This window comes from Ovis canadensis, chromosome 7, assembly GCF_042477335.2.
Source record: "Ovis canadensis isolate MfBH-ARS-UI-01 breed Bighorn chromosome 7, ARS-UI_OviCan_v2, whole genome shotgun sequence".
Lineage (NCBI taxonomy): Eukaryota > Metazoa > Chordata > Mammalia > Artiodactyla > Bovidae > Ovis > Ovis canadensis.
In genome coordinates, this window is record NC_091251.1 from 108,254,697 (window position 1) to 108,326,785 (window position 72,089).

Genomic DNA, 72,089 nt, shown 5'->3' on the forward strand with positions numbered 1-72,089 from the left:
TATTTAAAAAAACCCCTTATGATTATACAGTGGAAGTGATGAATGTATTCAAGGGATTAGATCTGATAGACAGAGTGCCTGAAGAACTAAGGATGGAGGTTCATAATATTGTACACGAGTCAGTGACCAAAACCATCCCAAAGAAAAATATATGCAGGAAGGCAAAGTGGTTGTCTGAGGAGGCTTTACAGATAACTGAGGAAGGAAGAGAAGTGAAAAGTAATCAAAGGAGGGAAAGATACCAACTGGAATGCAGAGTTATAGAGAATAGCAAGGAGAGACAAGAAAGCCTTCTTAAATAAAGTATGCAAAGAAATAGAGCAAAACAATGAAATGGGAAAGAACAGATCTTTTCAAGAAAACTGGAAATATCAAGGGAACATTTAATGCAAGGATGGGCATGATAAAGGACATAAAGGGTAAGGATTTAACAGAAGCAGAAGAGATTAAGAAGCGGTGGCAAGAATATTAAATTAAGAAGAGGCGACAGAGAACTATACAAACTGTCTTAATGACCCAGGTAACCACGATGATATGGTCGCTCACCTAGAACAGAATATCCTGGGATGTGAAGTCAACTAGTCCTTACGATACATGCTATGTACGAAGCTAGTGCTGGTGATTGAATTCCGGCTGACCTCAGTATGTCAGCAAATTTGGAAAGCTCAGCAGCAGCTACAGAGATAGAAGTCAATTTTCATTCCAATGCCAAAGAAGGGCAATACCAAAGAATGTTCAAGTTACCATACCGTTGCGCTCATTTCACATGCTAGCAAGACTATGCTCAAAATCCTTCAAGCTAGGCTCAGCAGTATATGAATTGAGAACTTCCAGATGTACAAACTGGGTTTAGAAAGGCAGAGGAACCAGGGATCAAATCGTCAACATTCATTGGAACATGGAGAAAGCAGGGGGATTCCAGAAAAAAACATCTACTTCTGCTTTATTGAGTATGCAAAAGACTTTGACTGTGTGGATCACACCCATTGTGGAAAATTCTTAAAGGGATAGAAGTACCAGACAGCTTTCCCTTTCTCCTGAGAAATCTGTATACCTGCCAAGAAGCAAAGTTAGAACTGGGAATGGAACAACTGATTTGTACAAAATTGGGAAAAGAGTGCAACAATGTTGTATATTTTCACCCTGCTTATTTAATTTATATTCAGGGTACATCATGTGAAATTCTGGCTGGATGAATCACAACCTAGAATCAAGATTGCCAGGAGAAATATCAATAACCTCAGGTATGAAGATGATACCACTCTAATGGCAGAAAGTGAAGATGAACTAAAGAACCTCTTGATGAAGGCAAAAAAGGAGAGTGAAAAAGCTGGCTTAAAACTCAACATTCAAAAAACTATAATCATGGCATCCAGTCTCATCACTTCATGGCAAATAGGTGGGGGCAAAGTGGAAGCAGTGACAGATTTTATTTTCTTGGTCAGCATAATCACTGCAGATGGTGCCTGAGGCCATGAAATAAAAAGATGATTGTTCTTTGGAAGAAAAGTTATGACAAATCTAGTTAGCCTATTAAAGCAAGTCACCACGTTGCCAATAAAGGTCCAGGTAGTCAAAGCTATGATTTTTCCAGTAGTTATTTATGGATGTGAGAGCTGTAGCATAAAGAGGGCTGAAGACCTGAGGTTTTTGAATTGTGGTGCTGGAGATGATTCTTGAGAGTCCTTTTTTAAATACAAAGTGATCAAGACAGTCAATTCTAAAGAAAATCAAACCTGACAATTCATTGGAAGGACTGATGCTAAAGCAAGGTTCCAATGTGTTGGTCACCTGATACAAAGAGCCAACTCCCTGGAAAAGGCCCTGATTCTCGGAAAGATTGAAGCCAAAATGAGGAGGGGGAGGAAAAGGATAAAATGGGTTGAGAGCATCACCAACATAGTGGACATGAATTTGAGCAAACCATGGGAGATAGTGGAGGACAGAGGAGCCTGGCCTGTTGCAGTTCATGGGATCACAAAGGATCAGACAGTTTCTTAGAAATGCTTCACGTAAGTTCAACACTATGTATCTACCCAGGCTGTCTTGTCTTTGCAGAACTATCACATCCTGTCCTCAATTCGTCTGTACTATGCTCTCATAGACATTTTCTACACTCTGAAACCTTTTTCTTCTAAGCTATCATCCCTTTCTTAACATATTTCCTATTCAGCCTAAAGAACAAAGACTATTTTTAGTCGTGAGAACAAAATCCAGATAAAATTATTCAAGTAAAAATTAATTGATTGATCCTAGATTATATAGTACAGAAATTTATTGACTTTGAACGACAGGATCAAGGTGCTCAACTGAGTTTCAACACGGCTCAATTCAGGCACTCAGGGCATCAAAACCTTGTCTCTCTTTCTCTCTCTCTCTCCATTTTTTATTTCAATATCTCACCTTTTCTAGGTATACGAGTTTCTGGTTAAAAAAAAATGCAAATATGTGTTTTCTAATCTCTGCAATTGCCTCAGCACCACTCATACATAACATTTGTCTCCTGGATTAACTTAAGGTGGGCTGACACTTTACACTTTTGACCACCCTCAAACTTGAAGTTTTCTGGACGCATTCTTCCTCCCTTTCCTTCAGCCTCAGAGGTTGTGATGAATTACTGCGTGTTGCTGCATCAGTCGGTAGTCATCCATCCTATTACTGCGTGTTGCTGCATTAGTCGGTAGTCACCCATTCCTATCTGGTTGCTCTTCCGCGTTTTGTTCTAAGGTTTGCTAACGGTGCTTTCCTTTACTTTATTTTTTTTTTTAATTTTAGTTTTTTATTTTTTAAATTTTAAAATCTTTAATTCTTACATGCATTCCCAAACATGAACCCCCCTCCCACCTCCCTCCCCATAACAACTTTCTGGGTCATCCCCATGCACCAGCCCCAAGCATGCTGCATCCTGCGTCAGACCTAGACTGGCGATTCAATTCACATGATAGTATACATGTTAGAATGTCATTCTCCCAAATCATCCCACCCTCTCCCTCTCCCTCTGTGTCCCAAAGTCCGTTATACACATCTGTGTCTCTTTCCCTGTCTTGCATACAGGGTCGTCATTGCCATCTTCCTAAATTCCATATATATGTGTTAGAAGAAGCAGTCACGGCAAATGCTTCCTTTCACTAGGCTACCGCTGCATTGCTCTTTCCCCGTTCATATGGGCTCTTGGAAAGTTGTCTCACCATTGCTGCATGATTCTTCGCGTCTCATTTCCTTTATAACTTATTGCATTATAGCTTCTGCCTCTGCTCTATTGAAATTGTTTTGGCGGATATTGTCAATAAAGTCCTTATTGCAAAATTCAATTGATAAATTTTAGCCCTTATGTTACTGGAAGCACAAGTTTGTTCTCAAATGCTTTTTTCTTTTTTTATTCCTCAGCCACCAGCAAACTTCTTTTACTTTATGCCTACTTTTCTAGTTCTTTCTGATCTTCTTTAAGGAAATTCCTAAATGTAGGTCTTCTCCATGTTTCTCCCTTTCATCTGCGATTGTTCTATTCTGAATATACTCCTTGGGAGGACTTATCTATATATTGAGCCCTAAGGATCCTCTTGAATTTGGGCTTTTTTATCCAACACTTGCTTGGCCTTCTCTGCTCAAGTATGCCCCACAAATGCTCCAAATTCAACATATCTAAACTTAACACTTTTCCCCCTGACCTCACCAGTGTTGTTGCTCTCTTTCAAACAAACAAAGGTTATTGTTTTAACTATTAATATTACTGTTGTTATCACTTATTACTGTATTTATATTTTTGGACTATATTTTAATAATGAGCATACCACAATAACTTGAAAAATAATTCATGTTAATACATTTTTTCTAACTTGTAAGCAAACCTCTCAAAGGACAGCATTATTGTTTTTAGTCCCTTTTCTAAGCTAGACTAAAATGCTTTGAGAGAAAGATCATAACTTATTGTTTACTTTAGCTTTCTTCACTGTGTCTGCCACCTAGTTGAGTTTAGTAAATGTAACTAAATAAGATAAATGAAAATTTTACTGCTAGTAAGTCTTAAACTGTAACCTAACTGGGAAAGAGTCTTCTTTCATTTTATTTCTTGCCTTTGTGTTTCCTCTAAAGTCACCCACTGTATCAGTTTACTAGGGCTGCCATAATAAAATACCACAAGACTGGGCAGTTTAAACAACAAAAAATATATTTTCTCAGTTATGAGTTCTTTAAGTACAAGTTCAGTTGGTAGAGTTCGTTTCTTCCGAGGCATCTCCTAGGCTAAAGGATGACCACCACCTTCATGCTTCTTTGCATGGTTGTCCCTCTCTATATGCACACCTTTGATGTCTAAGTCTCCTAATCTCTTTTTATAAGAATACTGATCAGATTCGATTAAAGCATATCTTAAAGCCCTCATTTTAAATTAATCACAAGTTTTTGGGTCCTATGTCCTTCAAGGTACTGGGGTTAAAGCTTCAACATATAAATTGTAGAGCACTATTCAGTTTATAACACTCATTCATTTGGTTATGAAACCTTTTCTTCTTATGATAAATACCTTCTATTACTGACAACTCCCAAATTTTTGTTTCTAGCCTGTATCAGTCCCCTGAAACACAACATGATAACCCCATCTTTTTAGCGTTTTTGGGCAAATGCTTCTCAGTTCATCAGTTTCTTTCTAATCCTTTATCCAGTTCCCTGGCAAACTCTTAGCCCTTCCTTCAGGCCACATTGAGATTCTGACCAGCACTTCTCTTTACTTCCTCTGCAAGCACTGCCCTGGAATCAGTCAATTCATATTCCCTGTAATGTTGTGAACACCTCTCTCTCCCTCTGGCTTGAGCATCTTCCTAAACTCTGCCCTTATCTTGCTATAGTCTTTCCATAGCACAATAGCCAGAGTAATCCTTTTACAAACTAAATTGGTTCATGTGACTTCAAGTCAAAGATTTCCAGTAGCTTTCTATCTCATTTAGGGTAAAAGCCAACAGCAACATTGCCCATGAGTCCACAAATGATGGTCCTGGCCCAAGCCACTGTGTCTTTGGCCTACTTTTCTGTGACTGCGGGGCTCATCCACTCTGCCCTTGCCAGGTAGGGTTCATTCCTTTCCTTCTACCACATCCAAATGTTTCTGTCTTGAAGACATGTCAATTGCAGTCCTTTCTGCCCTGGAATACCCCTCCCCCAGGTGTCTGCATGGTTTATTCCCTAGCTTTCTTGTGACTCTTCAAGCATTCTCTTCTCAGTGAGGGAATCTACTTCCACACTTAAAATGACAGAAAAATCCTTACCTCCCACAATCTGCTATCTTTCTTGTTCTACTTTCTCCCAATGTACTTGGAGGAAATACTGTATGTTTTAGGAATGTATTTATCTTACGTTTCCTCTGCTCCCTTCTGCCAGCCACATACATACCCTTTAGAATTTGAGTTCTGTAGGGGAAACTTTTTTTTTCTAATGTATTCACTGCTCTATTCCCAGGACCAAACCTTAAACATTGATGGTATGAGCACATGTATATGAAGCCACATGCAACTTTCACAATATTTTAAATAGTTGTAAGTGAAATGGACTTTTATGCAATATAACTGATTTTTTGAATGGAAATCCACTGATGAAACAAGAAACACTCCTATGCTGAGAAATATGTAAGGAGACATAGATTGTTTTAGTAATCTAACTTTCTTCTGTTTTTCCAAAGTTTTAGTTTGTCTATTCATATTATTTTTGTACATGTGGGTTTTTTTTAAATTTATTTGTCTCTCTTTGTTCTTATTTTAGGAATGATAAGTAGTGTTTTTCTACAATGAACAGCCCTGCTTGAAGTCAGAGAAAAAAAGTGTTTGAATTCTCAAGTCATCTTTGCACATGTTAGATCTGAGAAGTAAACAGATATGCTTGCCAGCTCCAGCTATGACAAAGGACTTTTTTTTACTAAAAGCCAGCAAGTATAGAAATGTCAATATAATAGAAAGTAAATTAGTAAAACACTTTTTTTTTCATAATCTAGAAGAAAAGGAAAGATTGCATTTGTGGCTAGCAGTAATAAAATTATATGAATTTCTGGAATTTTAAGTATTGTTAGAGATATTTTAAAGACATTGTTCAGTCACTAAGTCATGTCCAACCCTGTGACCCAAAGGACTGCAACATACCAGGCTTCCCTCTCTCCCAGAGTTTGCTCGAACTCACCTCTGTTGAGTCAGTGATGCCATCTAACCATCTCATCCTCTGTTATTCCATTCTTCTCCTGCCTTCAGTCTTTCCCAGGATCAGGGTCCTTTCCAATGAATCGGCTCTTCACTTCAGTTGGTCAGTGGGTTGGAGCATCACCTTCAGCCTCAATCCTTCCAAAGAATATTCAGGGTTGATTTTCTTTAGAGGCTAGGCTTTCCTTTTTATTAATGTTAGTGAGGATAGTTTCTGAGTTTTCATGCCAAAATGTAGATTAAGTGTTCTTAATGCTACATACAAATGATGACAATATTACTATCCAATCAAGAGCACACCAAATACTATTATATATATATTTCTTAGTTTTCTGAAAGAATGAAATAGGATTACTTAAGGAGACATGATCTTTAACTGGCATCTGCATAGGTTGTCAAGGTTAAATCCTAATTACAAGCATGCTTGTGAAACCACTGGCTTCTTTGAACCCAACCAACAGAGTCTAGCTTACCTATCCTGTGCTTCATGGTATCTCGGTCCTATTTCTATTCATTGAAAACATCCACCAAAGAACTAAATTCAATATTTGTGAAAAGCAGGAGCCCATTTAATCCTCGGCTGACCCTTCTGTTGGGGAATAAGCTATACTGAAATCATGAGTGCCTGCCAATGAGCCCAGACATGCAGAGGGTTGAACATTACTTCTGGGTCTTAAATTAGTTCATTATTATTATTATTTGCACTCTGAGTTTCCAACCTGCCTTGGAGACATGAAAGGTAAATTTATGTTTCCTAAAGATTTCAGGATGAAAGTGAAAAAAAGTGAAAGTGAAAGTCACTCAGTTGTGTTCAACATTTAGTGACCCCATACAGTCCATGGAATTCTCCAGGTCAAAATACTGGAGTGGGTAATCTATCCCTTCTCCAGTGGATCTTCCTGACCCAGGAATTGAACCAGGATCTCCTGCATTACAAGTGGGTTCTTTACCAGCTGAGCTACCAGGGAAGCCCAGAGTCTTCAGAAAACAAATCCTTAATGCCCAGAAATACTGCGGAGGTGCCTAGAAGTCCATTTCAGTCCTTAGTGATCTTTCTGCTTCAATTACTGCAAATATCTTTCTGTCCCAGTGAATGGTCCCTCAGGTTTGCTGGCCTCTATGACACACGAAGAGCCTAGGAACCATAGGCAAGCCTGAATCCAAGTAAACACATCACTCCTGATGTGACTTCTCCTAAGGCAAAGTCAGGGAGAGTGAGAGAGACAAAGAGTAACACAGACATTTCTTGATTAGGAAACACCTTCCTTTCCTCCTCTCCAGATTTCTACCTTTTTAGCTCCTTACAGGACATTCAATATAATCTTAATGCCTTCAGGTTTTGGGGAAAAACAGATGCTGTGAAGGGAATTGTCTGTAGACAACTTCTACTTTCTGTGGAGTTACAAACCTTCCCCGGGGAAAGAAAGCATAAAAACCTGACCTCTGCTTGAATGAAAAGCAAAAGGGGAAAACAAGAAGGGAAATAATACATATACACATCTTTAAAACATTATTGCCACTGATTTAATTATATTTGGAGTTTATTTTTTTATATCACCTAAAAAAAGAAAAAACACAAAAAAGAGCAAAACACTAATAAATGAACAAAATGAAGTTTTTAGGAGCTCATCAGAAATAGTTGAGAGGAATAGAAGTGTTTACTCTAAGAAAATGGAAAATGTTACAAAGGTATCTTGATTCTGTTGCTCTGGAGGGAAGACATGAAGAGAAGCATGTTTTGGTTTAACATGAAAAAAGGAGTATCAAAGCTTGATGAATATGATGTCATGAAAATCTGGATTTGTTCCCAGTTTCTCAACTTTGGGTCAAGACAAATAGTATCTGAGCTTATTCCTTCAGTCTCTCTCTCTTTATCTCTCTCCTTCTTTGTCTGTCTCTGTCTCTTTCTGTCTGTCTGTCTCTCCTTCACATGTTCAAGAAACGTTTATATAGCTCCTTCTGTGTTTCAGGATTCAAAGCACTGGGATCAGTTATTTGCATCAATGTTCAGAAGGGTCTTAACGTTTTGCTTCGATGGCAGTGAAATTTAGAGAGAGAGAGATCAGTCAAGCAGCAGCTCAGCTCAGTGTTGAATGATAGCAGTAACCATGGCCCTAGGAGCGAGAGAGGACAAAGACCTCCTGAGAATGCTGCGGAATGGGGCTGAGGGCGAATCTTGGGAGGCTTCGGTATGCAGTGGTGACAGGTCCCCAGGCGAATGGGATGGACACCATAGCTACAGTCTTTGCACAGGGAAGGGAGCCTGTAGCCCTCTGGGAACCGAATGAAGGTTGGTGTAGACCGAAGGCAAAAGGTAAAGGAGAGGGAGGGTAGAGAAGAGAAGCTCAGGCTAAATACAGGTTAAAAAAGTGTGGAAAATATCCTAAGACTAATCAGTCAGCGTAGTTTTATTTGAGTCTATAGGATGCAGGTCTAATCAAATTTGTAAAACCTCTGTGAGGAGCCATGTGGAGCCTTTTGAGCGTAGAAATAACACTTAAAAGGAATTCAAAGACTCCTATCAAAGGTGTTTGTAACAATTACAACTTTGTAACAAAGCTGATTGTAACAACTGCAAGTTCCTATTAAGTGTTGCTTTTGAGGTAGATAATTTCTATCTTTGTACTCCTTTAAGAATAATTTAAATGGCCATCTCTTTGGAATATCTTTTGAGGTGGTTTTGCCTTGGAAGGAAGTTTTCAATTCTAGGGATATGTTTTGTTTATAGACCCCAAGACTTCCCTTAGGGACTCCTGAGGGGAATCTTGTCATGAAGAAGACTTGCATTGGGAGCAAGTCTTTGTGCTTTCACAGTGATACAGGAAGACACTCTCATTCTGTGTATCTGTGTCTGACAGTATTGTTGGGAAGAATACAAACTCTCACCTTAGTGGAGAAAAGCGAATGGGTGGAAAAGGTTTTATGGACCCTGAAGATCTAGAAGCATAAGTTTTATCTGAGTATATAGTTCTTCAAAAGGGGAAGTCATGACCTAATTATTTCCTGTCTTCCTTTATAAATAATGAGCAAAAAAAAAATGGCAAGACACCAGAAATTGTGGTAAAGTTTTGTAGTCTTTATAGTAACCTGAATCGAGGTCTCATATGCAACTATTACCTAACAAAATTAATGTTCTTACCCCTTAAATTTAGCTTAGATATACAGGGATAATGTTGAGTCACGACAAATGCATGCATGCCACATATTGTTTTGTTTTGGTGGATGCTGCTGGTGTCTCCTCAGTCTCTCTGGAATTATGTTTACTGATTAGATGTGGTTCCCATCCCCTGGTAGCCATAGATACTTTGACTAATGGCTCATTGATTGACATCTACATTTTTTTCCAAAGGATTTCCTTTGGGTTATTTACCATACCTCATGGGGAACATAAAACTCTCCCTCTGCCTCAAAACAGGACAAACTCTGCCATAAGCGTCAGTTCCAAAACTCCCTGCAGGATAAGACATAAAACCAGTTTCAGCTGACACTATACTCATGTGTAAATTATTTCCACTTTCTGTTCAGATTCTTTTGCTCCTACAGGGTTTGAGCCCAAGAATACCACTCTGAATAAATCATATACAAAGTAATCCCAGCCTCAAGCTCTGCTTCTGTGGATTCCAAGGTAAGACACATGGATATACTACTCTGTAATCTCTGGGAATTCCTTTCTTTCATGAAGAAAAAGTGCCTAAGTATTTAAAAAAAAATAGTGTGAGAATTGAGATAAATGGCATTAAATGTGCAAATATTCACTATGCATAAATACACACTATACACTATGAAGAAACTGTGAAAAATGAAAATTGCTAACTTGTGTCCAACTCTTTGGGACTCCATATGGACTGTAGCCTATCAGGCTCCTCTGTCCATGGAATTCTCCAGGTAAGAATACTGGAGTGGGTAGCCATTCCCTTCTCCAGGGGAGCTTCCTGACTCAGGGATCGAACCTGTGTCTCCCACAGCACAGGCAGATTCTTTACCATCAGAACCACCCTGTATTCCTAAGATTAAGAATGAACTAAAGTAATAATATCATTAGGGAAAAAAATTTTTTAAAAGGTCCACCTTTTCTCTCTTGATTGCTTCCTCTGCTGAGCAGAAGCTTTCTATTTTACGTATTCCCTCCCATCTTATTTCGCTTTTGTTGATTGTGCTTTTGGTATCATAGTCAATAGAAATCATTGCCTTCCAATGCCACAAACATTTTGTTCTATGTTTTCCTAGAAGAGCTTTATAGAGTCATGTCTTATTTTAAAATTTTAACCCACTTTGAGTAATTTTTGTGTGTGGTATAAACTAAGAATCCAGTTTCATTCTATTACAACAGCACCCCACTCCAGTACTCTTGCCTAGAAAATCTCATGGATGGAGGAGCCTGGTGGGCTGCACTCCATGGGGTCCCTGAGGGCCAGACACGACTGAGCAATTTCACTTTCACTTTTCACTTTCATGCATTGGAGAAAGAAATGGCAACCTACTCCAGTGTTCTTGCCTGTAGAATCCCAGGGACGGGAGAGCCTGGTGGGCTGCCATCTATGGAGTTGCACAGAGTTGGACATGACTGAAGTGACTTAGCAGCAGTAGCTTGCTTTCTTCACACTATTTGTTCAAGAGACTTTCTTTCCCTCATTAGATATTCTCGAGATACTTGCTGATCAGGTAAACATATATGCATACATTTATTTCCGGGCTCTCTATTTTTTCCATTGATCTATGTATCTGTCTGTTTGCCAGTATCATATATATGTATATTTTTAATTGGAGGCTAATTACTTTACAAGGTTGTGGTGCTCTTTGCCATACATTCACATGAATCAGCCATGGGTATACATGCATTCCCCATCCAGACCCTCCCTCCCACCTCCCTACCACACTTTTTTAAACACTGTAGTTTGTAATATATTTTGAAAGCAAAAAGTGTGATACCTCCAACTTTGTTTTTTCTCAAGTTCATTTTGGCTACCTGAAGTCCTTTGTGGTTCCATATGTACTTTGGGATAGTATTAGTTGCTATTTCTATTTAAAATTGCCAGTGGGATTTTGATAGAGCACATTGAATCTGTAGATTGCCTTGATAAATGGACATTTGATAACACTAATTTTTCCAGTTCATAAACACATGATCCCTTTTTAATTTATTTGTGTCTCTTTTAATTTTTTTAATCAGTGTTACATAGTTTGCAGTGCACAAGTCTTTTCCTTCTTTGTTAAATTTATTCCTAACTATTGTATTGGTTTTGATACTATTGTGAGATTGTTTTCTTAATTTCCTTTCTGGGGAGTGTCTTGCTATGTGTATAAACAGAATTGATTTTGTATGTTGTTTTTATATGCTTTAATTTGCTGAACTGATTTATTTGTTCTAACAGGATGTCTTTCTTTGAGTCTTTAGGGTTTTCTACTTGCAAGATCATATTTTCAACAAACAGAAATAATGTCACATCTTCTTTTTTGATTTAAATGCCTTTTAATTTATTTTTCTTGTCTAATTGTTCTGGCTGGGATTTCCAGCACTATATTAAATAGAAGAAACATTAGAGAGTTTTTATCATGAATGATACATTTTGTCAAATTCTCTTCTGCAAAAACTATAGGATTATGTGATTTTTTTCCTCTTCTAACTTGTTAACATGATAGATTATATTAACTTAATATTTTTTTTTAATTTCTTTCAAATTTCATTACTTTTTTTTCTATATTTGCTATGGCTATCACAACAAAGGATCACAAACTGTAAAAACATAATAGAAATTGAAATTTGTTGTCTCACAGTTCTGAAGGTGAGGAGGCCAAAATCACGGTGTAAGCAGCGTTGGTTCTGAGAGCTGTGAGGGAAGACTGCTTCAGGCCACTTTCTTTGTCTTGTGGATGGCCATCCTGAACCTGTGTTCCTTCACATCAGCTCCTTATGTGTGTGCCTGTGACCAAATGTCTCCTTTTTTAAGGATGCCCGTCATATTCAGTTAGGGCTCAGAATAATCACACTATTTTAAATTTTATCACCTCTAGAAAAACCCTTTCACCTTACAGGTCACGGTAAAATGTCAACATGCCTTTTTCTTTAAGAAAACACAATTGTACTTTATACAATTTTCACTTAGTGATTGTTCTAAGTAATGTATGCTTATAGTTTATGGGGGTCATGTTATTTTATTTAATTTTTATTTTCCATTGTACTTGAATTACGATGTTGCATCAGTTTCACACATATGGCAAAGTGATTCAGTTATACATTTAAATGCTTCTATTGTTTTCAAATTCTTTCCCATTTAGGTTATTACAGACCATTGAGCAGTGTTCCCTGTCATATGTCCTTCTTGATTATCTGTTTTAAACATAGAAGTGTGAACATGCCAACCACAAACTCCCAACCTTGAAAGTTTTCTGTTTTGTTAAGCTGCCCCTTAGATGCTGTGAAAGTGCTGCACTCAATATGCCAGCAAATTTGGAAAACTCAGCAGTGGCCACAGGCTGAAAATGATCAGTTTTCATTCCAATCCCAAAGAAATGCAATGCCAAAGAATGCTCAAACTACCCCACAATTGCACTCATCTCATAGGCTAGTAAAGTAATACTCAAAATGCTCCAAGCCAGGCTTCAGCAATATGTGAACCATGAACTTCCAGATATTCAAGCTGGTTTTAGAAAAGGCAGAGGAACCAGAGATCAAGTTGCCAACGTCTGCTGGCTCATCGTAAAAGCAAGAGATTTCCAGAAAAAAAAAAAAAAAAACACATCTATTTCTGCTTTATTGACTATGCCAAAGCCTTTGACTGTGTGGATCACAAAAAACTGTGGAAAATTCTGAAAGAGATGGGAACACCAGACCACCTGACCTGCCTCTTGAGAAACCTGTATGCAGGTCAGGAAGCAACAGTTAGAACTGGACATGGAACAACAAACTGGTTCCAAATAGGAAAAGGAGTACATCAAGGCTGTATATTGTCACCCTGCTTATTTAACGTCTTGCAGAGTACATCATGAGAAACGCTAGGCTGGAAGAAGCACAAGCTGGAATCAAGATTGCTGGGAGAAATATCAATAACCTCAGATATGCAGATGACACCACCCTTATGGCAGAAAGTGAAGAGGAGCTAAAAATCCTCTTGATGAAAGTGGAGACTGAAAAAGTTGGCTTAAAGCTCAACATTCAGAAAACGAAGATCATGGCATCTGGCCCATCACTTCATGGCAAATAGATGGGGAAACAGTGTCAGACCTTATGTTTTTGGGCTCCAAAATCACTGCAGATGGTGACTGTAGCCATGAAATTAAAAGACGCTTACTCCTTGGAAGAAAAGTTATGACCAACCTAGATAGCATATTCAAAAGCACAGACATTACTTTGCCAACAAAGGTCCATCTAGTCAAGGCTATGGTTTTTCCTGTGGTCATGTATGGATGTGAGAGTTGGACTGTGAAGAAAGCTGAGTGCTGAAGAATTGATGCTTTTGAACTGTGGTGTTGGAGAAGACTGCAAAGAGATCCAACCAGTCCATGCTGAAGGAGATCAGCCCTGGGATTTCTTTGGAGGGAATGATGGTGAAGCTGAAACTCCAGTACTTTGGCCACTTCATGTGAAAAGTTGACTCATTGGAAAAGACTCTGATTCTGGGAGGGTTTGGGGGCAGGAGGAGAAGGAGACAACAGAGGATGAGATGGCTGGATGGCATCACCGACTCGGTGGACGTGAGTCTGAATGAACTCTGGGAGGTGGTGATGGACAGGGAGGCCTGGCATGCTGCGATTCATGGGGTCGCAAAGAGTCGGACACGACTGAGGGACTGAACTGAACTGAAGCTGCTCCTTTCTTGTCATTTGTTTAGAGAGAAAGGATTTTTGAGGGATATCTTTTATCTGCACCTGTTGTCATTTCCAGCTTGCCCTCTTTGTCTGAGCTGAGACTAAGATCTATAAGACATAAAGCACTCCCAAGAATTCCCCGCCATGGCATTCCTTGGTTACTGAGTTTTGTGGTCAGTTCAGTTTCTTTTCTATACATCTCAGAATCTATGTTTGTGTTACATCTAATGTCCAATGGTTTTAGTTTTTAATGAAAGGAGAATGGGAAAATATGTTTTCTCCATCTTCATGGAAGCAGAAGTGATGACTGTGATTTTAATGTGAATAATTGATCTTGCATCTGTTAGATCAGTTGTTATCAATAAGATTAGAAATAATATCTGTTGTTAAAGATGCCTCCACACTTGTCCACTGTTGGGTTCTCTGTAAATGGATATAGGGGTGGTGGTTTAGTTGCTAAGTCATGACCCACTCATGTGACCACATGGACTATAGCCTGCCAGGCTCCTTTGTCCATGGGATTCCCAGACAAGAATATTAGAGTGGGTTGCCATTCCTTTCTCCAGGGGACCTTCCCTACCCAGGGATAAAACCTGGGTCTCCTGAATTTCAGGTGAATTCTTTACCAACTGAGCCATCAGGGAAGCCCCATGTAAACTGATGTAGTCACTCTAAAATATAGTAGGGAGATACCCCAAAAAGTAAAAGTACCATTTGATCCAGAAATTCCTTTTCTGGGTATTTATTCAAAGAAAACAAAAACACTAACTTGAAAAGATATATGAACCCTAATTTTTATTGTAACACTGCTTACAATAGCCAAGATATGGGAACTACCTGTGTCCCATTGTTGAAAGAATGGATAAAGAAAGAAAGATAGATTTCATATTCTGGGCTTTGTGGAGATGTTCACAATAATAAAGTTCTTTAGGCTTCACATTTATGGTTTGTACACTTTTCTGTAGGTGTATTATACATTAATTAAGATAAGATGTGGAGGGCACCAACGTATACACCATCGTACTATTTTGATACTACAAGTGAAGATGTTCTTTACAAAAGGAGAAACTAATGGTAGAGACATATTCTTCACTAAAATTATGAGTTTAAAAAATTATTCATTGTGTCATTGTTATTTTAACATAATACTTTCTCAATATTAATCACTAGCAAAAATCTCAGGAATATGTATTTTGCAGCCAAGGAACAATGTTCTTTATAACTTTAATGATTTTCTAGTACAAAGTCCTACATATTGTGGAAATGCAGTGACCAAAGGAAGGTTAATATGTCTGAAATACGTTAGTAATTAATTTTGATTTATTTGCAATAAAATAGATCAGTACAATTTTGGGTCACAGAATGTTAATAGGGTTCATTGGCTCTTTGAAAAAAAAAACTTCATAGTCCTGTCATTGAAAAGTCCATTAATAGCATCAATGTGACTTGGTGGGCCAGGTGACTTTTTGGAGTCACTTTTTCCTTCTCTGTGGGAGGACACAGCACCAGTGCTCAGGGAGTATAGTATGGTTTGAATTAAGTCTAAAAGCTGGGGAGAGAATCCAAATCTGAAATTTCCAAATGACAGCTTAGATATAGAGTGCCAAATTTTATCCTCTCATGCTATGCTACTGAAAGCCAAGAAAAACTAAAATTCAACAAAGGGACTTTTCATGCTATCTGTAGTGCTCCAAATCAAGAAATCTATTTAGACTGCAGGCCATTAAGCCAAGAGCCACACACTATGCCATGAATAGGCTCAGCCCAGACTCGACCATACCACACTCAGTATACACATTAGATCAACTGGTGTGCTTCCCCATCCTTGATTTGGAAAAAAAAAAAAAAAGACACTAAAAGAAGAAGGTGCTAGTTTGACTTGCTATATTTATGGGATCATAATATTTTCATTAAATCTGTATGTGTAATTCAGTGAATGTGTTCACACTTGGAGACATCTGAACCACATTAAGGGATAAACTACAGGTTCAGCATTGACTAAGCTTGCCAGAATGGCCAATGTATCCAGATTATTTTGTTAAAACCTCAGTAATGAGCCTGAATAACTCCAAACATCTGGATATTTGTAAATAGATGTAGGAACAACCTCATATTTTGGCATTCAGTACAACTGGTGACACTGATGGATTGTTCCTGATCATTATTCCTTGGGAACATTGACCAAGGAAGGGCAATGTTACAATTTCATAGATTATTTGAATTTCTATTGTGCTTTATATTTTTCAGAATATTTTATTTGCCCTACAATGGCACCCCTCTCCAGTACTCTTGCCTGGAAAACTCCATGGACGGAGGAGCCTGGTAGGCTGCAGTCCATGGGGTCACTGAGAGTTGGACACGACTGAGTGACTTCACTTTGACTTTTCACTTTCATGCACTGGAGAAGGAAATGGCAACCCACTCTAGTATTCTTGCCTAGAGAATACCAGGGATGGGGGAGCCTGGTGGGCTGCTGTCTATGGGGTCACACAGAGTCGTATACGACTGAAGCGACTTAGCAGCAGCAGCAGCAGCAGCATATGAGACCATTAAAAAAAAAAAAAAAAAACACACAGTCTGTTTGATTGTTTTCAGAAGAGGTGGGTGAAATGTAGTATACCGGCTCCACCAGCATCACGTTTTATTACACACAGGTGTGAATCCATTTCTTTTGAGAATCCATTTTAATTAAAATGTATTCACTTCTTTTTCTCACAAGTATGATACTGTAGAATTGAGCAGACAGTATGCTTATTGTGAAATGCATCAGTTCAGTTCAGTTGCTTAGTCGTGTCTGACTCTTTGGGACCCCATGGACTCCAGCACACCAAGCCTCCCTGTCCATCATCAACTCCCGGAGCTTACTCAAGCTCTTGTCCATTGAGTCGGTGATGCCATCCAACCATCTCATCCTCTATCGTCCCCATTTCCTCCTACCTGCAATCTTTACCATTATTAAGGTATTTTCTAAGGAGTCAGTTCTTCACATTAAGTGGCCAAAGTATTGGAGTTTCAGCTTCAGCATCAGTCCTTCCAAAGAAATGCATAGATCTATTGAAATGGAAAACCCGATAGCATATCTTGTGTCTTTTCACTGCTTGTGAATTACCAGGCACTCCTCCAGAGGTTAACACTATAAAGAGTGCCCCCATAGTACAATTAGACAGCAACATTTCTACGGACTAAGAATAAAGAACTTTTTTGAACAGAAGGAAGCCTACCAATCACTTCTTGAGATATAAAAAGAAACAAGTTCAAATAACCTTTGTAATCTATTTGAAAGCGCATGGTATACTCAGAACTGGTAGTGGAAGTAGTTCAGTGGTTAAAGACAGTTAGTCATCTTTTTAAGAAACTATGTATTAAATTCTTCAGTTGAAAAAAAGAGAAAAGAAAAATATATATTGATACACAGCATGAGAGGCCTCTTAGAAAATATTATTGACTCCATTTTTGTTGACTCTTTCCTAAGATTATTACAAAAAGATTTAACCATACTTTAGAAAAGTTTTGCTATTTTCTCTGTTTCAATACATCTGAATAGCAGCCTTGCAATGGTAACATCTGCTTACCCTTTCAAATAGAAGCTAAGGCCAGTGGCGCCTTATCCTAGAAATAGTGTTTGTTGTAATAATTAGGGGATAACATTTATTTACTCTTCTCTATGAATCTTACCTAAATCACTTCAGTCTCTCAATTATTCACCATGGTGCTTATTTTATAAACTTCACACCTTTTCAATATATATCAATATTTTCCCTTAAATGAAATACCTCCGTGAGATGTGAATTTGATTTTAGTGCATAAATAAGAAAGCATAAAGAATTATTTAAGCCTCAGAGGCAAGTATGTGAAGAGCAAAAGTATAAAAAATGAAAAGTGTTCCTGATTGCAAAGCAAAACTTTATTTTATGGTGCTTTATCAAAATTTTACTTGTAAATCAATTCTGTATTTTCAGCACATATTTATAACTCCACATTTATAAATAAATGTAAGTACATGTTTATCCTAGCTCCTTCTCTACTCAGTTTAATTAGTTGCTCTGATATTTATAGGTGAACATTATTAATCCAATACTAGTAATTGCATAATCTATAAAATGGTATGACACGTTCTTAGGGCCATAACATTAATTTATGTGAAAGGAAAACATTTCTTGGTTTAGTATGCGTTTGTTAATCTAAATGCAGCCAAGAGCCTCAGTTTCTTCTCCCCTGTTTTCTGAAGTGTATTGATTCCTTTTTCTATATGAAAATTGGTACAGGAGAAGCCACACCCTGATTCTTCTCTCCTAAGATTAACCACAACAAAAAAGTTTTACTAAAGCATACTCACAAGACTAGTTCAAGTAGAAGAAAATCATTTAATTATTATAAGGTGACCTTTTTACATCCCCAACTGTATTCACTTAAATACAATCAAACAATATATTTTTAATTTAAATATGAGGCTTCCTAGGTGGTGCTTAGTGGTAAGGCACCCTCCTGTCAATACAGGCGTTGTAAGAAGAGCTGGTTGGATCCCTGTGTCAGGAAGATCCTCTGGATAAAGTCACGGCAACCAGCTATGGTATTCTTGCCTGGAGAATCCCATGGCAGAGGAGCCTGGCAGGTTACAGTCCATGGGGTTGCAAGCAGTCAGACACGACTGAAATGACTTAGCATGCACACGCAATTTAAACATGATTTAATAGTTTTAATTTATGTCCAGTTAAAGCCCTTTTAATAAACTTTCTTGAAATGATTGGTTTTAGGTCTTAAAATTTAACTTTCTAAGTGAATTAAATTTTTGAAAATGGAAATCTCAATATAAGCTGGTTTTTGTCTGCATACTTGTATTGGATTGGCCAAAAATTTTGTTTGGGCCTTTCTGTATGATGTTATGGAAAAATCTGAAAAAAATATTTTGGCCAACCCAGTATATGCTTGTGGGTGTACGTATGTATGTGTACATGTGTATATAATGTCTTTAAATGTGCACAAGTTGTTGCTGTTGATATAAAGGTGCATGTGTATAAATTAATGCAATTTTCTGTGCTACCCTTCTTGTTAGAACTAATATACTTGGCTACTTTCAACAATTACAATTTCTGTATATATTTCATTTCTTTAATATATTTCTTTTAAAGATTCATCTTGGTCCCATTCTTTTTTTTTTTTTTTTTCAATTTGTACTTATTGACTAATCTTGCCTATAAGCTTATGAGATTTATTGATTAATATATTTTATCATTAAGATAAAACAATCTTTTTACTTTAATAATAAAAGGGACCAAGTAAACTTGATCTTACTGTCACAACATATTAAATTTCAGAATATGATATAAGTTAAAATGTTTCATCTGATATTATTCTGATAAAATATAGACCATGGATTTTGATAGTGTACCAACTGTATAGATGAGCAAGCTGGGTTTAAGAAAGGCAGAGGAATCAAAGATCAAGCTGCCAACATTGGTGGGATCATGGAGAAAGCAAGGGAACCCCAGAAGAATGTCTGCTTCTGTCTCATTGACTATCTGAAAGGCTTTGATGTGCAGATCACAGAAAACCGTGGAAAATCCCTAAAGGGTTGGGGATACCAGACCACGTTACCTGTCTCCTGAGGGAACCCAGTATGTGGGTCAAGAAGCAACAGTTAGAACTGGACATGGGACAACTGATTGGTCAAAACTGGGAAAGGAGTACAAGTCTGTATATTGTCACCCTGCTTCTTTAAATTATATTCAGGGTACATCATGCTAAATGCTGGACTGGATGAATCACAAGCTGGAATCAAGATTGTCAGGAGAAATATCAACAACCTCAGATCTGCCATCACCATTCTAATGGCAGAAAGTGAAGGGAATCTAAAGGGGCTCTTGATCAAAGTGATAAAGGAGAGTGACAACGTTGGCCTAAAACTCAACATTAAAAAGACTAAGATCATGGCATCTGGTCACATCACTTCATGTCAAATGGATGGAGAAACAAAGGAAACAAAGACAGAGTTTATTTTCCTGGGCTCCAAAATCACTGCAGATGGTGACTGCAGCCATGAAATTAAAAGATGCTTGCTCCTTGGAAGAGAAGCTATGACCAACCTAGACTGCTTATTAAAATGCAGAGTTATTTTGCTGACAAATGTCTGTCTAGTCAAAAATGTGGTTTATCCAGTAGTCATGTATGAATGTGAGAGTTGGAATATAAATAAAGCTGAGTGACAAAGGATTGATGCTTTTGTATTGTGGTGTAAGAGAAGACTCTTGAGAGTCCCTTGGAGTGCAAGGAGATCCAATCAGTTCATCCTAAAGGAAATGAGCCCTGAATATTCATTTGAAGGACTGATGCTGAAGCAGAAGTCCAGTACTTTGGGAACCTGATACTAAGAGCTGGCTCATTGAAAGAGACTGACGCTGGGAAAGTTTGAAGGCTAAAGGAGAAGGGGGTGGTGGAGGACGAGATAGTTAGATGGCATCAATGACGCAATGGCCATGGTATGAGTAAACTGTGGGATATAATGGAAGACAGAGGAGTCTAGTTTGCTGCAGTTCATGGGGTTGCAAAGAATCAGACATTACTTAGCAACTGAACAGCAACAACAGCTTTGCAAGTGATTTGGACTTGTAGCGCAGTGCTTCCAAATATGTATAATAGTTACTAATATGACAGTTCAGTTCAGTTCAGTTCAGTTCCCTTCAGTCACTGAGTCATGTCTGACTGCTTGCAACCCCATGAATTGCAGCATGCCAGGCCTCCCTGTCCATCACCAACTCTTGGATTATACCCAAACTCTTGCCCATCGAGTCGGTGATGCCATCCAGCCATCTTATCCTCTGTCGTCCCCTTCTCCTCCTGCCCCCAATCCCTCCCAACATCAGAGTCTTTTCCAATGAGTCAACTCTTCATATGAGGTGGCCAAAGTATTGGAGTTTCAGCTTTAGCATCATTCCTTCCAAAGAATACCCAGGACTGACCTCCTTCAGATTGGATTGGTTGAATCTCCTTGCAGTTGAAGGGACTCTCAAGAGTCTTCTCCAACACCACAGTTCAAAAGCATCAATTCTTCAGCGCTCAGCTTTCTTCACAGTCCAACTGTCACATCCATACATGACCACAGGAAAAACCATAGCCTTGACGAGATGGACATTTGTTGGCAAATTAATGTCTCTGCTTTTGAATATGCTATCTAGGTTGGTCATAAATTTCCTTCCGAGGAGTAAGCATCTTTTAATTTCATGGCTGAAATCACCATCTGCATTGATTTTGGAGCCCCCCAAAATAAAGTGAGCCACTTTTTCCACTGTTTCCCCATCTATTTCCCATGAAGTGATGGGACCAGATGCCATGGTCTTAGTTTTCTGAATGTGTGAGCTTTAATCCAACTTTTTCACTCTCCACTTTCACTTTCATCAAGAGGCTTTTTATTCCTCTTCACTTTCTGCCATAAGGGTGGTGTCATCTACATATCTGAGGTTATTGATATTTCTTCCAGCAATCTTGATTCCAACTTGTGCTTCTTTCAGCCTAGCGTTTCTTATGACGTATTCTACATATAAGTTAAATAAGCAGGGTGACAATATAAAGCCTTGATGTACTCCTTTTCCTATTTGGAACCAGTCTGTTGTTCCATGTACAGTTCTAACTGTTGCTTCCTGACAAATTCCTTGAAGAATTTTCCACAGTTTATGGTGATCCACACAGTCAAAGGCTTCGGTATAGTCAATAAAGCAGAAATAGATGATTATCTGGGAATTTCATGCTCCTTTGATGATCCAGCGGATGTTGGCAATTTGATCTCTTGTTCCTCTGCCTTTTCTAAAACCAGCTTGAACATCTGGAAGTTCACGGTTCAAGTATTGCTGAAGCCTGGCTTAGAGAATTTTGAGCATAACTTTACTAGCCTATGAGATGAGTACAATTGTGCGGTAGTTTGAGCATTCTTTGGCATTGCCATTCTCTGGGACTGGAATGAAAACTGACCTTTTCCAATCCTGTGGCCACTCCTGAGTTTTCCAAATTTACTGGCATATTGAGTGCAGCACTTTCACAGCTTCATCTTCCAGGATTTGAAATAGCTCACCTGGAGTTGCATCACTTCCATTAGCTTTCGTAATGATGCTTTCTAAGGCCCACTTGACTTCACAGTCCAGGATGTCTGGCTCTAGTTGAGTGATCACACCATCGTGATTATCTGGGTGGTGAAGATCTTTTTTGTACAGTTCTTCTGTCTATTGTTGCCACCCCTTCTTAACATCTTCTGCTTCTGTTAGGTCCATACCATTTCTGTCCTTTATCAAGCCCATCTTTGCATGAAATGTTCCCTTTGTATCTCTAATTTTCTTGAAGAGATCTCTAGTCTTTCCCGTTCTATTGTTTTCCTCTATTTCTTTGCATTGATTGCTGAGGAAGGCTTTCTTATCTCTTCTTTCTATTCTTTGGAACTCTGCATTCAGAGGTTTATATCTTTCCTTTTCTCCTTTGCTTTTCACTTCTCTTCTTTTCACGGCTATTTGTAAGGCCTCCCCAGACAGCCATTTTGCTTTTTTACATTTCTTTTCCATGGGGATGGTCTTGATCCCTGTCTCCTGTACAATGTCATGAACCTCTGTCCATAGTTCATCACACATTCTACCAGATCTAGTCCCTTAAATCTATTTCTTACTTCCACTGTATAATCATAAGGAATTTTTTAAATTCATATTTATTTTATGACTTTTATAGCTTAACATTTCATGTTTAAACAGCCATTTCTTGTTTCTTTCTTGTGAAATATGTTTTCATTAACATTTTAAATATTAATAATATTTACTTATTCTGTGGGATTATAGAGTAGTACTTGCCTTATACATTTATTTAATGTATTTTTGAAATATAAATGTTTTACCATTTTATATTTAGACATTATCCTTCTATTTTAAAAATTCTTTTTTTTTAGTTTTTTATTTTTTAAATTTTAAAATCTTTAATTCTTACATAAGGAATTTAATTTAGGTCATACCTGAATGATCTAGTGGTTTTCCCTACTTTCTTCAATTTAAGTCTGAATTAGTCAATAGGTGTTTAAATTTTTATTAACTTCTATGCAAAGCAAGTATCTAGGGCTGTGTGTGTCTCCCAAATGGGTCAACCTCTCAACTGGTGAGCTTATTTTTTAGCAGGTCTTAGCCAGTGCAGTTGTTTTGTGTTTATTTATTTAAAAGTCACTTAAATTCCATCAGAAATTAGATTGACTGAATAGTAAGAAAAGTAAAGGAATTATTTCAATATCATGTATCAGCATTTTTTCCTGTTTTGTTTTTTGTCAGGAATGGGATATTGACATGTTTGATGGATATTAGATTTTGCTTTTTGAAGTGAAATAAAAACAAAGAAAAAAGCAGAGTTATCTACCATTGATGAAACTGTGTTGGTTAATTTTTGAATATTAGTTGTTTAAAGTAATTTGTCAGTTTTTAAATGATCTCTCTTTTTATCAGAATTGGTAAAGTATCAAGTTATCATATTAAAATTAGTAACACTAGAATCAGTGTATACCATTTTCCTTTTCATTTATTTATGCCTGGAATTTAACTGCATTCTTGAAATTCCCGCTGGGGTTCTGTACAATGCAGAGGTAAGTTCCATGTAAGTGTTAGACCAAATATACTAGAGTATAGATTACCTTGATGATTTCTATAACTGAGCATACAATTTGCCACTGTGAATAAATTAAAAATTAATAGGTAGAATTTTTGGTTTATCAGCTGAAATGCTTTTAGTGATTCATCAGTGTGGATTCATCCATTTTATTGCAATACCTATAACAGAATAAAGCATGGGAAAGTCTTCTATTTGCATATAGTTAGAACAGATATTTAACATAGTATATCATGTTGTGATATTTGAGATAATTTCTGCTTCAACAAGTAAGCATTACTTAATGCCCCAATCTTGTCTCTTTCTCTCAAGAGGTAAGAGAGTCCTTACAAGTCATGTCTTTATAGGTAGGCAACTCCAACAACATATTTTTTTTTGCTTTAAGTTATTTACAATAAAATTAATACAGTATATGTCATTTTGCTCCTTGCTTTTCTTTTTCTTTAAAAGTATTGTTTTTAAGATGTATACACATGTAATGTTCATATATATTATATATATGTAAGTATATGTACAGTAAATTTAATTTAGAATTTCATTATGAATATGCCATCATTTATTTATATATTTTCCAAATGCTGCATGTTTGTGTCATTGCCAAATGTCCACTGATGATACCAACCTAATAATGAAGGTGAACAATGTTTATTGAGTATTTACTTGGAATTAAAAATTTTTGATGGTAGGATTTGTATATCTTGGTCTTAACAGACTTAAATCATGGTTTCAACTCTCTGCTCAGATTAAAATATAAAGCACTTGGAATATTTCATTAATTCATACTGAATGAGAAGAAGTGGTAGACAATTTAAAATAGATCAGTCATACAGAACTAAAAGCATTTTAATCTGATCCACCAAGGCAGCTTGCCATCTGAAAATCAAGTCTCTCATTTGGAGGGACACTGTGGCCAACACATGGAATCCAATTGACAGAAGTCAGATAACACCACTATCTGACCCCTGACCCCAGACTCTCCTATTCTATCTCTTACTTACTTCCAGGATTATCTTAAAAACAGAAATATGCTCATGCCAAGCCCTAGCTTGAAAATCGTTGATAGTCTTCCCAATAACCTACAAGAGAAAATTAATCTTTGTTTCTTTATTTTTTTCACCCTCTTCACTTTACGCTAAACTCCACTCAAATCTTTAAACTTTGAATCGTTTGTAAGGCCCTGCATGAGACATGATTTCTTATATCTCCCAGGTCTTTGGATGTATTTTTCCTCCTATCCAGAATGCACTTCTCATCCTGCAATGCAATGTCCATAAAAGACACCTCTGATATTGCCTTTTCTAGGAAGGCTTCCTGGTAGCTCTCCCCAAGGAAAATTAATCCTTCCCCATCTGTATTTTATATATATATATGTATATAGTAACATTTGGCACATGTCTTTTTTTAACCCTAAAGTCCTGAATGCCAAAGACAGCTTGACAGAACACAATTTTAAAAACTTAAGAAACTGAGATTATATCTAACTTATATCTGCAAATTAGTGATATCCAACAGATGTGTGCTCAATATATAGATGAAATGTACTGTTTAGTATGTGTTTTATGCTCATTAAACATATTTTGAGGGAATCCATATGATGTAATAGTTTGTGTCCTGCCTGATGGAAATAAAATTTTGAGCTCCTCTCCCAGGGTTAAAAAAAAAAAAAAACAGAACTGAGGTACCTGAACCCCACCTGCCCGCCCCCGCCACCACAGATTGTTGCCTGTTGATTGCGTCTCTGAATCATGGGTTGTCTTTGACCAGATTACACAGTTAAACTAAGTGATCTCTCCTGAAATTGAACTAATGGCAAGCACCTCGTTTGGACAGTGTTCTAAAACACTACCTTGACAATATTTTCATGTGTAAGGTGTGAATGGATGAAATTGATGAAAAGATTATCTAAGTAACCTCCTGAACTCAACAAAAATACCTTGAATGGATAACATTTGAGGTGAGGAGTAACCTTGGAAAATTGGCTCCCAGCCATTGAAGAGGGAGCACTGCTCGAGCTCTTACATTTCATCTCATGCTATAATTTAGTCTTGCCCTTTGCAGGATCTCCAAATACCACACAAACATTATATTTACGACAGCAGAAACTGCAGCTAACATTCTACAAGCACTTGTACCATACATCCTTCCACTCACAGAAAAAAACGAAAATTGAAATCATGTTCTCTTGGACAGACTACAAAGACCTGATCACAGTTCCCTTGTCATTTTTCTCTTTTTGAGAAATATAACTTTCAACTACTTTTGAATTATGTGAGAGGAGAAAGTGTATATTTTCTACTTTAAAAGCAATTTGAGGTGGAGTTCTCTGGCACAAAGGCAATTTAAAAAGCTTAAGAGTTGAAACTCCCCCTTGTATGGTACATATTGAATAGAGTTATTAGCAATCAGAGCTGTTTTCAAATGCTCAGTACAAAATTGCAAGAGTGTTTAGGTTTATAAATGCTTTTCAGGCAATGAAAGTCTCAAACTGAGGGTACTATTTGTTCAGTTAGAATTTTGAAAAATGATGAGCTCTTCAGTGCTAGCCATTTTAATTGTTTATGTCTTTTCAAAAAAAAAAAGAACAGAAATTAATGCAATAAATGAAGTTAGACATCTTGATATTTCATATGCAGTATAATTATATTTTACCTTACTTGTAATTTACTAAAATGCTCCACATGATTCAGAAATATATTAATGTAACATTAAAATCAAGAGCTTTAGACTCAGGAGGTAATTGGTTTAAACCTCATTCTCAACATTTATATGTTTACTGTGAGATAATACTCAGTTGGTATGCATGCTAAGTCACTTCTTTGTGACCCCATGGACTGTATCCCACCAGGCTCCTCTGTCCATGAAGTTCTCTAGGCAAGAATACTGCAATGGGTTGCTATACCTAAAGCAGAGATATTACTTTGCCAACAAAGGTCAGTCTAGTCAAAGCTATGGTTTTTCCAGTAGTCATATATGGATGTGAGAGTTGAACTATAAAGAAAGCTGAGTGCTGAAGAACTGATGCTTTTGAACTGCGGTGTTGGAGAAGACTCCTGAGAGTCCCTTGGACTGCAAGGTAATCCCAACCAGTCCATCCTAAAGGAGATCAGCCCTGGGTGTTCATTGGAAGGACTGATGTTGAAGCTGAAACTCCAATCCTTTGTCCACCTGATGCAGATAATTGACTCACTAGAAAAGACCCTGTTGCTGGGAAAGATTGAAAGTGGGAGGAGAAGGGGACGACAGAGGATGAGATGGTTGGATGGCATCATTGACTCGATGGGCATGAGTTTGAGCAAGCTTCAGGAGTTGGTGATGGACAGTGAAGCCTGGCATGTTGCAGTCCATGGGGTCACAAAGAGTCGAACACAACTGAGTGACTGAACTGAACTAAACTGAACTGAACCTCCATGGGATCTTCCCCATCCAGGGAACAAGCTCATCCATGTCTCCTGTAAAGTGCTTTTCTCACATTATAAATGAGATCCAGGTGGTGAAATATTTTGAAAATATTTTTAAAGATCCCAGGTCTTTCATAAAGTAATGTTAGTGATCAGGCTTTGAATTTATATACCATACAAATAAGCAATTCACAGAAAAATTTTGTGCACAGCACTGTCACCTAAGTTCCAACTCAGATGTGAGTGTAACCTGTGTGGGTAGCTCTGCACATATTTTCAAGATGCAAGGAGTTCTTAAGGGGCAAGACAAAATTCCTCTATCCAAATATCAAGATGGCTATTATCCTGACAGATGGCATATTAGAGAAAAATAGCATTTAAAGTTCACATCACTTTTAAGAATGGAAAGCATGTTGCTGTATCACTCTGGAAGTCATGCATAAGATAAGGAAAATGAAGATTAGTTAGAATTGAAAGCACACATACCCTGGATGAAAGAAGCTGGGCAGGTAATAGGTAAATGAATGGATACATGTGTACATAGATAGAAATATGAATAAATGGCTTACATGGGCCTCAAATCAGAGAAGCCGCCAGATTCCTGAAGGAGGTGTAGAAGATGTAGCTGAAATGTAACCTCTGACGGCATACCTAAAATAGATAGTTTAAGGAAATGTTTATTAATGACATTAATCAACTTAGACTTCATTTAAGTTGGAAAATTCTGAAAGAGATGGGAATACCAGACCACCTGACCTGCCTCTTGAGAAACCTATATGCAGGTCAGGAAGCAATAGTTAGAACTGGACATGGAACAACAAACTGGTTCCAAACAGGAAAAGGAGTACATCAAGGCTGTATATTGTCACCCTGCTTATTTAACTTCTATGCAGAGTACATCATGAGAAATGCTGGGCTGGAGGAAGCACAAGCTGGAATCAAGATTGCCAGGAGAAATATCAATAACCTCAGATATGCAGATGACACCATCCTTATGGCAGACAGTGAAGAGGAACTAAAAAGCCTCTTGATGAAAGTGAAAGAGGAGAGTGAAAAAGTTGGCTTAAAGCTCAACATTCAGAAGACGAAGATCATGGCATCTGGTCCCATCACTTCATGGGAAATAGGGAAACAGTGGAAACAGTATCAGACTGTATTTTGGGGGGCTCCAAAATCACTGCAGATGGTGACTGCAGCCATGAAATTAAAAGATGCTTACTCCTTGGAAGAAAAGTTATGACCAACCTAGATGGCATATTGAAAAGCAAAGGCATTACTTTGCTAACAAAGGTCTGTCTAGTCAAGGCTATGGTCTTTCCAGTAGTCATGTGTGGATGTGAGACTTGGACTGTGAAGAAGGCTGAGAGGCAAAGAATTGATGTCTTTGAACTGTGGTGTTGGAGAAGACTCTTGAGAGTCCCTTGGACTGCAAGGAGATCCAACCAGCCCAATTTAGGGGAGATCAGCCCTGGGATTTCTTTGGAAGGAATGGAGCTAAAGCTGAAACTCCAGTACTTTGGCCACCTGTTGCAAAGAGTTGACTCATTGGAAAAGACTCTGGTGCTGGGAGGGATTGTGGGCAGGAGGAGAAGGGGACGACAGAGGATAAGATGCTGGACGGCATCACCGACTTGATGGACATGAGTCTGAGTGAACTCCGGGAGATGGTGGTGATGGACAGGGAGGCCTGGCGTGCTGCGATTCATGCTGTGGCAAAGAGTCAGACACGACTGAGCAACTGAACTTAACTGAACTGAAGGTCTACGCAGGATAGAATATCTGTAGAATGCTATTTTCTGAAAATTTAAAAAAAATTAATGGGGGAAATTTTGATGTAACAGCATAAAATCATTGAAACTATGATAAAGTGCTACTATTTAGACTTCTGGAGAAGGAAATGGCAACCGACTCCAGTATTCTTGCCTGGAGAATCCCATGGTTGGAGGAGCCTGGTGGGCTACAGTCCACGGGTTGCAAAGAGTTGGACACGACTGAGTGACTTTACTTTCATGATAATTAGTTTAATTATATTTTCCTCATGACTAGTAACGCATCTCACCTTTTAGATTGCTTCACTGTCATTTTATTTTTTGCATAATGATGATTTTATTTGTGAAGTGTCTCTTCAGATTATTGTCAATTTATTTTTATTAGGCTGTCTGTCTTTTTTTTTTTTTTTTTTTTTGAGTTTTGGATGTTCTTTGTACATGTCACTGGCTCATTCAGTTGTGTCCAGCTCTTTGAGACCCTGTGGATTGTAGCTCATCATTCTCCTCACCAGGAATTTCCCAGGAAAGAATACTGGAGTCGGTTGCCATTTCCTTCTGCAGAGGATCTTCCTGATGGTAGGATCGAACTTGCATGTCTTGCGTTTCCTGCTTTGGCAAGCAAACTCTATACCACTGAATTGCCTGGGATGTGGTGCTTTATATCTTTATATAAGCTGAATATAAATCAGTATCAGGAGGTGTATTGAGAATATTTTCTTCTACTATATGGTTCATCTCTTTTACTCCTTAAAGATGTATTTTAATGAATAGAAAATACTCAATTTAATAAAGCTCAGTTTATCAATTTGTGTGGTTCTCATTTTTAAGTCAAGAAAAATTTTCATTAATGCAAACAAATATATTTTTCTTATAATTTATTCTAGATATGTATAGTTTTAAGTTTTATGGTTATTTATGTCCATTCTTAATTTGACTTTTTATATGGTGTAAGATAAAGTATGAAATTATTTCCCCTTTATCTTCAAATGATTATTCAATTGCTATGGGTACTATTATTAAAAATAATTCCCATTTTATTTTTATTCCATTTCTTATTTTGATACCTTCTTAAAAATCAATGTGCCATTTAAGCATGGTAACTTGAAATCTATATTCTCTTTCTTAATAAAATGCCAGTGCTACTAAGTTTTATTTGGGATTCCCTGGTGGCTCAGCTAAAGATTCTGCCTTCATTGCAGGAGACGGGTTTGATTCCTGTGTTGGGAAGATCCCCTGGAGAAGGGAAAGCTACCCACTCCAGTGGGCTTAAAATAAATCCCAAGTCACTCAAGTAGTAAAAAATCTTCATGCCAGTGTAGGAAATGTGGGCTCGATTCATTGGTCAGAAGGAAGATCACTGGAGGAGGAAATGGCAACCCACTCCAGTATTCCTGTCTGCTAAATTTGATACACAGAGGAGCCTAGCAGTCTACTGCCCATGAGGTCACAAAGAGTGAGATATGGTGGGAGGGGGGTTCAGCATTGGGAACTCATGTACACCCGTGGCTGATTCATGTCAATGTATGGCAAAACTAATACAGTGCTGTAAAGCAAAATAAAGTAAAAATTTAAAAATAAAGAGTGAGATATGACTGAGCCACTGAGCACACACACAAAATCAATCAAATTCTTATCCTGGCAATTTTCTTTGGGGACTCTTATTTGCTATTCTATTGTGTGCCTTATGTTTCCAACAAATTAAGATTTCACTTGTCAATTTCTAAAAAAAAAGTTTCCTATTATTTCAGATGAAGTTTTGTTAAATCTACAGATTAAATTTAGGAAAATTGCCTTAACAATATGAATCCTTCAGTTTGAATTGGGTATTATTTAAATTTTCTCCATATGGTTTTTGTAAAATTTTAACTCTAATAGTTTTTCTTTCTTTTAATAAAATAATCCTTAAGTGTTTATACTTATTGATGCCATAGTACATGGTATTTTCAGTTTTCATGTACTAGTTCCTAAGAAAACAATCATCTTTTTTTTTTATTTAAATTTATTTATTTTAACACTTTATATCTGTGGACTGGTCAAAAGTCACATATAGGTTACAGTAGATTTTTGTGTACACCAGTGAATTTTAATGTAGACAACCACGCCAGTCGTGCAGGAAGAATTTTATTTTTCCTTTTTAATGTCCATACTTTTATTTCTGTTGCTTTTTATCTTAAATATTTTCTCCTGTACAACACTGAATAGAAAAGGTGAGGAAATAGATGCGTGCCTTGTTCCCAAACTTAGGGGAAATATGTCCATTGTTTCACAATTATGCAAGTTGTTATCTATAGGCTCTTTGCAGCTGCCTTTAAAAGATTGACAAAAATGTCTCTCTATTCCTAGCTTGCTTCAAGTATTCTTTATGAGTGTGTATTGAGTTTTCTCCAGTGATTTTTCTGCATCTCTTTGGATGAACATGTAATTTTTCCTGATTTTTTTATATTAAACTATCTCTGTCTTCCTTGGTTAAATTCTTCATGTACAGGATGCATTTGATTTGTTAATAGTTTGCAAAGGCTTTGATCTGTGTATACAAGAAATAGCAAATTTTATTTTACTTTTTCACAATTTTCTTGTCATACTTTGATATGAAGCTTATTTTCCTCTCATAAAAAGAGTTGGGAATAAGTTTTTCTTTTTTGCTTTCTGATAGAGTTTGACAATATTCAGAACACAATTTCAAAATACTCTTACTCCACAAAGATGGGACAATTGGAACATCAAAAAGAAAATTATTATAAGGAATCAAAAACATTATTTGTGAGTTCAAAAATCATTGATAAACTTTGGAGATAGGAAATGTGATTAAAAAGAAAAAGAAACAGAGATAAAAATCTTAAACTCTCTTTTCTATATGAACTGTACCATAAGTAGAGAGGAGAGATTTATCTTTAAAGAGGTATTCTATCTAACACGCAAAAGATATGACAGAATTAGTGTATCAACATTTTCAAGTGCCCTACTGGATTTGTGTGTCTATCCAAAGTTCATCAGTGGCTGCAAACAACTCATAAAGATGATATAATACACACACTTACACACACAATCACAAAGTCACACAAAATGTATAACATCCAATTCACATACCTTGATGACTGCTTGTGAAGTATTTTAACCAAAATAAATCTGAATCTCAGTTTGATAAAGATTCTAATGTAACTCCCAAACTATAGAAAATACACGGAACAGATAATGTTAAAGGACACTTCAGGTATGTAATTGGCAGTATCCAGGCTGGGCAACAATACAAAATAACAATCTGGTTTCATCAATCAAAAAGAAAAATAAATGTTAAAGAGAGGTATTTATAGAAGCTCAAGAGATATATAACACTATTTGGGAACCAAATTACAATTATGTAAATAATACATATGGTGGCATGCACACATACTGTACAAGTATAGCAGCCTTCCTTGGCAGTCCAGTGATTAAGATCTTGCCTTCCAATGAAAGTGGTGCAGGTTCCATCTCTCTGGTCAGGGAGCCAATATCTCACGTGACTGATGGCTGAAAAACCAGATGATAAAGCAGAGGCAATGTTATAATAAATTCAATAAAGACTTAAAAATGATCCACATTAAAAAATCATAATAGACAAGTATGTTGTTTATTTCTACTTTTTTAGTATGTTTGCACATGTCTGTAATTACTTAAAAATAATAAGTGGATAAAATAACTAAATAATGCATTCTTCCTAACATGATTAACTATGAAACCCAAGGCATCACCCATGAACTATTTGTGTTTAACTCACTGAATCTAATTTTATCCAAGTTCTGGCTATGGCTTTCAGTTTAAATAAGATGCTCAGGCTAGAGGGACAAACTGAGAAGTAGTAGGAGAACACAATAGGCCAAAGCCGGAAAGTGGAACTATTCAGGAAAACCGAAAGTAAGTCAGTATGATCAAAAGGGAGGCAAACTGTTCTAGAGAGAAACAGACTAAAAACACAACATCCACCTAAAATCTATGTAAACCATTTAGATCCTGATTAGAGCAATCATACAGTGAAAAAGATATAGGGTGGCAGAAATTGATGAGAACATGGATAATAATGATACTTAAAATATATTAATCTAATTATATATCAAAATGGAGAAGGAAATGGCAACCCACTTCTGTTTTGCCTGGAGAATCCCAGGGACGGTGGAGCCCAGTGGGCTGCCGTCTATGGGGTTGCAAAGAGTTGGACACAACTGAAGCAATTTAGCAGCAGCAGCAGCAGCAGCAGATGTCAAAATAGTATACTGATCATGTAAGAATATATTTTATATGTAATTTTATAAAATATTTTTAATTTATATTTTTCATTGTCAAAATATGATGAGACATTTACAGGAGACTTGAAAAATATAGAACAAGGTTACATATGGTTTCAGTATACATTTTATGTTTTGTTAATTAGACAAATACAAGCTGGAATCAGGATTGCCAGGAGAAATATCAATAACCTCAGATATGCAGTTGACAACACCCTTATGACAGAAAGTGAAGAGGAACTAAACAGCCTCTTGATGAGGTGAAAGAGGAGAGTGAAAAAGTTGGCTTAAACCTCAGCATTCAGAAAACTAAGATCATGGCATCTGGTCCCATCACTACATGGCAAATAGATGGGGAAACAGTGGAAACAGTGTCAGAATTTATTTTTCAGGGCTCCAAAATCACTGCATATGGTGATTGCAGCCATGAAATTAAAAGACGATTACTCCTTGGAAGGAAAGTTATGATCAACCTAAACAGCATATTAAAAAGCAGAGACATTACTTTGCCAACAAAGGTCCATCTAGTCAAGGCTATGGTTTTTCCAATGGTCATGTATTGATGTGAGAGTTGGACTGTGAAAAAAGCTGAGCACCGAAGAATTGATGCTTCTTAACTATGGTGTTGGAGAAGACTCTTGAAAGTCCCTTGGACTGCACGGAGATCCAACCAATACATCCTAAAGGAGATCAGCCTTGAGTGTTCACTGAAAGGACTGATGCTGAAGTTGAAACTCCAATACTTTGGCCCCCCGAAGCGAAGAGCTGACTCATGTGAAAAGACCCTGATGCTGGGAAAGATTGAGGGCAGGAGGAGACGTGGACGACAGAGGATGAGATGGTTGGATAGCATCGCTGACTCAATGGACATGGGTTTGGGTGGACTCCAGGAGTTGGTGATGGACAGGGAGGCTAGATATGCTGCGGTTCATGGGGTCAGAAAGAGTTGGATATGACCGAGTGACTGAAAGGAACTGAACTGAAGATTTGTACCTGGAGTTTTAATATCAAACTCTCAAAAATTAATATAATGAATAAATAGAGAGGTAGAAGAATATAATAGACCTGAAAAGTATGTGAACCAATTCAACATAATTAAGATTCAGGCAATATTTACACAACAGTAGGATACAAACTCTTCAAGTTCCATAGACTGTAAACTAGTAGACACTGGAACATATCCAGGGACTTCAGTTCAATTCAGTTCAGTGGCTCAGTCACGTCCCACTCTTTGCGAACCTGTAGACTGTAGCATGCTTGGCTTTCCTGTTCATCATCAACTCCCAGAACTTACTCAAACTCATATCCATTAAGTCAGTGAAGCCATCCAACCATCTCATCCTCTGCTGCTCCTTTCTCCTCCCGCCTTCAGTCTTTCCCAGCATCAGAGTCTTTTCCTATGAGTCAACTCTTTGCATGAGGTGGACAAAGCAATGCAGTTTCAGCTGCATCATCAGTCCTTCCAATGATCACGTGGGACTGATCTCCTTTAGGATGGACTGGTTAGATCTCTTTGCAGTCCAAGGGACTCTCAAGAGTCTTCTCCAACACACAGTTCAAAAGCATCAATTATTTGGCACTCAGCTTTTTTATAGTCCAACTCTCACGTCCACACATGACTACTGGAGAAACCATAGCTTTGATTAGTTGGACCTATGTTGGCAAAGTAATGTCTCAGCTTTTCAATATGCTGTCTAGGTTGGTCGTAACTTTTATTCCAAGGAGCGAGGGTCTTTTCATTTTATGGCTGCAATCACCATCTGTAGTGATTTTGGAGCCTAAAAAATAGTCTGACACTGTTTTCACTGTTCCCCCATCTATTTGCCATGAAGGGCTGGGACCAGATGCCTTAATCTTAGCTTTCTGAATGTTCAGTTTTAAGCCACCTTTTTCCTTCTCCTCTCTCACTTTCATCAGAGGCTCTTTAGTTTTTATTCTCTTTCTGCCATAAGGGTGGTGTCATCTGCATATCTGAGATTATTGGTATTTTTCCTGGCAATCTTGATTCCAGCTTTTGCTTTTTCCAGCCCAGCATTTCTCATGATGTACTCTTCATATAAGTTAAATAAACAGGGTGACAATATACAGCCTTGCCACACTCCTTTTCCAAATTGGAACCAGTCTGTGGTCCATGTCCAGTTCTAACTGTTGCTTCCTGACCTGCATATAGGTTTCTCAAGAGGCAGGTCAGGTGGTCTGGTATTCCCATCTCTTTCAGAATTTTCCACAGTTTGTTATGATCCACAAAGTCAAAGGCTTTGGTGTAGTCAATAAAGCAGATGCTTTTTTGGAACTCTAATTTTTTTGATGATCCAGCGGATGTTGGCAATTTGATCTCTGGTTCCTCTGCCTTATCTAAATCCGGCTTAATCATCTGGAATTTCATGGTTCATGTACTGTTGAAGCCTTACTTGGAGAATTTTGAGCATTACTGCAATTGTGTGGTAGTATGAGCATTCTTTAGCATTGCTATTCTTTGGGGTTGAAACGAAAACTGATTTTTTCTAGTTCTGTGGTCATGGTTGCATTTTCCAAATTTGATGGCATATTCAGTGCAGCACTTTCACAACATCATATTTAGGATTTAAAATAGTTCAACTGCAATTCCATCACCTCCACTAGCTGTGTTCACAGAGGTGATTCCTAAGGCCCGCTTGACTTTGCACTCCAGGATGTCTGGCTCTAGGTGAGTGATCACATCATTGTGATTCTCTGGGTCGTGAAGATCTTTTTTGCAGTTCCTCTGTGTATTCTTGCCAGCCTCTTCTTAATGTCTTCTGCTTTTTTGAGGTTCATACCATTTCTGTCCTTTATCGAGCCAATCTTTGCATGAAATGTTCCCTTGGTGTCTCTGATTTTCTTGAAGAGATCTCTAGTCTTTCCCATTCTATTGTTTTTCTCTATTTCTTTGCACTGATTGCTGAGGAAGGCTTTCTTATCTCTCCTTGTTATTCTTTGGAACTCTGCATTCAGATGCTTACATCTTTCCTTTTCTCCTTTGTATTTCTCTTCTCTTCTTTTCACAGCTATTTGTAAGGCCTCCTCAAACAACCATTTTGCCTTTTTGCATTTCTTTTTCTGGGGATGGTCTTGATCACTGCCTTCTGTACAGTGTCACACACTTCCGTCCATAGTTCATCAGGTACTCTGTCTATCAAAATCTAATCCTTTGAATCTATTTGTCACTTCCACTGTAAAAACATAAGGAATTTGACTTATGTTATACCTGAATTTTCTATTGGTTTTCCATACTTTCCTCAATTTAAGTCTGAATTTGGCAATAAGGAGTTCATGATCTGAGTCACAGTCAAGTCCCGGTCTTGTTTTTGCTGACTATATAGAGCTTCTCTATACAGCCAAAGCTTCCCTTTGCAGCCATCTTTCACTGCAAAGAATAAAATCCATCTGATTTCAGTATTGACCATCTTGGGTTGTCCATGCATAGATCCCGCTCTTGTGTTGTTGGAAGAGGATGTTTGCTATGACCACTGCATTCTCTTGGCAAAACTCTATTAGCCTTTGCCATGCCTCATTCTGTACTCCAAGGCCAAATTTGCCAGGGACATAAAGCAAGGTGGAAAAATTTCATGGTCTAATTGCATTTAAATAATACAGAGTCTATTCTCTTATCATTGTGGAATTATATTGGAAATCAATATCAAATAATGTTTGAAAATGATCCACATATTTTTAAGAGCAATGTGACATTTACAAAGAGAGATGTTTGACTTAGCCATTGAAAGTCTCCATAAAATTATACTATAATATGTAATACTTATTGTGTTAGATCATAATATTAAGATCAATTGAGAAAATGTTATTCTTTCATAATTGTATTCTGAACTATTTGGGGATGAATTTTCTAAGAATTATTTTTAAATAACATTTCAGTTGAGAAAAGAAAAATATAACAAGCAAATATGACAAAATGATAATTCTTTAATTGAAGTTTGGGGTTTATTATGTTATCTTATCAATATTTATGGATGTTTCAAAAATCTCATATTATAAAATTTTGCTACAATATTAATAATGATAATAAAATGCCTTAGCTTCTCATCTACCATCAGTAGCATCCAGATCATTAACGTTCACTAAAAGCTGCTATATCTTCATTTAAACTAATTTGGTAGTATATATTTACTAAGAAATATTTTGTTAACTACTCAGCTTTATGAAACTGTATGTATTCTTGAAAGTTGTAAAATGTATGATTTTTAGAATGTCATTTAGCTTAATTCAGTCAACTTCATAACAATCCTCAACAGTTATGGTTTTATTTTAATAAATATTTAGATTTAGAAATCACTTTTAAAAAAGGAAACAAAATTATATACTGATGTCTACATATCATTGGTGCACAATAGTTCCTTTTCTCATTCAGTTATTGCTTCTTAATATAGACAGTGAGAATTTTTTTTCATTGCCTATTAAAGACTTTCCCAGAAAAGTTAGACAGAAAATATCACAAAATTCATAGCATCCTGAGTCATTCAGTCAGTAATTATAGATACTGTAAAAGAAAGTCATCTTGCTAAGATTTCTTGAAAAAGAAGGTAAAGTTATGGAGATTGCTACATTGCTTATAGCAGAAAATCAATATAATAAATTCCATATTTTATATCCACCTGGAAATACATTAGATACATTCTGATCATTCCCCACATTCTAGCAACCTTCCGTAATGCGCATGATTTATGTTCCTCTATAAACAAAGACTTTCCAGATAGCTAGTTAACCACATAGTCAACTATAATCTTTTACATGATATAAATTTGCATCTAAATCATTCTTCATGTATAAATTTCTAGTCACATTCAAAATTAATTGGAAATCTCCCCTAAAGCTTATACCATATAAAGGTCAGTAAAGACATAGCAGCAATTATTAAAAATAAAATGGAATACAAGGTGAGGATCTTAACTGACCACTTTATCTAGAGATATTTCATACAAATATGTTTTATGTTGTAAGCTCAGAATAAATAAGTCTGATAATTTTTAAATTATCTCTAGCTAGAGCGCAAGAAACAGCAAGCGTACTTGTTATGTGGACTTCAATTACTCAGTCTTATTAATGGTAACAGCAATTTGAAGTTTCAAATGGACATGGAATTGCATGGAAAAGGGGAGCCATGAGGAGGGAAAAATACATTCTTATTTGATATAAATCAACATAGGCACAAACAAGTCAGCTCAGTTTCTTCTTATAAAATTGTTCTTACCTGCGAGAAATTTTAATCCAAGTTTTCCCATCTGTGCTGGGAAATGTATCTATCATCTTTGATCTATAACTAGCCATTGGGTTCCTTGAGGGTCACTGAGCCCTTACTTCCCGGGTTCATCTCCTGGAATGAACATATAATTTATCTTCCAAAGCAGAACAGGATTTGAGAGGGCAAGAATGAATTTTTAACAATTGCACTGCTCTAATAAGCATCAATATAAACAGCCCTGGACAGACTGAAGCATCTGCTTACCCTCTGCATGAGCCCTCTATTCTTTTCTCTTAATACTGATTTTATTTTTTGGCTTCCCATTTGACACTAGTGGTGGTAAAGAGCCCATCTGCCAATGCGTGAGACATAGGAAACAGGAGTTCAGTCCCTGTGTCAGGAAGATCCCCTGGAGGAGGGCATGGCAACTCACTCCAGTGTGCTTACCTAGAGAATCCCATGGACAGAGGAGCTTGGCAGACTATAGTCCATAGGGTCTCACAAAATCAGACACAACTGAAGAAACTTAGCATGTGAATGCTATTATTTTTTCTTCACTTTTTTCTTTGGCTGTTAGGGTGTTAGCTGCAGAGGGTGGGATCTTTGCTGCGTCCTGTGGGATATTTCAGCCTGCAACACAAACTCTTTAGTGGTGGTATGGGCTCCATCACCCCATGGCATGTGGACCTCTTAGCTCCCCAACCAGGGATGGAACCCCTGTCCACTGCACTGTACAGTGGATTCTTACCTGCTGAACCATCAAGGAAACTCCCTCTCTTCTAAGTCATAGACAATAATTAGAAGAAGACTGTGGGATGTGAATCTTTACTATAAAATCTTCTGGATCTCAGGAAGTCTGTCAGATGCTTACCCAATGTGGAATTTACAGGACACAGTGGACCCAACAGTAATTCAGTAGAGCACACAGATTAACTGTCTCCTTGTTTTGAGTTCCTTCCATACCCCTAACATCAACATATCCCTAACCTCATTCTCAGGGTTATATACTTATCCCTCTTTCCATCTCCCCTTGTTCAGTTTGAAATCTTCTCACCCAACTGAGAAGAAGCTGGCATCAGACCGAATCTGTAACTTGAATTCTCTCCTGAGATATGTGTTCTCAATCACAGCATCTCAGCACAAGTGGTAAAGAATCCGCCTGCCAGTGCTGGAGACACAAGAGACGTAGGTTCATTCCCTGTACCTGGAAGATCCCCTGGATAAGAAAATGGCAAAACACTCCAGCATTCTTCCCTGGGAAATTCCATCGACAGAGGATCCTGGTGGGCTACAGACCTTGGACTTGCAAAGAGTTGGACACGGCCGAACAGACACACACCACACTTTAAACATAATGATGCATTTCAGAGAATGTATGGCATCAGCCTTCATTCCTCCGTTTTCTTGCTGATTACAGGAAGGTCTGTCTAAACCAAGATGTCACATTAAAGCTATTAACCACGTGCATCTACTGAGCACTTGAAATTGTCTAGTGTAAATTGAGATGGAGTTAAAGTGCAAAATACACATTAGATTTGCAAGGTTTGGTATGAAAATAATAATGTAAATATTTCATTAATAATTTTATATTGATTACATTTCAAAATGGTAATGATAACCCTGTATGCAAGACAGCAGAAGAGACACAGATGTATAGAACAGTCTTTTGGACTCTGTGGGAGAGGGAGAGGATGGGATGATTTGGGAGAATGGCATTGAAACATGTATAATATCATATATGAAACAAAATGTTAGATATATGTGGTAAAATAGAATATTTTATTAAAATTGGCTTGCTTTTCTTTTTTAATGTTTACCAGAATATTTTAAATTATATACACAATCTTCTTTTAGCTCACTTTATTTTCCTGTTCGGCAGTTCAGGTAAAGATTTGCCCTATTTGCCTTCTGTTGGTTATGGAGTGCCTTGCCTTTTTCTGTCTTTTGTACCTTATGGCATCAGCCAAGACTGAAGGAAATAATATTTTTCAGTCCACATTTAACGTTTTGCAGCCCATTGAAAATATGTTGCTCTGCCATGTGCTGTGATATGCTAACAATCTAGAACCTCCTATGGTATCAATAAGACTTTCAAAACAGGATCCCGTGCTTCCTGTGGTCCTGTTTAGACACATTTTCAATAGGCAGAACCTAACACCCAGCACAGCCACCAGCACTGCCTTCTATTAGCATTGCATATCATAAGATACTCCAAATGCAAAATGTTATATTTTTATATTAATTTAAGGAATGCATTTCATACAACTCTGATTGTTACTAAACCAAAAATAACATTCTTTCTGATTGAAATTGCAAGATGTACAATCACCTGCAACCCACTTCCTTGTGTAGATCGCATCAGCCAAAAATCAATCTCTCTTACTGCAGGATTTCTTCTTCCTTACCACCCGTTGCCACTGGCAAAGGAAGGATATTTTCCTGCTCTAAGAGAATACAACAGTTGTTCCATATTTATAGTCAGGAAGCACATTCAATATTATATCTCCTAGTCTGCCTCCTATATGTTAGCAAAGATATATATGTGTGTATACATGTGTTTTTATGTGTGCGTGTGTATACATTTAAACTATATTCTTTGCATCCACTGTTATCAGTTAGTTATTCAATAAAAGCTACGTTCATGGCATTACATACTTTGAGATGACCATTCATAGATGTCAAAGAAATAAATTATCATCCACGGTAATCTGACAGTTACTTAATGTAACTAAATCTTTACTGAATATATTAATGCAAGCCTCTCACACTGCACATTCATAAGACTTAGGAAAAAATAAACCTCTGTCCTGATTTATGGATGGAAAATTGACTTCCAAATTTACTATTCACTACCAATAAATAAAATCATTTTAAACCTTGTTAATTCTTCACTCTGCTTACATTAGTTTTTGGTCAATTTAATCCATCCCAGGAAATATACTTGGCATATATGTGGCTCAGAAGAAATGAATCATTGAAATTCATTCCCACACACACACACACACAAAAAGGAACTGTGCAGAGATGGCTCTGAATAATTGCCCAACATTATCTTTCCCTTGTAACTCATTTTTTGGTTTCATTGTCTGTTCCTAAGAAAGCTAAAAACATCATTTGGAAAACTGCTGATGGCTTGGAAGATGGAACATCTCAAGATATGGCCTGAAGTCCAAATGCTGTAAAACAATGGAGTGAATAAAAAGATACAGATAGAGTGAGTTAAAATGTAGAGCCCATTCACCTGTCTTTTAAGCTATGTAACTCTTATATGTGAATTTATTTCACATGTATATGTGTTAAGAAAATATTTGTTAAGCAGGGAAATATAGTTGGGATTTGGCACAAAATGCATTAAATTGTTATCAAGCATCCTTTATGACCCAACACACTAATATGTGTGACTTGAACTGTCTCCAAAATTGACAGCAGGAAATAAGTTGTCACATGTGTGGTTCAAGGTGCTGTAGGATTTCACAAAGCAGGGACAGTTGAGAGTTATGAATTATCGGAAAAAAATTGTTTATTCCCGTTAGCAAAGATGAATGAGAAGTGGGAACATTGATGGACACCGTGATATGTCATTGAGCTTTTCCAAATACACTGACATAAACATGGAACGAAAAGGCTATGTTTTTTTCTCATATTTTGGCTTTTCAATTCAACATTGTTTTCAGTTTTTAAGCAATTTAAAGTGTGCTGTGACAGTTAGAGGCGAAATACATGGAGTGACTGCAGAGGACTTTATTCCAGTTGTGGCGCTTTTACGTCCTCACCATCACGGAGATTTATTAATAAAGGGAAAGTATAACGAGCAAACTTTGCAGACAATCTGCAAACATGTGATGCTATTTCTTTTTAACAAGAAATACCACATACCTGTGTAAACAGAAACTATTATCTGGACATTTTTTGAAGCTACAATTAATTTCCCCATTATTTCTTTCAGAAACAAATTGAGGGGATAAAAATACATCATTTACAGAAATGCCTGTTAATTCTGCTGTAATAAATTGCTATTTACAACATTATCGAGTCCCAGCTGATTAGGTGTGTGTTTGGAGAGGGAACTAAGAGATAAAACTTTGTGTAGCACAAGAGAGAATGCCTCTCCTTTGTACCAGTTGTTTTGGAATTAGTCAGACAGAAATTTATACCTGAAATAGACAGATGTATTTAACCTTTTTCCTTATTTTTTTATACACTCTTTCTTCCAGCTCTGTTGAATTGGATTCAAGTCAGTGGGCGAAGATTCTTCAAACGCTGAACAAATTATAGTCTCAGGAACTGAAATTGAAGGCATTTTTTTTTTAATTTACCACAAAACAGTAGAAATATAGACAATGGTCAAGCCATCAGTGATCAAGTTAAAAACATATAGAATATTCACAGTGTTAAGAACCACGGAATCTGCCGCTGAGGCTAAACTATGACTGACACGTCGTTTTGCTGGAGTTGATTCTTCTCAGTCTTTTTGCAACTAGCCTTTTAAATGGGTTCCAGAGCTTAATTAACAAAGGCTCTGACAAGTAATTCCTCAGAAAAAGAAAAGTCAACTGCAAAAAAAAAAATTCAAATAATTAGGCTATGAACTGCAGTTTGTATCACCAAACAGTCAGATAGCAAAATTAGAACAGAGAATACCTAATGTGGATGTCAATTTTAGGGTCCCTCTTAATTCAGATCACAGACACAGAAGAACAATTATACTATTTTTTCAATATGTTTTAACATCTTCTGGCCAAATCTCATTCTCATGTTGGACTATTAAGGTGACTAGTACTAATGCAATGCAGGCAGAAATGACATCTCTTTATAGGTCCTATCTAGGTCCCTTGAGAAGCTATTTCTCTTGTCAAGAGGTAAATTGCAAAAATGAACTCTGGGACTTCTGTGGTGGTCTAGTTGCTAGGACTTGTGCTTCTAAATCAGGGGCTATGAGTTCGACTCCTGGGCGGGGAAGCTCTGAGTGCCTCATGGTGTGACTAAATTAAAGAAAAGAACTCTGGAATATGGTAGCTAACACTATATATTGAATATTTTATTATATCTGATATCAAATAATTTATGAGAAAATCAATTAAAATTAGGGTTCTTTCTCTCAAACATATATTTAATCTGTGATATAAACATCACATTTAAAAAATGGAGTAAAATTTATGTGTGACTGTCTGTGTATGTGTATGAAATGCTCACTTAAATAATATTAATCTATTGTAAAAGCAGGTTTAGAGAAATGATTACTCCATTTTCCTTTGAAAATGACACAAGATAATATAACCTCTTAATTATGTGGAAAATGTGTGCATGCATTTAAACCTGAATGTGGCTTTATTTATGCTTATTTTTTGTCAAACATTTCAAAAACATTTTTTGTCAAACATTTCGAAGACATTTGCATACAGGACTAGGTGAGATATAAATGCAAAGTGAAATTAGTGGAAACTCTATGCATTCTACATGTATGTTTAAACGGTAGTGCTATTCGACAGGCAGTTCAGTTGCTCAGTCATTTCCTATTCTTTGCAAGACGATGGACTGCAGCACACCAGGCTTCCCTGTCCAATGCCAACTCCCGGAGCTTTCTCAAACTCACGTCCATCGAATTAGTGGTGCCATCGAACCATCTCATCCTCCGTCATCTCTTTCTCCTCCTGCCTTCAATCTTTCCCAGCATCAGGGTCTTTTCCAATGAGTTAGTCCTTCACATCAGGTGGCCAAAGTATTGGAGCTTCAACTTCAGCATCAGTCTTTCCAGTGAATATTCAGGACTGATTTCCTTTAGGAGGGACTGGTTGGATCTCCTTGCATTGGCAGTGTGATATAGTAAGTATGTTCTGAACTAGAAATCAGAACCCTTTTGAATTCTGATTTTATCATTAACCAGTTATGAGCCCACAGATTAATCACTAATATGATTCCAGACTTAGAAAATTAAAAAAAAAAAAAACTAGGTCATACATCTCAAAATATTTTTTTCTCCCTGAATCCTCTCTGATCTATATTCCTGATGTAATCCATTTTTTTCAACAAACCCTTATGAGTGCCTGCTATGTTTTCACCAGTTTTCCTTTCAAGTGTAAGGAAAATAATCATAACTCCATCCAGCAGCATCTCAGACTTAATAAATCCAAGTCAATGGGAAGCTATGAGTTAATGGTGTGTGTTATGAAAAACACAAAGTGTGATGCTATGCAAAATAATGCCTGGGGTTACTCTTGATGACTAATAAGGTAGGGCCATTCAGAGGGTGTTACTCAGAGTCAGAACTAAAGGACAGGAAAAAAGATCCAGAGGGAAAGAATTCCAAAGAAAGAATCAACAAGTGCAAGAACTGAGAATTAATCAGAAAAGAGTTAAAAAACAACAACAAAAAAAAAACCACATTAGTAGGCCTGGAACCAATGGACAGGGGGATTTGGCAGCCATGCCATCAGAAGATCTTGGAAAGAAAGTGAAAGTGTTAGTGGCTCAGTCATATCGGATTCTTTGGGGCCCCATGGGCTCCACGTGACCCCATGGCCCCCATGTGAGCCCGCCAGGCTCCTCTGCCTGTGGACTTCTCCAGACAAGAATACTGGAGGAGGTGCTAGTCTCTTCTCCAGGGGATCGTCCCCACCCAGGCATCAAATCCAGGTTTCCTGCATTGTAGGCGGGTTCTTCACTGTCTGAGCCACCAGAGAAGCCCCGTCAGCATTTGGTGTGCATATCTCATTTCAGACGCCTGATAATGGCATGCCCTGATTGACATTCCTAAAATGATCACCCTGGTTGTTCATGGGGATGGGACATGGGGGGAATTGTTAAGAGGATTTCTTAGTTTGAATTGCTAAAACAGAATGTCATAAACTGGGTGGCTTAAACAACAACAATGTAATTTTTACAATTCTGGAACTAAAGACTGTGATCAGGGTGCCACCAGCTTGATTAGGTTATGCTAAGGACTCTGTTTTTGGTTTGTAGATGGCCGTGTTTGGTCATCTTGCTGCCTGATCACATGATGGGTAGCAGGGAGAGGGGAAGTAAGCTCATCCCATTCATGAGAACTCCATCCTCATAAGCTAAACACCCCCCAAAGGCTTCACCTCCTAATATCACACTGGGGTTAGAATTTCAACATGTGGATTTGGTTGGAGTGGAAGACAGGGGACATGGAGGGCACAGAAGTCTTTGCTCTATGCAGAGGGAAGGCGGAAGACTCTTAGACCATCAGTGAGTATTAGGATAACAGCAAGAGCTGATTGCTGTGTTAATAGAATGAATGAATTGAACCTCAAAAATGTTTGGAACGAAGAGTTGGCAGGAATTGCTATGATGGTTTTGTTTAGGGGTGAGGGAGAAATCAAGGCCAGATGTCCAGGTTTTATGTTTGAACAATTAAATAAAATGATGTCATTTACTTTAGTGGGGACGAGTAAAACAGAGAGGGCATTTAGAGGGTGTATCAGGAGTTCTGAACTCATTTATTGAGATGCTTTTAGACATCCAGGTACAGATGGGTAAGTCAGTAGCTAAGGAATTTTGAACTGATGGTAGAGGTTTGGGAATATAGCTAATTGAGAAGTCTTAAAATCACAACAGATTTTCCACAAAGACTAGGGTAACCTGACTGGTTTCATGGAAACTTAGATCTGGATGTTTTCAGAAGAGGGCATCACAACCTTGAGAATGGACCTCAGCAAGACCTGGTGCTCAGATATTCATGATCAGAAACTTGATACGTCTACACATTGAGAACTGGTCTCCTTCTCAGGGAAATGCACACAGCATTGAGTGCACACAGACGTTTCCTTAATTTATCCATTCATATTTGTGGCCATATGGAACAGATACTTCTAAAGCAAAACTAAGAATTTTCATAGTAAGAATTTCTAAGATGAGATCAAATTTTCTTCTGGACCTTTCTTGATCAGTTCAGTACAGTTCAGTTCAGTTGATCAGTCATGTCCAACTCTTTGCGACCCCATGAACCGCAGCACGCCAGGCCTCCCTGTCCATCACCAACTCCTGGAGTTCACTCAGACTCACGTCCATCGAGTCAGTGATGCCATCCAGCCATCTCATCCTCGGTCGTCCCCTTCTCCTCCTGCCCCTAATCCCTCCCAGCATTAGAGTCTTTTCCAATGAGTCAGCTCTTCGCACGAGGTGGCCAAAGTACTGGAGTTTCAATTCTTTAATGCCTGTGTTCTCATTCCAATCTCACTATAATTAGAACTTCCTACAATGAAAAGAATGTGCTATGTATGGTAATAGTTAACCTAAGGTAGTCTTTCTCTCTCCAGGAATGGTTTACCAATGGCACCATAAATATTTGGTGAAGATTTAACCTTGGAATTGTACTTGAATGGATGCTATTGATACTTGCCCCTGAAAATCATGCTCTAAGGATCCTATTCCTGACTAAACCTTTTAATTTTTTTCTGATTAGCACATTCTTTCTCTGAATATATTAATGTACTTAATGAGATCTCAATATCCTCAAAAATCACTTTACTTTAAATATATTTGCATACATCTACATTTTGTATTGACTTAATATCTGAGCTTCCTGGTAGCAATGCTATATTTTCTTTGGTGCAACTTCTTGGGGTAAACAATTTTTAATTCATTTTCCCAGTGTGTCTGACCATATGCAACCCCATAGACTGTAGCCCACCAGGCTCCTCTGTCCATGGCAAGAATACTAGAGGCAAGAATACTGGAGGGGGTTGTCATTCTCTTCTCCAGGGGATCTTCCCAACCCAAGGATTGAACCTAGGACTCCCACATTGCAGGAAGAGTCTCTACCCTCTGAACCACCAGGGAAGCTGTAATAGGCGCCTAATAAGATTGAGAATCACTGAAGAAACTTTTAGTAAAATTTGCTTGGCTGTATTTATTGAAATAACCACAAAGATTAATTTCCCTCCATACTATGAATGGAACAAAAATAAAATATATTCATGATATGTTTGAATTATCCATGTATTCAATTAACCATATTTTTGCCAACCTCAATATGTCAGGGAAACATGGTACTTTTATAGTAGTTTATTTCTTTAATTTCAGAACTCAGATGACATTATTTAAACATTCATTTCTTCCAATCTGGGAACCCAGAAAAAATTATTTTAAAGTAATTGCAATTCATCTAACAATTTACAGATTACATTTGAAACTCCAAGCAATTCTGCTGTGTGTGAAATTTACTGGTTAGTATATATTAAGCCAGGGCCTAGAAACTCCTGTCTCCTAACATTCAATCTTTTAACATTGATAGTCAAGATTTCTTGGCTCTCATCTATGAGAGTGGTACTTTCTAGATGCTTTATGAAGAATATCTCATTTAATCAGCACACAAATCTGTAAGATAGGTTATTGTGTTCTCTTCACTATATAGCAGAAAGCCTGAAGAATTTAGGGAAAACATACTCTGCTTAAGTCTTCAGAACTATGAAGAGATAGCACAGGATTTGCATATGAGTTCAGAGTTCAGAGCCCCTAAACCATAGTGGTAGATGATGGGAACTAGCACTCTGGGTGGTTCTCATTTTCATGACACCTCAGAAGCATGATCATTTCTTTGAAGATTTTTTAAAAACATTTTTAACTTATGAAACAGCTATCCATTTTCCTTTGTAACTGACAGATTTTATATATATATATATGTGATATGTATAAATATTATTTATATATATGACAGTTTATTATATACATATAATCATATGAAGGAGTAGGGTAGTGATATACTTCTTAAAGAAATAATTTACAGCTCAGCATTCAACTTTGCAAATGGAGTCTTATACTCAGTTCAGGAATCATGATCAGATTTATATAATATTACCTAGCACACACAGTAAAGTTTACAACCTGACATACATACACTTTATATATGCTACTCATTAGCTAAAAACATGCTATGCTAATAAAGTCAAAATGAGTTTTGAGAAATACTTCCTAATTTTGTTTGAGTCCGCAAGTATTTAACTTCAACCTACCTTCTTTTTTTTCCCTTCCCTTTAGTGAAACTGCAACAGACATGAATCTGGCAATGTGCCTATAACATTACCTTATCATGCAAAAAATAGCAAAATGTATAAAAGAGCTCAATTCTTTGTTTTTCCTAAATGTTATAATAAATGGCACCTACTTTTGGTTATTTCATAGATTCTCTGTTGTTCAGTCACTCAGTCTTGTCCGACTCTGCAACCCTCTGGACTATAGCACGCCAGGCTCCCCTGTCCTTCTCCATCTCCCAGAGTTTGCTCAAACCCATGTCCACTGAGTCGATGTCGCCATCCAACTATCTCATCCTCTGTCCACCCCTTCTCCTCCAACTTTCAATCTTTCCCAGCATCGGGGTCTTTTCTAATGAGCAGACCCTTCGCATCAGGTGGCCAAAATACTGGAGCTTCAGTTTCAACATCAGTCCTTCCAATGAATATTCAGGATTGATTTCCTTTAGGATTGACTGGTTTGATCTCCTTGCAGTCCAAGGGACTCTCAAGAGTCTTCTCCAACACAACAGTTCAAAAGCATCAATTCTTCAGCACTTAGATTTCTTGGTCAATGTCAAATTTTCTTTTGGACAAAGGCCTCATTAGTATCTCATTTACAAAAGAAAACATTTCACTACCTCCTGTTTAACCTTTATTTAGCCACACTATGCCCTCAATACAATACATAACCTTGGAAAGTTGAAACAATACATTCTCTCTGGTGCTTTCTCTGAGACCTGTAGAAATACTGGCGTCCTTAGTCACAGAGGGTAATAACTGATGCTGCTTCCTACCACCTCTTTTCTAATAAATTGGAAGCAGCTTTCACTTGTTTAACCATCACTAGTGCACTCCAGTACTCTTGCCTGGAAAATCCCCTGGGCGGAGGAGCCCAATAGGCTGCAGTCCATGGGGTCCAGAAGAGTCAGACACTACTGAGCAACTTCACTGTCACTTTTCAGTTTCACGCATTGGAGAATGAAATGGCAACCCACTCCAATGTTCTTGCCTGGAGAATCCCAGGGATGAGGAAGCCTGTTGGGCTGCCGTCTATGGGGTAGCACAGAGTCGGACATGACTGAAGCGACTTAGCAGTGCTCCAGGCATCCTGTCCCATCAATTCAAGGGAAATAGATGGGAAAACAGTGGAAACAGTGTCAGACTTTATTTTTGGGGGCTCCAAAATCAATGCAGATGGTGATTGCAGCCATGAAATTAAAAGACACTTACTCCTTGGAAGGAAAGCTATGACCAACCTAAACAGCATATTAAAAAACAGACATTACTTTGCCAACAAAGGTCCATTTAGTCAAGGCTATGGTTTTTCCAGTAGTCATGTATGGATGCCAGAGTTGGACTGTGAAGAAAGCTGAGCACCGAAGAATTGATGCTTTTGAACTGTGGTGTTGGAGAAGACTCTTGAGAGTCCCTTGGACTGCAAGAAGATCCAACCAGTCCATCCTAAAGGAGATCAGTCCTGGGTGTTCTTTGGAAGGACTGATGCTAAAGCTGAAACTCCAATACTTTGGCCATCTCATGAGAAGAGCTGACTCACTCGAAAAGACCCTGATGCTGGGAGGCATTGGGAGCAGGAGGAGAAGGGGACGACAAAGGATGAGATGGCTGAATGACATCACCAACTCAATGGACATGAGTTTGGGTCAACTCCAAGAGTTGGTGATGGACAGGGAGGCCTGGTTTGCTTCAACTCAAGTCATGTTTGACTCTCTCAAAGAGTCGGACATGACTGAGCAACTGGACTGAACTGAACTGAAGTGCTCCAGGAAACCTTTAAAACAAAAGTGACGTTTTTCAGTCGTGTCCAACTCTTTGTGACCCCATTTACTGTAGCCTACCAGACTCCTCCATCCATGGGATTTTCCAGGCAAGAGTACTGGAATGGGGTGCCATTTCCTTCTCCAAGGAAACCTTTAGGGTGCTGTTATCCTAATCTTTCTATCAACCTCTGTTTTTCACATATTTCTCTCTCTCTCCTCTTTTTCTTTCCTGTTCATAGTCCCTTTAGTTAAACAAAGGAAAGCCAATAATTCTAAAGTGGGTAGTCTATCCCTTCTCCAGCAGATCTTCCCAACCCAAGCATTGAACCAACCAATCCTGTACTGCGGGAAATTTCTTTACCAACTGAGCTATGAGGGCAGCCCCTTTTGCTAAAAAACATGAGGAAAATTTCAGAAAGCAAGAATAGAATTTTTCTCTGAGAAGTTATTGTGTGCTTTTGAAAAAGCTTTCTTCTCTGCTATCCATGGAGTGGTTTACTGGTCTATATGCCATTCTCTGCAATTTGGCAAAGTCCTCCATTAAGAGTTTCTATCGTACTACTGTGAACTCTTAATACTTTGTCTGAAAGTTCTCCTGACTTTTGTTCTCCTGGTTTGTAGCAGAGAAATTTCTTTTAATTAAAGGTTCTCAAGTCAAGGATGATAGTAAAATCCTTTTTTGTAGCAGAGACAATACTATGTGCTCATGAAATCCTCTTTACAACACCACCAACACACTACAGAGCAGGCCTCAGCCACCTTCATATGAAATGTTACACACTTACCAGACCACTGGTGGTTGGCCCAGTCTTCAACACAATATGGTGTTACTTGTTCAGACATTTAGGATGAGCAGAGAAACTTCAGGTATCTGACCAATAATTGCACAGAGAGGGTCAAGGAGAACTAAATTGAAGATAAATCCCTGCATTCTGTCATCAGTCCCTACAGCAAGTTACATAGTGTGCTGTTTTTCTACAAACCAATGTGATTATACATAAAATGAGACTGAACTCGATGTTACCAAAGGCCCCTTGCTTGAGTTTCTATTAGTTTATCTTTGGTTGTGTTTACTGGGTTTAGATTGTCTTTTCCTGATACTACTTCCTGAGCTTCCAAATACGCACTGGAAACTCTTTCTCTCCCATCCCAGTGGTACCCTGTAAATGGCCGCACCCTATCTATTGGCACACAGTATTATAACTGTCTGTTTATTTGTGAAATGCCACTACTAACCTCTGAGTTCACGGAGACCAAGAACTCTGGAGCCTCACCCAGAGAGGACTATCATTATTGAGTAAATAATAAATCTTTTAGTGATCATATATGCCAAAGGGTTGGGCTTATAAACATATTTTACAACAAAATGACAGATAATTCTGTTTTGACCAGAATTCTCTCTTGTCTCTGAAATGGCTGCAATGTGCTGCAAGCAACAAGACCTTTACCAAAAGCAGATGTTGTGAACTTGGATGGAGCCGTCATTCAGACACGTGGAAACTCCAAAACTCTCTGTCACTTTTTGGCAGCTGGGACCATATGTCTGCTCTGATATCTTGATTCAGAGATGTGGACTATTTTAATCAGGGATATATTATAAATATTTTATTTAAATCTCAAAATTACAAAGAATATCTAAGCTTATATTTGGGGTCTCACACGGATAACTACCAATTCTATTATTATATGTCTAGCTCTTATCAGATTGGCAAATAGCATGTATTAGATCACATTAAGCTTTATTTAATATTATGAAAACCATTTTATAAGTTTCATGTGGATATTATATATTTTTGGATGGTAAAATGTTAAGTTGAGGATATTATTACTAGTGTTTTCAAGTCATTTCTGAAGCCATACTTTTAAATTTCAACCACGGCCAATGTAGGCTAATTAAAAAGCATAATGTGGTTTTACTAGTCACTGCTCATGACTAAATGGGGGTTGTGACTAAATAACTACCAAAACGCTGTCAAATTAATACTTCATGATTACCCCTAGGAAATACTAGAATTTAGGAAAATGTTCCCAGATTGGCAAATATATACATATGTATCAAAACAAATATTTTATCATATACATATTCCATTACAACAAAATTTCAGACAAGTAATCACTGTAAAGATAAATAAAATCTTTACAAAACAGAATTAAATTTCCAACTATTGATGTTGGAGGTGGCAAATTCATGCAGTGAGAGGCAGCAGGAATGTCCATCAGTCAACGAGATAGTCAGCAACCAGGAAATAGAATGAGAAAGGAATAAGGTAAGGAAATTTTGTGAGACTGTAGGAAGCCTGTGAGACCTGTTGGACAAAGTATTAAGGAGTTCAATTAAGTTATTGAGAAAATGTTTAATTATGAAGTTGCTTTAGTTTCACGTTTTCTGAAGAGTAGCTTTCTTCTACTTTTCTACCTTTTCGCCCCCGACTTCCTTTTCTACTTCTAATTGTTCCTGCAAAGCCATTTTAGTTATGTCCCCCTCTTCATGACCCTATGCCAGGCTCCTCTGTCCATGGGGTTCTCCAGCCAAGAATACTGGGGTGGGTCACCATTTTCTTCTCCAGGGGATCTTCCTGCCCCAGGGAGCGAGTACGCCTCTCTTAAGTCTCCTGCATTGACAGGCAGTTCTTTACCAGTTAGCGCCACCTGGAAATTCTGAATACCATGAGCACTGTCATCAGAAAAATCATTGAATTCAGCGTAGTAACGTTATCTTCTCAATTCTATGATTCCAAATTCTTCAAAATTGATATTCTCTTTTTTATAAAATAATGAATAATAACTATGGTGAGCATTTAAACAAAGCACTAGATATGACTGAGTTTTCATTCATTTAAAATTCATCTTACATCTTAAGATGGAAATCTTGTAAGAGAAATAAGTTCCTGAATCCATTTCTGCCTTCTAGTTTCTAGTCCAATGGAGAAGTGCCATGGCATTGATTGGAAGCATACAGAAGGATCTAGAAAAAAGTCATAACTCTAGAATCAAAAACACAAAGTGTTTTAGACCCCTAACATTAAATGCTCTTATTTATTGCATTCCATCATAGCTTTTTGACAAAACCCTAGAACCTGAGCGGTCTTAGCAGAAGTTTTTGAATTGTGAGCAACAAAACCTGATGCTTCTTACCACCAGAAGAATGTATTAGAATAGAACAGGCATCATCTAATCTGTCCTGTGTGTTGTGTAATTCTTTGACTATAGAAAAAAACATGTTGAAAGTAGTCACCTGTATTTCTACTTGTGGTGATTAAGTTCCTTATATATAAGCTGTCTTATAATTATCTTCTGAAAAGTCAACTGAAATATATGCATAAAATTTTGTATGGTAATGATCACTAAATCATTCCTAATCAATAACAATTACTTGGCACTGTTTATATCAATTTCCTTGTACATAAATACTCCTCTGTGATTCACAGGCTTCCTTGGTGCCTCAGATGGTAAAGAATCTGCCTGCAATGTAAGAGACCCAGGTTCGATCCCTGGGTCAGGGAGAACCCGTGGAGAAGGAAATGGCAACACACTCCATTATTCTTGCCTGGAGAATTAAATGGACAGAGAATCCTGGCAGGCTACAGTCCCTGGTGTTGAAAAGTGTAGGATAGTGACTAGCGCTTTCACTTTCGCTTTTGCCTATTCACTCTCAGATTCCCTATGGAAAATCTTATAGGCAGTTATCTTTCAGAAATTAAGTAAAGCAGTAAGAAAGATGAATTCATTTGTTTTAGTCAGTTTGGATTACTATAATAAAGTCCATAGATCTGACGTCTCAAACAACAGAAATGTATGTCTTACAGTTTTGGAGACAGAGAAACCCAAGATCAAGGTTGCTGTTGACTCAATTCAGATTTGCAAGTACCCATCCTTTCATTTTGTTCTCACATGGTGGAGACTGCGAACCCTCTTTCTCTTCTTATAAAGATATTATTTGCATCATGAGGGTTCCATCCTCTTGATTTTATCTAAAACTACCTCCAAAGTCCCCACCTCTTAATACCATCCCCTTGGGTGTTAAGGTTCCAATATATAGATTTGAACAAGAAAGAGGACATGAACATGTAGGCCAAAACATCTTTAAATTAAAAACTGAAAATGCTGTCTGTCAAACTAAAAAAAGAAAAAAATCTTCTTTTTGTATTTGATATATATTATAAAGAAGTGGCATATTGTAAATATCAGTATTCTTACACACAAAAGGAAGACATATCAGAAGTGATGTATATCATTTCTGGATCAAGAATTTAAGAAATAAGTGTATCTCTTCACCCTCAACCATTCTCATTCTCCTCTTTTCCTGCCTAGAGGCAGATAATGACATGTCCCTAGGGGAACGGGGAAGTCAGAATCTGGAAAGACTAGGCAGCTGAACCACCATACGGAGATGAGCCATCTGCTGAGAACACCTTCTGTGCATCAGTATATAAGAAATAAGCTTTAATTGCAATTGGACCATTACCACCCATGTGGGACTATTTTGTAATACAACCTTATGCTAATCACTCTTTTCTCTTTCTTCCTTATCTAACACTTCTGTTATTTTTATGCTTTGACTGGATAAAATATTTCTCATGAATATTGTGCTTGAAATTGGAATTTCACTTGTGAAAATTTTAGGTGACAATATTGATATCGTGTTGACTCATCCTCTCAAGACGGAAAGAATTCTCAATTTTTAAAAAGTTTTTTTTGAATCTAGAAATTTGTTATGTCAATTTTGCTCCAATTTAAAATTGTTTAAATATAGTGAACTCCAAAAGAGTATGTTTTTGTTCCCAAGATTATTCTGCCAAGGGTAACTTCTTGGTATTTGTATTATTTGCCAGATTATGTATCTCTTTAAATACTCTTCTAGTTAATCAACAGCATTCAATTGTTGGAACACTTAATTTTTGCAAAGAAAAACATGGATTTATAATTCTAATGATATCATTTTGGCAAAGATATTCCAAAAAAGATTTTACCCTAGTTGTGTCTGGAATGCTAACATATACTTAAACGTGACTACTCACGTATTAACCCTAAAGCTAAATGGGTTGCTTTGATTGTATTCGATGTTTGGGGACTGATAATTATCAGCTTAAAAGTGCGATCACTGCCGTATTGATCGTGTACAAGATCACAAATGACAGAAATGACATGATGTGGGTATTTGACAGTTTCTTGGTCCAAAGCCTGAAGCCAACACTGAGCAGCAGATTCTTCCCAAATACTAAAGATGGAACTTAACATGTTAGTGTATGATTACTACTTCCGCAGTAAATGAGTTCACACCTCACTACTTTCACACACATCACTCCCTTTCTCTCCATGTACCCCATCATTGCCTCGTCTGTCTGACAAATCTATCTTTGCAGATCCACATGGAGCAGCTCTGCTTTTCAAGAAATCCATCTTGAACATTATTTTGTCAACATCTCAACCTCTATAATCTTATGTATCCCATTTAAAATTTAATTATTTGGTTGTGTGTCTCTGTGTGTTGTGTATCCCATGAAAAGTGAAAGAGAAAGTCGCTCAGTTGTGTCCGACTCTTTGTGACCCCATGGACTATATACTCCATGAAATTCTCCAGGCCAGGATACTGGAGCAGGTAGCATTTCCCTTCTCCAGTGGATCTTCCCCACCCAGGAATAGAACCAGGTCCCCTGCATTGCAGGTGGATTCTTTGCCAACTGAGCTATCAGAGAAGCCTGTGTATCCTATAGTAGGTCAATAAATGTTTATTGAACATCAAAGTAGCATCTCTTTACAGGGTTTGAATATAAAGAATTTCAGATTTTTTTTTTTTTTTGGCAGTTTCTTGTTAAATAGGAAAACATGAGCCCGCATATAGTCAGGCATTAATCACTAGTTTGCAATAAAATGCCTGACTATGTGCCAGCTTATGACAGTGAGGACAGCTGATTGCTTTGAGCATGTGTGGGGATGATGGACTTACTGAGGTCAGAGGCATTTACTTGGTTTCTGGAAAACAGGAAGTGTGAGGGAAAACACTCACAGATAAAAGAAAGCTGAGGGAGCCCTGTAGTGTGGGGAAGATCCCTGTGGTAGAGTTGGGAGTGTTTGCTGTTAAGTCGCTTCAGTTGTGTCCAACTCTGTGCGACCCCATGGACTGCAGCCTACCAGGCTCCTCCGTCCATGGGACTTTCCAGGCAAGAGTACTGGAGTGGGGTGCTTAGCACCAATTTAGAAAGTTTCCAGCAGTAGACGTGGCTCCTCTGCAGAATTAGAGTAGACGTCTGAACACAAAACAGGGACGTTCCTTGAGGAGCTGACGATGGCTCAGGTGTAAGCACAGTTCTCCATGCTGAGTTCCCTTTTATTCCACGCCTGAGAGTCTCAGTCACCTGTTGTTTAACCCCTGTGGCCGGGGATAGGGATGATGACAATAAAATAGCACAATCTTTGATCTCTTTAGCAATAACTGGGGCTTCTCTATTGCTGTGTTTCATTCTCATATTTGGAAAAAGCCCTCCGTGTGTCAGCCCCCACCATCCACAGTGATACTTGACAGCCACCACCTTCTGTCCAGAAACAGCTTTGCTTGCAGCAAGCTCTCCCATTAGAGAAAGGCCAGCTGGGGAAGTGGCCCTGACTACATAACACCAGGGGGCTTCCCAGGTGGAACTCATGGTAAAGAACCTGTTTGCCAATACAGGAGACACGAGAGATGCTGGTTGGATCCCTAAGTTGGGAGGGTCCTCCAGAGGAGGAAATGGCAGCCCACTCCAGTGTTCTTACCTGGAGAATCCTGTGGACAAAGGAACCTGGTGGGCTACAGTCCATAGGGTCGCAAAGAATCAGAAATGACTGAGGTGACTTAGCACGCATGCATGCATATAGCACCAGAGGATATCCAACACTAGGTTAACTGGGCAGGGCTGTCATAAGTAAATACGAAAGGACATCCAAGGAGCAACACTCATTTGAAGAAACTCCAGAGCACAAAAGAGAAAGGCCAGGATCAGAAGATAGGACAACAGGGTAAAACAATAAGCCAACCCTTTACATATGTTCTGATCGATATCTTCAGAGGAATATATTGGATCAATAGAACAAGAGTTAACAAACCAGTAATATACGCAAATAGAGATTAAGCAGAACTCTTATTGGCAAAATTACAGGAAAACTAGATGTGCTGAAAATACAGTTGAAGAACTCTCTGGAGAGTTGAAAGAGACGATAGCATAGTTCAACTCTTAGTCATAGGAGTTCCAAAAGAAAGAGGAAGAAGGGAATTCCTCAGCTAGGAATTTTAGTGGTTGAGACTGTGCTTTGAGGCAGGGGACAGGATTTGGAACTCTGATCAGGAAACTAAGATCCCACACGCAGCTAATAATTTCAAAATGAAATTAACCAAAAAATAAAGAGGGAGAGACAATAAAAGGAAGACAACAATCAAAACAATAATAAGAGAAAGTGTTACGGAGCTGAAGTAAGGCAAACACCTTCAGACTTCTTAGACCCATTGAATAGCAGACAGGACAGGAGCAGACAGACCTTTATATAGAGTTCTGAAAGCTGGTGCCACATAGAGTAAACTCTTGAAGAGAAATATTAAAACCATTTATCTGCAAAAGAAATAGAATGATAATAAACTTATATGCTTCTGTTATTAAAGCAGATTCTAGAAAACCTGCAAATTACTTTTTGAAACAAAATAATCTTTAACCAAGGGTAATGATATATGTTGAAGATTAAATAAATGTTGTAGTTAGGGATACACCAAAAAAAAAAAGAATATCTCTATCTTTCATGTCACATTTTGAAATTTATCTTTACAAGCAAATCTGTCCTTTAACACATCTAACATATATGTGCTTATTTTTGCTACTTAAAAAAGTGTCATTCCTGTGAAAATTCCTACATTTATTTGTATCAACTATTTTCTCAGTACATTTTCTATCCCTTCTAGTAGGTATTTGAGGCATAGAATTATATTGAGTTCACTCAATAAATTGTTCAGTTCAGTTCAGTTCAGTTCAGTCGCTCAGTCGTGTCCGACTCTTTGTGAACCCATGAATCGTAGCATGCCAGACTTCCCTGTTCATCACCATTTCCCAGAATTCACTCAGAATCGTGTCCATCGTGTCCGTGATGCCATCCAGCCATCTCATCCTGGGTCGTCCCCTTCTCCTCCTGCCCTCAATCCCTCCCAGCATCAGAGTCTTTTCCAATGAGTCAACTCTTTGCATGAGGTGGCCAAAGTACTGGAGTTTCAGCTTTAGCATCATTCCCTCCAAAGAAATCCCAGGGTTGATCTCCTTCAGAATGCACTGGTTGGATCTCCTTGAAATCCAAGGGACTCTCGAGAGTCTTCTCCAACACCACAGTTCAAAAGCATCAATTCTTCAGTGCTCAGCCTTCTTCACAGTCCAACTTTCACATCCACACATGATCACAGGTAAAGCCATAGCCTTGACTAGACAGACCTTTGTTGGCAAAGTAATATCTGTGCTTTTCAATATGCTATCTAGGTTGGTCATAACTTTTCTTCCAAGGAGTAAGTGTCTTTTAATTTAATGGCTGCAGTCACCATCTGCAGTGATTTTGGAGCCCAAAAAATAAAGTCTGACACTGTTTCCACTGTTTCCCCATCTATTTCCCATGAAGTGATGGGACCGGATGCCATGATCTTCATTTTCAAATGTTGAGCTTTAAGCCAACTTTTTCACTCTCCTCTTTCACTTTCATCAAGAGGCTTTTTAGCTCCTCTTCACTTTCTGCCATACGGGTGGTGTCATCTGCATATCTGAGATTATTGATATTTCTCCCGGCAATCTTGATTTCAGTTTGAGTTTCTTCCAGTACAGAATTTCTCATGATGTACTCTGCATAGAAGTTAAATAAGCAGGGTGACAATATACAGCCTTGATGTACTCCTTTTCCTATTTGGAACCAGTCTGTTGTTCCATGTCCAGTTCGACTTGTTTCCTGACCTGCATACAGATTTCTCAAGAGGCAGGTCAGGTGGTCTGGTATGCCCATCTCTTTCAGAATTTTCCACAGTTTATTGTGATCCACACAGTCAAAGGCTTTGGCATAGTCAATAAAGCAGAAATAGATGTTTTTCTGGAACTCTCTTGCTTATCCCATGATCCAGCAGAGGTTGGCAATTTGATCTCTGGTTCCTCTGCCTTTACTAAAACCAGCTTGTACATCAGGGAGTTCACGGTTCACGTATTGCTGAAGCCTGGCTTGGAGAATTTTGAGCATTATTTTACTAGCATGTGAGATGAGTGCAATTATGTGGTAGTTTGAGCATTCTTTTGCATTGCCTTTCTTTGAGATTGGAGTGAAAACTGACCTTTTCCAGTCCTGTGGCCACTGCTGAGTTTTCCAAACTTGCTGGCATATTGAGTGCAGCACTTTCACAGCATCATCTTTCAGGATTTGAAACAGCTCCACTGGAATTCCATCACCTCCACTAGCTTTGTTCGTAGTGATGCTTTCTAAGGCCCACTTGACTTCACTTTCCAAGATGTCTGGCTCTAGATTAGTGATCACATCATCATGATTATCTGGATCATGAAGATCTTTTTTGTACAGTTCTTCTGTGCATTCTTGCCACCTCTTCTTAATATCTTCTGCTTCTGTTAGGTCCATACCATTTCTGTTCTTTATCAAGCCCATCTTTGCATGAAATATTCCCTTGACATCTCTAATTTTCTTCAAGGGATCTCTAGTCTTTCCCATTCTGTTGTTTTCCTCTATTTCTTTGCACTGATCACTGAGGAAGTCTTTCTTATCTCTTCTTGCTATTCTTTGGAACTCTGCATTCAGATGCTTATATCTTTCCTTTTCTCCTTGGCTTTTCGCCTCTCTTCTTTTCACAGCTATTTGTAAGGCTTCTCCAGACAGCCATTTTACTTTTTTGCATTTCTTTTCCATGGGGATGGTCTTGATCCCTGTCTCCTGTACAATGTCACGAACCACATTCCATAGTTCATCAGGCACTCCATCTATCAGATCTAGGTCCTTAAATCTATTTCTCACTTCCACTGTATAATCATAAGAGATTTGATTTAGGTTATACCTGAATGGTCTAGGGGTTTTCCCTACTTTCTTCAATTTAAGTCTGAATTTGAAAATAAGGAGTTCATGATCTGAGCCATAGTCAGCTCCCGGTCTTGTTTTTGTTGACTGTATAGAGCTTCTCCATCTTTGGCTGCATAGAATATAATCAATCTGATTTTGGTGTTGACCATCTGGTGATGTCCATGTGTAGAGTCTTCTCTTGTGTTGTTGGAAGAGGGTGTTTGCTATGACCAGTGCATTTTCTTGGCAAAACTCTATTAGTCTTTGCCCGCCTAATTCAGCTGATTTCCATATGAGAGTAAAAATTAAATCAAACTAAAAAAAGAGAGAGAGAGAGAGAGGAACTGTTTGATTGAGACTCCATCAAGAATTAAGCATTTTGTTTATATTTTCCTTAATTTTCATGACAATCCTGTCCAAGGTTTCAGTCATTTTTCATTTACAGATGACAAATCCAAGGTTCAGGGACTCTCGATGGAGTCACCAGGAAACAGGCTCCACCTGCCACGTGTCATTTTCCGCCACTGCCTCTGATGTCTTTTCACTTTAAGGTTCCTAACTGGGCTTTGAAATTTGAAGGATTGATTGCTGAAAAATTCAGTCTTATTGTGGAAACTCTTTAACAGTCCGGGCTGAATTAAACTAAGGGGAACACAGATCGCAGCATGCATTTTCTTCAGATTTTATGAAAGACCTGGAAGAGAAAGACCAGCAGAGCCACATGCGCTGGAAAAATGAATGGGAATGCCACCTAGCCCCACTCTGCATGTGTTGCAATAAATTATTAATGAATGCGGCATCTTGAGAGATTTCAGATGAGGTTGTTGATAGAGAATCTGCACAGATTAGATGTCAGTAAATGCTACTTTGCTGTCATACTTCGCATTTTGCATTGGAGGTATCTAAAATGTGAAAAAAATCAGGCTACTATGCTGATTAGAGTATACTCAGAGATTATCCAAATTAAAAACCATAGGCCACTTCAAAAAATAAGATGACTTTTCATTGTTACATTCGGATCAGTTGGTGCAGTGGATCTCCATTAAAATCACTGAAAAATGCTCATCCCACATAGCATTCTGATTCTTAGACAGAATGAGCTACAAAATGTGTAGAGCCCAGTGAAAAAATGAAAATATAGAGTCCCTTTTTAAAAATTATTAAGAATTTTAAGGCAGAAATAGCAGACTATTTAACCAAAAGTGGAAGATTTCCAAACAGGGGGCTCCCTATGGCTCATATGTGCATGAGGCCAAACTACTAGGTAGGCAGTCCAGGTGACACCATAAGATGAAAAGAATCAGTAAAACAGGGCAGACAGCCTGCAAGGAGCTGTATTCCTGAGCTGAACACCAAGCATCCTTTTGCTACTGCCCTGAGCTTGCTCTGCTTTACCAAATCTTTCAACGCTAAAATTTATGAGTGATCTGTGACTCAAACTACTTTAAACAAACCATTCTGCATACCAGTAAGCTTCCTTCCTGGATTAGGGCTGTCAATAATATTTGCACAAGGCTCTCAGTTGGGATACCTAGTCCTGTTTCATTCTTCCTTTGCCTTTCCCTGCTCCTTTCTTTGTATGTCCTGGAAGTCACCCTTTGCTTTTGTAATCAGTGACTCTGTGCATTGACTTGCCTTTCTGTTGCATTTCTGTAAAGAGGGCTTCAAGTTGTATGAATTCATTGCTCCACAAACTTGAATTCACTTATTACTATCAGTTATTACAGAGACAGAGAAACTGCTCATTTATCTGCATCCTCCCGATGGTAGAGCTGGATCTCGATTTTTTTCTGCATTAACCTTTGCTGCGTTATTTCATTATTGTTTCAAGCTCACAGACATGGGCACTGAGGCACAATCAGGGTGAGTCCCTTAGTAAAAAGCACACAGTCCCTTTATGCAAGTGCCAGCTGTGAGATCTCAGTCTCTGATCATCTTTGCTGTGGTCCTTCTCCCCAAATTTTGCCTGTCAATTTTAACTATTACTGTAGTGCATGAACACTGGCCTAAGATTTATATGGAGGATTATACATAAAGGGCTGCTCCTAAAGTTCTTCCTTTTTCTGCAACCCTAGGAAAATGCTTCTTCTCTTCTCAAGCCATTTTTCTGTGAAAGCTCTTTAATGCAATATATTTCAACAATGCTATGATCCTTTTGATAGAAATGACATGGAAGACGGGCTAGGTCCATGACAAGCTATGGTGAATAAATCTGCTGCATTAATACAATGATTTAAAATAATTATAGCCATTAATTCCTATGTACTATTTCTGCATGCCAGGCACTTTTCTAAATGTGTGAGATAGTCTAACACATGTAATTTTTACAGCAAACCTAAGATAATAGATATACAATTCTCCCTTTTTTACAGATGAATCAACTGAGGCACAAGAAAATTAACCAATTTGCTCAATTTGGCCTTAGAATACGGAATGAAGCAGGGCAAAGGCTAATCGAGTTTTGCCAAGAGAAAGCGCTGGTCATAGCAAAAACCCTCTTCCAACAACACAAGAGAAGACTCTACACATGAATATCACCAGATGGTCAACACTGAAATCAGATTGATCTTATTCTTTGCAGCCAAAGATGGAGCAGCTCTATACAGTCAGCAAAAACAAGACCGGGAGCTGACTGTGGCTCAGATCATGAATTCCTTATTGCCAAATTCAGACTTAAATTGAAGAAAGTAAGGAAAACCTCTAAACCATTCAGGTATAACCTAAATCAAATCCCTTATGATTATACAGTGGAAATGAGAAATAGATTTAAGGGACTAGATCTGATAGACAGAGTGCTTGATCAACTATGGGCTAAACTTTGTGACATTGTTCAGGAGACAGGGATCAAGACCTTCCCCATGAAAAAGAAATGCAAAAAAGCAAAATGGCTGTCCAGGGAGGCCTTACAAATAGCTGTGAAAAGAAGAGAAGCAAAAAGCAAAGGAGAAAAGGAAAGATATAAGCATCTGAATTCAGAGTTCCAAAGAATAGCAAGAAGAGATAAGAAAGCCTTCCTCAGCGATCAGTACAAAGAAATAGAGGAAAACAACAGAATGGGAAAGACTAGAGATCTCTTGAAGAAAATTAGAGATGCCAAGGGAACATTTCATGCAAAGATGGGCTCATTAAAGGACAGAAATGGTATGGGCCTATCAGAAGCAAAATATATTAAGAAGAGGTGGCAAGAATGCACAGAAGAACTGTACAAAAAAAGATCTTCATGACCCAGATAATCACGATGGTGTGATCACTCATCTAGAGCCAGACATCCTGGAATGCAAAGTCAAGTGGGCCTTAGAAAGCATCACTATGAACAAAGCTAGTGGAGGTGATGGAATTCCAGTGGAGCTATTTCAAATCCTGAAAGATGATGCTGTGAAAGTGCTGCACTCAATGTGCCAGCACATTTGGAAAACTCATCAGCGGCCACAGACTGGAAAAGGTTAGTTTTCATTCCAATCCCAAAGAAAGGCAATGCCAAAAAATGCTCAAACTACCACACAGTTGTAATCATCTCACAGGCTAATGCTCAAAATTCTCCAAGCTAGGCTTCAGCAATACGTGAGCTGTGAACTTCCAGACGTTCAGACTGGTTTTAGAAAAGGCAGAGGAACCAGAGATCAAATTACCAACATCTGCTGGATCATCAAAAGAACAAGAGAGTTCCAGAAAAACATCTATTTCCTCTTTATTGTCTATGCCAAAGCCTTTGACTGTGTGGAAAACAATACACTGTGGAAAATTCTGAAAGAGATGGGCATACCAGACCACCTGACCTGCCTCTTGAGAAACCTATATGCAGGTCAGAAAGCAACAGTTAGAACTAGACATCGAACAACAGACTGATTCCAAAGAGGAAAAGGAGTATGTCAGGCTGTATATTGTCACCCTGTTTATTTAACTTCTATGCAGAGTACATCATGAGAAACACTGGGCTGGAGGAAGCACAAGCTGGAATCAAGATTGCTGGGAGAAATATCAATAACTTCAGATATGCAGATGACACCACCCTTATGGCAGAAAGTGAAGAGGAACTAAAAAGCCTCTTGATGAAAGTGAAAGAGGAGAGTGAAAAAGTTGGTTAAACCTCAACATTCAGAAAACGAAGATCATGGCATCTGGTCCCATCACTTCATGAGAGATAAATGGGGAAACAGTGTCAGACTATACTTTTTGGGGCTCCAAAATCACTGCATATGGTGATTTCAGCCATGAATTTAAAAGACACTTACTCCTTGGAAGGAAAGTTATGACCAACCTAGACAGCATATTGAAAAGCACAGATATTACTTTGCCAACAAAGGTCTGTCTAGTCAATGCTCTGGTTTTTCCAGTGGTCATGTATGGATGTGTGAGTTGGACTGTGAAGAAAGCTGAGCACCAAAGAATGATGCGTTTGAACTGTGGAGTTGGAGAACAATCTTGAGAGTTCCTTGGACTGCAAGGAGGTCCAACCAGTCCATCCTAAATGACATTAGGTTGGGTGTTCATTTGAAGGACTGATGCTCAAGCTGAAACTCCAACTCTTTGTCCACCTCATGCGAAACATTGACTCCTTGGAAAAACCCTGATGCTGGGAGAGATTGGGGGCAGGAGGAGAAGGGGACAACACAGGATGAGATGGCTGGATGGCATCACTGACTCAATGGACATGAGTTTGGGTAAACTCTGGGAGTTGGTGATGGACAAGGAGGCCTGGCGTGCTGCAATTCATGGGGTAACAAATAGTTGGACAGGACTGAGTGACTGAACTGAACTGATCAACAATGTAATAGCTTGTTTTATTTTTTCTCACTGTTACAGGTTTTTACTTTAAGAATTAAAAAAAAAAAGAAGAAATTAAGTGGTTGCATACAATGTGAGGAAATTTTGTCCTCATTTAATCCTTACTATGAATATAGGCCCAATGATTTCATTATTCTGAATCTATTGATTGCTCTTGAAATGTCCTGCTTCTATAATTAAGACATGCTGTCATCAACTACATTCTAAATCTTTTCTTCAGTAAATTTTTTTGGCTTTATTGTTAAGTTTTCCTGTCTTAAATATAATAGTGCCTCACACAATTTGAGGTTTTCAGGTAAAGCATAGTTTATTTGGTTGTTCTTGTTAAACAAGCCTGATTCAAAGTAAAATGTATCTGATAATGTTCCCCTTCAGGACAGCTTTTTATATTGCTTATTCATCCCTCAAAAACATTTCTCTGCTGGATGACACTGCATAAATTAAACTGTTGATTTATGTTATAATTAGTTGTATGGTGCAGTATTTTAAAATAATTTATCAAAGGAAGATTGCCTTGTATTTTAGAGAAAAAAATGGTTTAAATGTTTTAAGGACTTAAAACCATTTGACTGAAAAAGTGTGTATTTAAAGGGCAAAATGCCGCATGCGTATGTGAAAGATACTGCTACAAGGTATTAGCCAATGTGTTTGAATTCTTTTGAAAATAATCTGTATTTAAAATTTTATAAATTTTCAAAATATTTTTAAGATCCTAAGACTGTTCTTTAGTCTTTTCAAGTTGTCTGTGTTTCTGTACTATGTTTCTAAAAAGTTATATACACATACATACAAACACACACAGTTTGTATAATTAAATAGTTGCATCTGTTCTAAGTCAAGTATCTGCTTTAGACTTCCATGTATTGCAGAAATAAACTGAGAAATACTATCATTTCACCTAGCAAAGAATAGTTTAAGGGAAGTAAAATGCAAGCTACAATCTGGGAGGAAATCTTTGCAAAATATATATTGGCAAAGAACTTCAATCCAGAGAATATGAAAAAACTCTCTAAATTAAACAGTAATAAATGGGCAAAAAATCGAAAAGATGCTTTACTATAGAAGATATATGATGACAAATAAGCACTTGAAAACATGTTCATCATTGATCATTCTATAAACACAAAGTAAAAACCTAGTGAGATACCACTACATGCATGCAAGATGGATGAAAAAAGACAGACAATATCAACTGCTGATGAGGCTGTGTGAAATGAGAATGTGTGGCTCTCATGCAACGCTAATGGAAATTAGAATTTAGTAGTCTCTCAAACAGCTAAACATGCAATTTAATAGGAAAAATACTAGACATTTTCTTATAAAATTAACATACAACTTAGCAATGACAATTCAGGGGATTTACTCTAGACAAGCAAAAATTTATGTTTAAATAAAACATTAATGTTCTTTGCATTTTTTTTAATAATAGCTCCAAACTAGAAACGATTCAAACAAATGTCTTACAGTGGGTAAACGGTGATATAACCTGTGGTATACCCATACAGTGAAATATAACTCACCCATAAAAGAAACAAATTATTGATATAGACAATAATTTGTTTGGATTTCAATAATGTTTCACTGTGGAAAACAAGCCAGTCTCAAAAAGTTATGTACTATATGATTCCATTTATATAACAACCTTGAAATCAACTGTTAATGATGGAGGATAAATCAAAGGAGGGGAAGGCATTCTAAGGGATAAATGTTATGAATGAGTTTCTTTGTGGTGATGGAACAAGTGCATATCTTGATTGAATAGTGGCTATACAAATCTACACATATAATACAATGTCACATATTTACACATCAAAAAATAAGTTTCATTTACAAGCCAGTAAAATAAAAATAAAGTCTGTATGTCATATGTCAATATTACTGTGCATGCGTGCTAAGTCACTTCAGTCATCTCTGATTCTTTTTGACCCTATGAACTATAGCCCACCAGGCACTACATCCATGAGATTCTCCAGGCAAGAACACTAGAATGAGTTGCCATACCCTCCTCCAGGGGATCTTCCCAACCCAGGGTGTGAACCCCACATTTCTTTCATATCCTGACTTGGCAGGTAAGTCCTTTATCATCAGTGCCACCTATGAAGCCCCAGTTATACTATGCATATGTCAATTCCCTGCTTTTTGGAATGTATTGTGGTCATATAACCACGGGGAGGACTAAATGAAGAGTATACAGAAACTCGCTGGGATACTGATGCAACTTCTTTAGGTCCACAATAACTGTTAAATAAATATGTTGAGTAGATAAACTCAGAATATTTATGTACTATTAAGCCATATAGTGAGGAAGGCATGGCAATGCACTCCAGTATTTTTACCTGGATAATCCCATGAACAGAGGAGCCAGACGGGGTATAGTCCATAAGATTGTACACTGGGACACAGCTGAAGCAACTTAGCATGCATGCTGCAAGCCATATAGTATGCATTTCAAATTAGAATGACAACTTATTACCTATGTAATAGGTTTCAAAGCAGCTAGAAACTGCAAAATGATGTCTGTGAAGTTTGACTATTTTCTCTGTGAAGAATATACTCAAATAACTTCCTAGCAGTACACGATCTTTAAAATAAGTGGGTATATGAATTAAAAAGCATATGAAAGTGAAAGTGTTAGTCTTCAGTCATGTCTGACCTTTGCGACCCCATGGACTGTTGCCTGCCAGGTTTCTCTGTCCTTGGGATTTTCCAGGCAACAATATTGGAATGGGTTGCCATTTCCTTCTCAAGGGGATCTTCCCAACCCAGGAATTGAACCCAGGTCTCCCGCGTTGCAGGCAGACTCTTTACTGTGTGAGCCACCATGACAAACCAAAATAGTGTATGAGTTAAACTATTTTCTCTGTGAAAAATATACTCAAATAACTTCCTAAGCAGTATATAATCTTTAAAATAATTAGGTACATGAGTAAAGATATATAAGCTAAAATAAATGGGTACATGAGTTAGAACCTGTAATTATTTTAGGAAGAACTTTTATATTTGGAATTTAGCAGGTATTTTAGCTAAGTTGAAAGAAAATAAAGTATGGAATGGAAAATTAATCACATCTATATTATTTTATAATTTTCTTTCTTTATACTGATGAAATATATTTCTAGCTAAATTTTGTCATATACATGGTTCACCTTAGAGAAGAAGATAACAGTGCAAATGGTAAAGAATGAAATTTGCTAATGTGGTCACTACTCATTCTGTCTCGCTTGTGGTAGACAGAAAGATTTCCCTTATGTGCCCTTGCCCCACTTTTCCTCGAATGGTTTCAGGGCCCATATTTCTGAAATGAAGCGGAGAACTAAGGAGAAAGAGAAGTGTTCATTTCTGGCTTTAGTTCTCATATTTTCCTGAGACTGTTGATTTTCATAGTAAAAGCATTGTGTTGAATGGCTCCTTTGTGAAAAATCTATTATAATTTTTTTTTTCAGGCAGACTAATTACCTAACAACAGGAACAGTGTATTACAGAAAATTCACTATTATCTTTCCTAAAAAGAAACAGAACTTTTCAGAAGAGAGAGGAAATAAATCAACAGAACACACAAAGCAGTATGTTTGAGGACAAAGGAAATTTAATGAAAGAGACACCATGATGACTGGTTCTTTGTTATGAGGACTGGTGATTACTGTTCAATAAAAGGGCAAATCGTTATTAGAAATTTTAGGTGATTACTTCAATAAATTCTTTCCTTTCATGTTGAAGATCATATCTGACTTTGATGAGATTTTTTTTAATGTGTGCTTCAAAAGATTGTGCATAAGAGAGAGAGAGAAAGAAATCATCAGAATATGATAGCAGAAGATGCCAGCCAAATAATTTTAAGACAGTAGATTTAGGTAGTAAATCTATGGCTATACAAAAAAAAATTCTGATTATTCTAGCATGCATTATTACTTATAAAAGAAATAGTTGCTATATCCTTGGATAAAATACTTTGAAACACTGTTTTAAAGCAAATGTTTATTTATTTCCAGGCTTTTTACTGGACAGCTGAGTCGGAGACATGAATAAACATGGCTCCTTTCCTTGAGAAAGCTATATTTAAATGGACAGAAACATAATACAATTACCATTTGCTAGTAGATTGAATTTTGTCCCCTGAAAAGATAAATTCAACTGCTAACTCTTGATTTCATGAATGTGACCTTATATGGAAACAGAATCTTTGCAGATGTAATTCATTAATGGTCTCAAGATGATACCTCACTGGATTTAGAGTGAACTGGAAACCTGATGACTGGTGTTCTCATACGAGTAGGAAAGGACACAGAGACCCATGAGGGGAGAAAAAAAGTGCCATGTGAAGAGGGAGACTAGAAAGCTTTACTTTATGTCTTTTTCATCCTGAGACTAGCAAACACATTCTCCTGAGAAAGGCAGATGTGCAGGAGTGGAAATAGAAACATGAAGACGTACGAATGGACCAGGCCCACTAAATTTTCTGCTTTATTCCAAATAAATCCAAGGTATGGAAAAAATATTCCACCCTTTTCATGGGAGGAATTTTGAAGTTTCATGAGAAAAGATAAGAATACAAGAGTTGTTGAAAGAGGCCAGTAATACGGCTATACAGTGCAACGTATTCCCACATTTTTTGCTGCATTTCAGAATATTTTCCTCCCTCAGACTCTAAGTTATTATGTCTCACTTCTTAGATCTCTAATAAATGGATTGCCCTTTGGTTCAGTCCTTGAAGCCCTTTTCTTTTCCACCTAATCTCTTTTTCAGTTTTTTCATCTAAATTCCTAAGCCACAGATAACACACATTCCATAAAAGAAGGGATTGTTTTTTAACAGATATGATCCATGTGTATATACAAGAGCTTGGCCCACATATATGCTCATCCATTAAAATCTATTTTTGAATGAATGAATCTGTAAATCAGTGCTATGATGACTCAGGGACTCCTTCATTAACCTGTCCTTTGAACTCTAGACATGTATATCCCACTCTCTTGTTGATATATCTGTTCCAATGTCTTTTAAGGATTTTAAGTTAACCTTTTATTTAACTACATTTGATTAATTAAGCTTTTGGTTGATTAAATTACATATATTTTGATTAACTCTTAGTTAACTAAATTGCATATCTTTCCTGCCAATCTTCTACAAATAAGCAAATGGCAAATCTATCTTTCCACTTGATAATATCGAAAACCTTGAAAGTGTCTCTGATTTCTCTCTTTCTTTCATGCCTGATATTAATAGTACATATGTGTATGTGTATAATCAGTTTGGAAGTTGGCCTGGCAATTTCTTATTAAGTTAAATATGCTCATAGAGGCATTTTTCACATTAAACCCATGCTGGAAACAACCCAAATACCCATTAGCAACAGACTAGATGAACAAAGTGTGGATATTCACACAATTAAATGCTACCCAGAAAGAAAACGGAAGAATTTATTGATGTATGCAATACCATAGATGAACCTCAAAACACTGTGCTGAGTTAAAGAAATCAGGATAAACAGGAATACATATGATTCAATTTATATAAATTTCTGGAATAGGCATAACTCATTTATGAAGAAAGTAATCGGAACATTTGCCTTTGATGGGGCCATTGATGGACTGGGAAGAAAAATAATGATTACTGAAATGATAAAAAAGCTCACGCAATGAAACAATGTATGTAATTGCAGGTATAGGAAATTGCCAAAATTCTCTGGATTCTAAGCTTTGGTGTATGCCTTTCACTATATATTTTTTTCCCTTTTTACCCAAAGTGGATAATCCATTGAAATATCTTTTTTTAATTCCCCTTTATTATATATATAGCATGTATTATATATATATATTATGTACCATAGTTTATATTTAAGTAATATATTGCATAGATTTGCATGTTATAACTATCATGATGTATTATATCATGTGTGATTCTGAAATTTGCTTCAAGTTTCTTTTCGTGAGGCAAAGTAATCAGATTTAATATAATTAATCAATCTTTCCTTTCTGTTTACAGTTTACTTTGGTTGTGTTTTGTTTAAAGCTTTCAATTCCACTCTGAGCATCTGAAAATATCTTTAATAATTTCTTTTCTTAAGTTTTGGTTTTCAGATTTAAGTCCTCTGACCACCTGGTAAGGATCTGTATCACTTATTTCCGTTTGGATGAGCGGTTGTTCCAGCAGATTATTGAAGATGTCGCCTTTTTTGTTTGTTTGCTTTCTTTCCCCTCTGAACTACCCTGTTCTGTCACATATAATTTCCTGTAAATATGGGGGGTTCTGTTTCTAGAATCTTAACTATGCTGTACTTCTCTACCCTTTGGTACCATCACACTGTCCTAATTTCTAGAAATGTTTCTAGTTACACTGTAGTTAAGTCAATACATACCACTGCTATGGCTAACTCACTTCAGTCATGTCCGACTCTGTGCAACCCCATAGACGGCAGCCCCCCAGGCTCCGCCATCCCTGGGATTCTCCAGGCAAGAACACTGGAGTGGGTTGCCATTTTCTTCTCCAATGCATGAAAGTGAAAAGTGAAAGTGAAGTCTCTCAGTGAGTCCGACTCTTGGCGACCCCATGAACTGCAGCCTACCAGGCTCCTCTAGCCATGGGATTTTCCAGGCAAGAGTACTGGAGTGGGGTGCCATTGCCTTCTCTGCAATACATACTATTACCCATCAATTCCTTGGTTGCTAATTTATCAACAACGGGTTGAAGACTTTCACAAATGCTTTTCCATTTCACTTATGGAAAATTTCACATGGTGTTTTGCCTTTAATTTGTTAATATGCAAATGTTATTGAGAGAGTTTCTAAGTGTGAATCAAAATTGCATTTTTTTTGGCATAAACCTAGATTGATTATAAATTCTTTGGAATAGAGTATCAAGCTTATTTCTGATGTCAAGTCTCTTAACACACATTTGGTTGTAGTCTCTCCTTTTTCATTCTCTGAATAGGTTTGTATAAGATTGATATCATGTGTTTAAATGTTACATACCACTTTATAAATTATATGAACCTAGCATTTTCATATTTTACCATGTATTCCATGTATTTGATAGTTATAATACTATTAAACTATTTATCGTTAACTCAGTTTTATAGTTGGAAATATGTGGCTCTTTGTCTAGGCTATTTTGAATAGTCAGAAACATAGAGGGTGTTTACATGCTTAGATGCTTGTATGTGTCTAGTTGATTAGGCTATGATGTCCAGTTATTTGATCAAACAAAAATCTAGGTACTATTGTTGAAGTATTTTGTAGATGTGAATCAATTCTGTAACCAGATA